Here is a 72089-nt window from a genome sequence, read left to right as displayed (position 1 = left end):
AGCAAACCATCTTTTCTTCTTTTATTTTTATTTTTATTATGAATAAAAAATGTAGCTTTTATACTTTTGTTTGCTTTTGTAGTGTACTACCTAGTATTTAATTTGAATTGGTAGTAAAATAGTGAGTGAAAGGGCAACAGTAAGGCTATTGTGAAGGTGTCACATGGATAGGGTGAGGTAATTGCTTGGTGTTTTTCTCAGAACCACCATGTCTGTATTCTGCCTTCCCATGTTTACATTTGAGTTTAGCGTCACACAAAAGTTACTCCTTTCCTATTACCTATGCCAATATCTCACATTTCTTTCAATCACAAAACAATATTAACAACTATCACAAATTTAGTTGAGATCTATACTAAAATTAAATTATATATTTTTACGATAATAAAAAATATAATTTTATTATATATTAATTTAAAATTTTTTAAATTAAAAAAGGACTAAAAGTAAAAATTTTTATTTTAAGAGAGCTGAGATCCCCTGTCAACACCCTTTTAGTTCCAACCCTATTTATCAAATAATTCAAATCATAAAATTGTATGGTGACATATATGGCTAACTTCCCAATAAAGCAAGAAAATAAAAAATATTGGATATAGTGGTAAGGGATGTTGCATTATTAAATAGATCACATAAGTTTAAACTTTAAAGATGATATTATTACGAGAGACAATTATGAACCTCTAATATTAGCAAGTGTAACATCATGATTTTTAGTCTTTGTTTTTTGGTACAATGCCTAAAATTATTTATAATCCCTCATCAACCCTTAAATACGAGAATAATGCACTTTAGTGCACTCGAACCCTCGTATTTTTATATTAACAATAATATCGATACCAGCTGAGTTAAGACTTATAATATTATTTATTTTTTAATCATGCTATATTTAAAGTTAAACTTTTTCTTTTCATAACATACGTATTAATAATATGGTAGCTTGGCCATTATGGAATAAAACTAGCAGCTGAACCCTAAAAGATCCCCCAAATGATGATTAAGCTAAGGTAGGACAGAATCATAAAACCCCTATATAATAGTGGTAAAGCCCAAATCCAAAAGTTGAAAGGTCATATCCATGTTCATGTACTATAATATTTCCATTTTCTAAAATTTCAACACAATTAAAATAAAAATAGGTAATATTAAACCATTGATCCAAATAACAATGGCATATTTATTTAATTTATTTTTCAACTCCATGGGATGGGAAGCATTTGGTAGGTTCACCTTTGTCTCGTAGCAAACAAAGGTAAGGTAGTGCAGAATTTAAGTGCAGAGCCAGCAATTTTAAATAATAAATAAAAATAAAATAAAATAAAATGGCAGCTATAGAGCTAGTCCTTACTGTCCCACTAGACTAGACTGTGGGCGCACCTACTGTACTTGTTTCTCACATCATGACCTGTTAACTTTCTACTGGTTACATTTTTATTATGTGTACTATGTATTAATATTATTGTATTAACATAATTACTTATTTAAGTTTCTAATTTTAAAAATTATTTTAATTGGATATGTAGTTTTTGTATGGTGGTAAGGAAATGTCTTTCAAAATTGAAGCTAGAGCTATTTTAAAATATCTTCTCTTAATTTGGAAAAAAGAGTTTAGATAAATTAAGTAAGAATGCGACAATATTTTTCTAGTGAAATCTCTATAGGTAGGTGGAGTTGTTAATAGTTTGATGGTTAAACTATGTTTAGTATATTGTCTTTTAGGCATAAGTTGGAAGGTACGTGTTTGTCATATTCTAATGGCACATAAAGATCATATAGCTAAGTGTGTGAATTTTAGTTTTATGAGTTTATGTATTTAATGAACTGTCATTATCTGTTCAATGGTTATTTTTAGCTAATTGTAACAGCCCTTCACAAGCTTAAGTGTTGTTTGATGTAATAACAATTTACTATTATTTTCTACCAAAAATTATTTAAAATTTTTAGCTTTTAAATTTATATTATTTATCAAATTATTCAAAACAGATAAAAAGTTAATATTTGTTAACTTTACTATGTGGCAACCCATGTGTATGTCACATTAGCAATTAACTAATTTTTAACAATTAAAAATATTACACAAATATTTTTTATAAATTTGATAAATTTTTGATACTTTTAACACTTTTAATTTTTAAAAATTAATTTATATATATTTTAATTTTTTAAAATTTATAAAATTAATTAATTGTCGATATGGCATCTCACAGTTAATAAATATTAGCTTTTAATTCATCTTAAAGTAGTTTGACAAATAACACAAATTTAAATATTAAAAAATAAAAGAAATTTAAATGAAAAATTAATATAACTTTTTGTAAAATAAAAAGTGAAATAAATAAATATTCCTATTATATTTTAGAGATTCTTACACCATTTGGCAATGTACATCGTGGGGACAGAAAACAATTGCATTTGCAACCATTATTATTACAAAATTTAAACCCATTTTGTAATATAAAATTAAATTGTAATAAAATCTAGTAGAAAAAAAAAAAGGAAAAAAATTAGGGTCCCCTCCCCTCCTACATGTTGGTATTGTGTTGAAATGGGTCCCATTTTGTTCATAGCACCTTTATGAAATGCAGGTATTGGTTGAAGGCATGTGATGTGGGTCCCTTTTGTTTTATTTGCATCAAAGCAACGTCGTTTTCATCAATGGGTCACTATCCACGTAAAAATTTGCAGCAAAGCTGGACTAGGCGAGATTGATAGGATTGTCTTTATCATATATTAGTAGTAAAGTAAATTTATATTACTAAACCTTGTTTCTTTTTTCTTTCTTCGGAGCTGTAAGCGGTTTGATTGGTGACAACTCATCTACTCTACATATTTTTTGTTTACAAATTCAACAGAAGGGAATATAAAAAATGAAGAATATTGACTATTTTATCAATAAAGGCTCATTTCTAACTTCATTTACAGACATAGGCCACCTTTTTCATTATTTATCGGAATGGTCCGAAGACATCAAAACGCGTCCACGTAGGAGTATTTTAGGGGGAAATTCTAGCAAAACACGTCCCTAAGGGAGCGATTTTGCCATGTCAACACAAAACGCGTTGACATGGACGCGCTTGGCTGACATGGCAAAATCGCTCCATCAGGGATGCATTTTAGCCCTTGTTTTTCTAAGGTTAGGGCTATTTGCATGTTTAGTGCCTAGGGTTTGTGGATTTAGGGTTTTAATGTTGTAATGTTAGTGTTTTGTTAAAATAATTTAAAGTTTTATTTATTTAGGGTTTAAAAATTTTAAAAAACAAATTAGGGTTTAGAGTTTTTTTAAAATAATTAAATTAGGTTTTAAAGGTTTTAAATAAATAAATTAGGTTTTATTAAATGAAACAATATAAAAACAGTTTGTACAAATATATTTAAAAAAATCAATGTATGTGCTGGTCGGAATCAGTGCCACATGGGGGTGGTCGATGGTTACGCGCTGGATTCCTTATTGGTTTAGCTTTTGGCAGGGGTTGTGGTTGTTCTGGTTGTGAGTGTTGGTGTTGGGAGAATGACTCACCTTGATAGAATAAAGAATGCAAATGTGTTTGCATTACCTACGGCAGAGGTGTTTGAATCCCATAAGGCGATGGGGAATAGAAATGAGATGAGCTCCCCAACGGCGCCTCGTGCAATCCCTCCTACGACAATGGCCTATATATCGTCGGTTGAGTCAGAGTCATCGGAAAAGGAGATGCACCGGGCCATGCATTCCAACTTGGCATAGGACTAGGAAAAGGAAACATATAAAGGTTAGGATACATATAAGGGTTAGGATATGCACTTGCCATAATTTGAAGGGGTTGTGGTGTGGGCGTCGTCGCTTGAGGAGTTGGACCCAGTGATTGTGTTGGTGCTATTGATGGTCCCGTGCCGTCATCCATTCTCCTTGGATTTAAAAGGCCTTATCGTTCCCTTTCAACATGGATTTGCAAACGCCTCTGCTCTTCCGAGAGCAAATATGGCTTGCCATGGATCCTAAACCATGGCATGTAATCTGGCGCGTACACTAACTCTAGAACGATAATTCGTTCACGAGTAGGTATATAATCATACCAATTTTCCCAAATTTTGATATATTCTAAGAAGAATACTAGCCAATGCGTATTCGATTGCCGTAAGTCAATTTTGTGCTCATCATCGAGCACCTCAGGTGTCACAAGAATCAATTTTCGGAATCGAAATTGCTACAACACTCTATCCGTCTAGTGTATCTTGACAGTAGCATAATTGACCAATAGGACCTTAACATGCCAAATGTTTGGATTTTGAAAGAATTCATCTGGAATTACTGCCCGAATTACCGGATCCTCGTTTGGTGTCCATTAAAACTATATGAATGTGATAAAAATATTAGTTATATACATAATACTAAATACTAAATATGAAACGACTATGTTACGTATATATATTATTTAATACTTACATGCGCTTCCGACCGTTGGTCTAATAGAAGCCATATATCTTCAGGAGTGGTAGGTATTCCAACATAACTCGCCGAATGGTTCCACCTAATTAAATAAATTTTTAGCATAAAATTATATTTTAAATCTATGTAATAATTTTAAAATCTAATATAAGTTTTACCTCGTTATGAGTGAGAATGTATATGGGTTGTTCACTCAATGACGTAAAAATAGAAAGCGAAACCGAGCCCATGATTGTAGTAGTGATATGCAACCTTTGATTTTGGATTTATTTGGTTTCGTTGCCCTGCATATCTCCCTGTACAATGTTGCCAACACGACAAACCCCCAACTAAGTTCACCAGCTGCTTTAAAATCAACAAGTTTCAACAGTCACCTCATATATATGAGGTTTCGGGACAAGTCTCATATCAGATAACCTCCAATGATCTCAAGGATGTATGCCCGAGCATATCGTATTCTTTTTACTTCAGTCGAATCATTCCTCGGCTTCGAGAATATGTCTTGTAACTAGCCTATCTCGATCTTACCTCCATTAATATTATCCGAAATCGCACCCAAAAAATCGTAGCCTATGGCTCCCCAATCAGCAGATTGAACGGACCTGGTGAGTACAGACCCATCCACCGGTAATCCCAATTGTAACTGCACGTCCTCCAAAGTGATGGTACACTCTCCACATGGAAGTGTATCTCGGGTCTCCATCTCTTCATGATTGCGCTGATAAGTTTGGGGTCCAACTTGCACCCCGGCTTATATTAGCCACGTGCCAAAAACCCGCTTCCCTCAATTAATTTTCTACTGACGGTGATAGAGGATCATACATACTACGAATATAACATTATAACACCTGATTCACAGGCTATTATAAAATATTATAAAATAAAAATTAATTAAAATTACATAAATGGAAAAAATATTAAATAATATTCAAAATTTGAAATTAACCCTTACCATTTTCATTTGTTTGACGGAGATATGTTTATGATCGAGACGAATCAATTCCCCTATCACGATCAAATATTTTTGAAATTATAAAAAAATAGTACTAGTTTAGAAAAAAAATTAAAGGAAATAATTAATTAAAGAGAGCTTTGAGAAATTTAAGGAGAAATTTGAGAGCTCTTTTGAGAATCTTGGAAGAAATGTTTGTGTGAAAAAAATATAAGGGGGTTTTATATATATATATTTAACCGTTGGACACCCAACGATCAAAATTTTAAATGATCATTAGGGGTAAAAAACACGGGCTAAAACATGTCCTTGAGGAAGCGATTTTTCCATGTAAGCACAAAACGCGTTGATGTGGACGCACTTTGCTAAAGTGGCAAAATCGCTCCCTCAGGGATGCGTTTTGTTGGAATTTTCCCCTAAAATGCTCCTACGTGGATGCGTTTTGATGTTTTCGGCCCATTCCAGTAAATAATAAAAAAAGTGGCCCATTTCTATAAATAAAGTTAGAAATGGGCCTTTATTGGTAAAATGGTCAAGAATATTGTATAAAATAGGGATATTAGTTTTTTTCTATTGTTTAATGTAAGATCAGTAATTTCATCTTAAATTTTAATATTTTCATTTGGATTTTTATTTCACAATGAAAATGCTTAAATTCAGGATGTGGCATTAATCTATTGAAAAAGAGAATAGATGATGTGACGTCACTATTTCATTGTCATATCCCAAAAATTGGATTAGAAGAAATTGAGTTAGTGAGTCCAAGAGTGGTCACGTCATGTTTTTGAGTAAAGGTTGTGGGAATTATAACAATTGAATTAATTTGGTTTAGTGTTCAAGTATTGAGCTTGTGTGAGAGAGGTTTTAAGTTTTAAGTTTGAATCATTTGCCTTGCATTTTCGTTAATTTTTGCCTTATCTTTGAACATTTGGTTTATAAATTATTTTCTCTCAATTGTTAATAAGAATGAGTTTGCTGGTTCAGTGGTAAGGCTTTAGCTTACCCAAAGGTGTTGTGTTTGGAATCTTGTGTGTGCAAAATGGAAGTTAGTTAATGAGATTTAGTGGAATATGGGTACTTTTGAAATTATCTCAAAATATTTCTCCCACTTTCCACTCTCATGTTTTTCTCTCCCACTCCCCCCTTTTCCACATTTTCTTCCTTCTTTTTGTGAAGTTTTCTTTTATTTTCTCATTTCATTTGATTTTTGCATGTTGTCGTTCTATTTTCTTTTGATGATCATACGTGATATTTACTTTTATATCATAGTTCGTTCATACTGTAAGTTTCATTTAATTACCCTTTTTTTTTCTGATATCCTATTTTTAGTTCGTTCTTTGATTAAGATGGGGTTGTGTTATTATTTTCATTCTACATTGTGTTTAGTGATCTCGAGGTTTTTGATTAGACAAATGATATGAGAATCAAAATTCTTCAGCTAGGTAATTGTTGATTTTGACGATGTTCTTGAGAGGCAAGTGCTCGAACATTGCGTCAGGGACTGAGTTTTGTTAATATATGGATGTTATCTTGGAAAGATTTTTAATGATTAATCGATTCGAATTTATGATTGTTTGTATAATTCATGAGTTTCTGGTCATGTGGTTAATCAAATTTGTTATTAGGTGTGTGAATCTAACCCGAAATGTCGATTAGAACCTAGAAAAACTCAAAAACAGAGGCTGTTTTTGAAACAGCTTTACGACACATGGCATGTGTATTACACAGGCGTGTGGTCTGCCGTGTACTAGGCCATGTAGAGCACATGGGCAATTTTATTAGGTTGTGTGAGACACACAGTCGTGTGTAACCACAAAGGCAGATTAGGTAGGCTGTATGGGCCAATTTTTTGAAAATTTTCACTTAGGCCCATTTGACTTAAGAATTCGTAATTAGACCTCCCGTGAGGTCTGTTTGGCTTAAATAAGATTCGAAATGTGACATTTGTCAATTTGTGATATGGTTAAAGTAGCTGAAAAACTTATGTGTGATCTATGTTCTGATAACTCTAAAACATAATTACGTGTAAAAACATGCATGACACCTGTATTTGGAATAACTGTTAGTATAAGCTATAAGATATGTTATGATCTGTAAGATATGGTTAGGTATGCATGATGTACCATTCATGTGATATGTATGTATATTATTATTACTATGCATGTGCATTGGGGTGGGTTTTGATATGATGGAGGAAGTGTATTCTGAGAGTATTACTGCAATTGTGGCAATTAAACTGCAATGTCTATCTGGCAGCTCAGCTGCACCATTATGAGTGGCATACCACCACGACCCCGTGTGATTGGATAGATGGACTCTTGTAGTCCTATTTGGTGTAATTAGTTGGGTGTAGTTGGTGTGTAGCAGATGGGGGTAGGATTTGTTCTAATCTGATATGACATTCTGATATGATATATGTTTTTGGAAATATTACATTTTGATCTGATATTTGTATGTGTACATTATAAGTAAAATTATGTGATGACATTTACATTTGCGCATGTTATAAGTAAAATTTCTATTTATGGGCTGAGTCACACACTGGGCTTCTAGCTCATTCGTTTGTTTAATACTTTTCAGGTGATCTTCAATCTTAGGATCGGGTAGCATGCGGGAGCTCAGATTGTTTTCACGCTAATTAAATATGGTGATTTACTTCAGTAACTTTTTTAGACTTTTGGGACTATAATCCGTTTTTGGGCTTTGATTTGGTTTTTTGTTTTGATCGCTGATTTTTGGTATTTTAACATGAAACTGAAAAATTATACAATTTACCGAATTAGAATGCAAATTTTTTTAAAAGAAAATTAAAACGTTAAAATTTTCGCTGCAAAACTAAATAAGTCATGAAGTGATTTTACTTTAAAATAAGTGTTTTCGAACTTAAGATTTGACTATAACAATGTAAAAGTTTTGCCAAGAATTAATATTTTCAAATCACATGATACTAAAGTTAGATTGCAATTTCTAAAAGTTTCCGCTATTTTATAAATAAATGTTTAAGAGATCATGCTGTGAAATAGGTGTTTTCAAATTTGGGTTTTCCTAAAACTTGTATAAGATTAGCTAAATTAAGATTTCAGATCATATGATTTCTAAACTGAATTTTTAATTAGTTTTTCAAACGAGTCGATGTAACTCTTCTAGATTCGGCTATAACTTCTAGGTAGGGTGTGCAGTGTTACATTCATACAATCCTTTCCCATAAAAAAATTAGTTTTTTTCTTAAAAAACTAGTTTACCAATACTATGTTGACAAGTTATATTATTATTTTAAAATTTCTTGTATTTGCTAATTCTATTTAGTAGTAAAACCAACCTCTCTTTCATAGATATTGGAATAGCAGATGAAAAATGTTCAAAGTGAAGTGTTTAAATAATGATGTCATGCAAAGCAACAAATTTCAATCTAGAAAATGATAGTGAGTTAAGATTTATGAATAAAATATTTGTACCAGTTGGGAACGAAATGAAGAAAGATTTGTTAAGAGAATCTCATCAGGGACTTGTTTCACTCTATCCTGAGAGCGTCAAAATGTATAGAGATCTGAAAAGCTCATATTGGTGGCCTGGTATTAAAAGAGAAATTGCATAGTATGTTTCAACTTGTTTAACTTGTTAGATAGTCAAATCTAAACATCAAGTACTTTCAGGTAAATTGTATCCTTTAGAAATTCTAGAATTGAAATGGGATAAATTTACTATGGAATTTGTATCAGGTTTGCCTCTTAGTCCTTCTAAGAAGAATTCTGTATGGGTAATAGTAGATCGGCTTACTAAGTTAGCAATTACATTAATATACTTTGTATAATATCCTCATTTGGTTTTTGCATGCAAAGCAAAATAGAAGCAAATATTGGCTCACTATTTGTCTAATGTTTAAAACTAATACTAAGTGGTATTACATGATCGGGTCGTAATATGAAAAAACAACTTATATTAGTAGACGAACCTAAATATATCCTTATTCTAATCAGAAATGAGCAAACTGATTGAAAGACTAATATGCCGCCTATCAAGTTCAATTGAGGAGATGCCCTGTCTTGGGCATCGGAGAGGATGACTCTTATAATATAGAGACATATATGTGATTGAATGGACTAACAGTATATCGGACTAGATCCAAGAAGAATAGATTTTGAATCGATTTATGGATTTATTCACTTGTGATGTTCATAGTGTGACATAACTTAATCTTGAGTAGATAATGGACTATGTTGCGTGACTCATATACTTTGATGTAAGTAAAAGCCTAAGTTCAAATAGATAAGGAATCAAAAGTTGATGTGTTCGGTATATGAATTCTATAGTATGTAGTGTTGTTTAAAATAGTAGAATTCATAGCTAGAGATATGGGTAAATAATATCCTATCATTGGCATTACATGATGGATGAAAAGTAAACACGGTCATGGGTCGTTTGTCCTTGTAGTAAACCACTTGATTACTATCTGATATTAATTGACTTTTTTTGTGAAAGAAGATGTAATGGTTACCATGAGCTAAAATAGGATCATATTGGGAGAGCGAATTTACCTTAAAGAGATTAAGGATATCCTATGAGGGTAACACACTTATGACAATGTCATTGGATAAACACCGATCGAGTTGCTTTCATAATGGTATGTCATTGGGGAGAGCTCAGTCATGATACTATAATGAAATGATTTCGTGAGTAAATGAGTTTATAATTAATAGGTGCAAAGCTAATACTTAATTATAAATCATTTAAGCCCTAATCGCATATGTCCAATTGGTCCATCCGCTAGCTCGTTGAAACCAAAAATGAATTGCATGTTGAATCAAATGAACAAAAATGGATAGAAATGGTAAAGTTAGATAAATGGAAAACATTTGGAAATGAATATGGTTTTATCTAAATGGAAATGACCTAAAAATTAATTTATGGATTTTTGAATTATTAATTAATTAATTAAAGTTAAAAATGGAAATAAATTAATTGGTCATAGTGAATCCATTGAATATAGAAATATTAAATATTTTTTCATAGACTCTTTTACGGTAAAGTTGTCATAATTTTAGCAGAATTAGAATTGGGTTAAGAAAATTATTTAATTGGGAAATTAATTTAAGATGTTTATTTTGGGAAATAGAAAAAAAAAGTATTAGGTTGGATTGAATTATAAAGTATTTGTAATTGGACCCGATAAAGAAGATACCCAAAAGCCCCTCATATTAATGCTGGGGACGTCAAACCCTAGTATAATTAACTAGGGTTTTCAGCCTCTTAATCCTAGTTATACTATGAGTTTGTTTTTCTATTTAAATACACTTCTACAATCTAACAAGGGTTTGAGTCAATCCAACCCAATATTGATATTGACATTGATATTCTACCCGAAAATAGTGAGAATTTATTTTCTAAGTATAAATTCTTTTTTTTCGGAATAACAATTCTACCGATTTCTATTAAGAGAGATTTGTTTTCCCACTAAAAGTAAAGTAAAGTAAACAATTTTTCGTTATGTGTTTGATTTGTATTTGTTTGATCCTATACTCGAAGCAGTTTATAGAACGAAAATAATGGAGAATGTTGTTCCGTTGAAAGTGGGAATGACAAAGATCCATCTAGTCGAAAACACATGTGTGATTTCAGTAAAATATTTATTGCTATAAATATCACAAATCGACTCGGTTTTTCAAATTTTTAATTTTTTTTACTATAAAAAAAACTGTTTTTGAACTAATTTTTTTCCAATAATAACTCGCTCAACATATGAACTTATACTAATATAAAATTTATTTCTTAATACAAATTGAGAGACATTCATATGCTTATATAATATGTGATTTATTCTTTTATACAAATGATTTTAATTATGATTTTACAATATTTGGGTTATATAATTATATAATCTCTACTATTCTATATTGCCACCTCCTACACCGTATATAGGTTTACAAGTTAAACATTGTAATAACTACTAAGGATTAAAAAGAAAGAAAACAATTTCTTAAAGACCCTTTGGCCACTTATGAGGGCAAATGCAATTTGCATGGATGACAACATATGAAAGCAGCACAAACATTTAAAAAATGGGTAAAATGGAATCTTTTTGTTGCCTCTTTCTCCATTTCAGGTGCTTCACGTTAGATTATTTTAATGCACCTCTTTTACCTCCACTCTTTCCCTTCTTATTATTATTTTTTAAATTATGCTTTTGATCACCTCTGATTTTGTTTATTATTATTTTTAATTCAATTATCAAATGGTTTATCCTTGAATCACTCCTTCCTTTTCTTTAATTTATATATTACAATTTTGGGGTTTCTTTGGAGCAGCTAACACAGGAGGTGGCATGCTCCACTTTGTTCACACAAAGAATACTATGTTTGGGCTCTTTATAAATAATAATCAAATCGCCCTAGGTTTTGGTGTTTTGCTTTTGCTATTATTCTTTTTCTTTATTTTTCTCAACCTTTCAATGCACGAATCCAAGTACTTTATTAACATATATGAACCATGCATGCATATATAGCAAACATTATCAGGGATATATATACAAACACAGATAGACCTTACCTAGGGTTTTAGCTTTGGTTAATTAACATCTAAATTATAACATCAAATCCAAAAATAAAATGTATAAGATCAATCCCATAAAAACAGTAATTGATGTAAAATAAAAATTAGAAAAAGCTTAAACATTGAAGGGACATAGGAAAAACGAGAGAGAGTCTAGTGTACATATTACATTGATGAGACCAAAGTAAGGCATCACATCAAAAATCAAGTACCCTTTTACATCATTCATTTAACATCAATTGCATAAGATAACCACTAAATGGACCCCAATATCTATCATCATCAATCAAGATATTTGCCACCCCTTGGCCTAGCTTGTTATATAGCCACTAAAACCCTTTTTTCTAAACTTATTTTTATCCCCAAGAATTAATTTAATTTATGGCTCTACTAGAAGACAGATTATGGAAACGAAGATGATGATGAGGGTGTTTGGTGGATATATATTTTATGGGTTTTGCTTTATAAATGAGAAAATTAAATTAAATTTTTAGTTAATAATGTCATTAGGGTTTAATTTTATATGAGAAGAATGAAGATTGGTATATCTTTCTAAGATACGCCCTAGAGAATAGAGATGCTTATAGCTCTTAGCTTTAACTTTGGAGCAAACTTATAATTGTACTATATTTTATAATTAACATCAATTTGTTTATTTATTCATTTAGTATAGCTAGGTAAGGTAAGCTAGCTAGTTTATTTATTAAAAATATTTTAAACCTAATTATTTAGTATTATATTCCACTATTGATGTATCATATAATTATCCACATTTTAAATTCAAGATTATTTCAAATAATTTATATATTCATTTCATGCGTTTATTTGTTAACATGTATATAACCTTTGATACCTCATGAATTGTATTAATACATAAATTTTGATGCATTGATGTAAGTGGTTTTCATGAGCCGACCTTTATCTAGGCTGATCGTGGCATTAATATCATGCATAATTGTTTAAATGTAATTGAATCAATTGTGAAAACCTCTTTTTGGAAATCGACTTTTATTTATAAATGAATGAAAATAGAGTCGCCATCAATCATGTTTATGAGGTATAATAGGATCACCTCGTAATTTGATCATTTTAATAAAACGTTAGATTTATTAAAACAATGTTTTTCGGTTTAAAAAATCCAGAAAATGGGTTCGGAAGTTGATTACGCACGAGGAAAGGTTAGTGTAACACCCCTAACCCTAATTTGCTCGTTGAAACAGGATTACAGAGTAATACTAAACTTTTCAGATCAAATACGAATATTTCATATCATTTGACATACATATTAGAAACTAATCATAATTACTCATATTTTCCCTTATATGAGTCCTTGGGGCCTAAAATACACGATAGAAATGAATCGGTACTAAACGGAAAACTCAAAAAAAATTTCACAAAATTTCAAAATTTTCTTAGGTGCAGGGAACATACGCCCGTGTGGCCAGGCCGTGACAGGCACGTGTCTTAGGACGTGTGGACATTCGAAGTGGGGCACATGGTCGCGTCCCAACTAGTGTCCATGTTCGTGTAACTTTCTAACTTAGGTTACACGACCAAACCACATGCCCGTGTGCTAGGCCGTGTGAACATACTTACCTGTGAAATTAAAGTGCAGGGGTCACACGGCTAAGCCACACACCCGTGTGGTAGGCCGTGTGAAAATACCTGGGCATTCTGTTTCTCAATTTTAAAACTGCAGTGGTCACACGGCCAGACCACACACCCATGTGCTAGGCTGTATGTCACACACGGCTGAGACACACGCCCATGTCTCTGCTTGTGTGGATGAAAATAGGCCATTTTAAGGCTACATTTCTCACCCATTTTTTATTTCAATCTAAACACGTCAAATTTCATACTCATAGGCCATAACAAAACCTTCAATACACTCAACTCAAGCTCTAAACATGTCATATTGTCTCATATATCATGGCATTTAAAATTTACCATATTGATCAAAACACATATACATATATTTAGGCTAATTATACTATACTATTTCAATCACCAACATGCTTATAAACTATCATTCATTTAATGAACATCCCCCTACCCGAGACCGTTGCCGGAGTCAAGCAGGAGACATTACAAAACTTATCTTAGCACTTAAACAGTTTTCGTAGTAAACTATCCATCTGCGTCACGGTCGCTAAAAAAATCATATCTCGAGTTACGAAACTCGAAATCCAATTCTGTAAATTTTCCCTGAAACTAGACTCATATATCTACTTACTAATTTTTTTCTAGAATTTTTTTAATAAATCACTCAATTTTCACTTCTAACTTCAATTCCTATCAATTTAACCCATAAAACCTCAATTTATTCAACTAAATCAATATCTAAAAATTTTCTATTTTTCTTCATTTTAACCTCATACATGTAGAACTTTGAATTAGGCATCCATAAACATAAAAATCATAAGAAAATGAGCTAAAACAACTTACCAATCAAGCTTTAGGGCCTTAATCCTCAAATTTCCCTTTTCTATTTCTTTCTTTCTTTCTTTCTCACGTTTGCTTTCTGTAACTCTTTCTATGTTTCTTTACTCATTATTCTTTATTCATTATACTATATTATATTATTATTATTAACCTATAATAAATATAAAATTAACATGTGTAATAGCTATAACATAAAATATCTTATAGCTATTACACATATATACCAACTATTACACATGTTATATCATACATTCACACACATGGCACTTAGGGTCTAATTGCTAGATTAGTCCCTTTTACTTCTTTAAACTATAATTAAACTTTTATTCCTTATGCAATTTAATCCTTTAAACTAAATTCAAGCTACTTCACTTAATTAAACACTAAATAACCATTCAACTATAATTCATAAATATTTCTAATAAATATTCATGAATAAATTTCACGTAAACAAGACTCAAGACTCAATTTCCGATACCGTAACTTTCGGTTCATTACAATTCTCTCCCCCTTAATAAATTTTGTCCTCGAAATTTACCTGAAAAGAGATGGGGGTATTGAGATCTCATCGTTTCTTCTGGTTCCCATGTAGCTTCTTCAACACTGTGACTTCGCCATAGCACTTTTACTAAAGGAATACGTTTATTACATAATTCTTTTACCTCTCGTGCTAGAATCTTAACTGGTTCTTCTTCATACGATAAGTCAGGTCGAATCTCTACATTCTCGGTAGTAATAACATGTGAAGGATCTGATCGATATCTTCTTAGCATAGAAACATGGAAGACATCGTGCATTTTCTGTAGTTCAGGAGGTAAGGCCAATCGATACGTTACTGGTCCAATTCTCTCAATAACTTCATAAGGCCCAATAAAACGAGGACTTAATTTTCCTTTTTGACCAAATCTTAGAATTTTCTTCCAAGGTGAAACCTTTAAAATACTTTATCCCGATCGAGTATTCAATATCCCGTCGTTTCAAATCTGCACACGATTTACATCTATCAAAAGCGTTTTCAATCTTTCCGAATTATCTTAATCAGTACTTTCTATTTCTTGAACCAATTCAGTCCAATCATCTTCTTCTCATTCGATTCATCCAACATACGGTGATCGGCATCTTCGCCCATACAAAGCCTCATACGGTGCCATCAGATACTTGATCGAAACTATTATTATACACAAATTCGCTAATGACAACTAATATTCCCGATTAGACTCAAAATCAATCATCTGGACTCAAGCATATCTTCTAAAATTTGTATTACCCGCTCGATTGACCATCATCGTAGATGAAAAGTCGTACTAAAATGAAGTCGAAAATCGAAAGATTCATGTAATTGCTTCCAAAACCTTGACGTAAACCTTGGATCTCTCGAAATTATTGATTTTGGAATACCATGTAATCTAATGATTTCCGAACATAAACCTCAAGAAGTTTCTTTAACGACCAATCGGTTATCACAACTAAGAAATGAGTGACTTCGTAAGTCGATCAACTATTACCCAAATAGCATTCTTTTTACTTGTAGGCATCGGTAATCCCGTCACAAAGTCCATCATTATTCGGTCCCATTTCCATTCGTGAATATTGATGGGTTGAAGTAATCCCGATAGAACTTGATGTTCGCCTTCACTCGTTGACAAGTCAAACACTTTGCCACATATTCGTTATATCCTTTTCATTCCCGACCACCAATACAATTCACAAATCACGATACATTTTCATACCTCCAGGATGAAATGCAAATGGACTATTATGAGTTTCTCGAAGAATTAACTCTTTCAACTCGTAATTATTCGAATGCAAAGTCGATTCAAATCTTAGACGACCATTTCCATCAATGCTAAAATTTTCATTGTACCATTCCGAATCATCTCTTTTCTTTAACAACTTATCATCTTCTAACTGTGCTGATCTAATTCGATCAAATATTACTGGCTTTATTCTTAATTCAGTCAAAAGGCTTCCATCTTCAGTGATACTAAGTTGTGCAAACATTGCTCGTAATTCAATCGCAGCTTTTCTACTCAATGCGTCGGCTACTACATTAGCCTTCCCTGGATGATAGTCTATGACACAATAATAGTCTTTTAGAAGCTCTATCCAACGCCTTTATCTCAGATTCAATTCTTTTTGCGAAAACAGATACTTCAAACTTTTATGATCCGTATAAATATAGCACTTTTCACCATAAAGATAGTGCCTCCAAATCTTTAAGGCAAAAATTACAGCTGCTAATTCTAAATCATGAGTTGGATAGTTGCGTTCATGCGGTTTCAGTTGCCGTGAAGCATAAGCAATGACTTTCCCGTTCTGCATCAGTACACATCCCAGTCCACTCAATGAAGTATCACTGTACACTACAAAATCTCTTTCTGATTCTGGTAAAGTCAATACCGGTGCCTCTGTTAACATTCGTTTCAATGCTTCAAAACTTTTCTGACATTGCTCATTCCAAACAAATGGAATATTCTTCTGTAGTAGCTTGGTCATCGGTAAGGCTATCTTTGAAAATCCGTTGACGAATCTTCGATAGTAACCAGCCAATCCAAGAAAACTTCGTACATCTGATACATTCTTAGGAACTTTTCACTGAATAACTGCTTCAATCTTCTTTGGATCCACTCTAATTCCATCCGCTGATACGACATGACCAAGAAACACAACTTCTGATAACCAGAATTCACACTTGCTCAATTTTCCGTACAATTGCTTTTCTCATAGTATTTGTAAAACAATCTGGAGATGTTGCTCATGATCTTTTTCTGACTTGGAATACACCAAAATATCATCGATAAAAACTACTACGAACTGATCCAAGTATGGCTGAAAAATCCGATTCATAAGATCCATAAAAGCAACAGGGGCATTTGTCAGTCCAAATGGCATCACTAAAAATTCTTAATGCCCATACCTCGTACGGAATGCCGTCTTCAATATGTCGCACTCTTTTACTTTCAACTGATAGTATCCCGACCTTAGATCAATCTTTGAAAATACGGAAGCTCCTTTCAGTTGGTCAAACAAATCATCTATTCAGCGAAGTGGATACTTGTTCTTGACAGTCAATTTGTTGAGTTGTCGATAATCAATGCACAACCGTATCGACCCATCTTTCTTCTTAACAAATAACATTGGAGCTCCCCATGGTGATGTACTAGGCCGTATAAAACCTCTGTCCAATAAGTCTTGCAACTGTACTTTTAATTCCTTTAGCTCAGTAGGTGCCATACGGACGGAGGTATCGATACGGATCTGCACAGGTAGACTTCAATCACAAATTCTACCTTTCGATCAGGGGGTAATCCAGGTAATTCCTCAGGGAATACATCAGAAAATTCACATACAGTCCGAATTTTACTACACTGACTTTCAACTGAATCCGAATTAATCACATATGCTAAGAAAGCATTACAACCTCGATGAATAAGCTTGCTAACTTTAATGGCCGAAACAATACGAATTGATCCACTAGTCCGAATACCATTTACTTCAATTCTATCTTCACTTTCATTCGAACAATAAACTTCTTCTTATAACGATCTAAAATCACTCCATGTTCGATAACCGGTCCATTCCCAAAATAACATCAAAGTCGCCAAATGGCATAATCAACAGATCAACAGGGAATATTCTATCTTGAATCATTAACGAACATCTTCGACATATATGGTTCACTAAAGTAGTTTGTCCCAGTGGACTAGACACTTCTATCATAACTTTAGACAATTCAAACTCTAATTTTTTTGTCTCAACTACTTTCGTATTAACATATGAATGTGATGACCCAGGATTTATTAAAACATAAACGGGTGTTGAATTCAATAAGAATATACCTGTCACCACATCGTGAGCATCTTTCTCTTCTCGAGTCCCACAACATACACTCGAGCTGGAGCTCTAGCTTCAGATTGTTGTGTAGCACTCTCACTAGTTCTTCTAGTACCAACTCTAGCAAACGAACTACTTCGGCCTGATCCTCGGCCTCTGAAAGCAAATTCAGATCTTTGCACTACTGTCGGTGTTGTTCCAGATATCTTTGGGCAATCTTTAATAAAATGATCGGTAGCTCCACAACGGAAACAACTTCCAGTCAACTTTCTACACTCCTCTTTGTGTCGGTTTCCACAATGCTCACATATTGGAATTTCAGTATTCTGAACTGGACTTCGGATACCGCCAGTAGACACAGTAGTTTGTCTTTTCCGACTTTGATCACTCCTTTCTGGTCGAGAACTAAATCTCCAATTACCTCGTGATTCCTTTGACCGCTTAAGCTGTGGACTTGAACTAACCATTCCGGGTCGTTTTTCAGTCGAACGAGCAACTTCAGACTTTTTATCCCTTCCGAGAATTTGTTCAATCATCTTAGCTCTTTCCATTAAATCCGCAAACTCAGTGATTCTAAGAGGCATCAACTGTAGTCTAAATTCATCACGTAATCTTCTTAAAAATCTTTTACATCGGTCAGCTTCAGTCGGTACAAACTCAGTCGCATATCTGCTCAATCTCAGAAATTCTCGTTCATAATCCATTATGAGCATCTCACCTTGTTTCAGTGTTAAGAACTCTTGTCTTTTGTCCTCTATGTACATTTCTCCCAAATACTTATTTTGAAACTCTTTTTGAAAGAAGTCCCAACTTATCTGTTCCTCAAGTACATTCTGAATCACTGATTCCCACCATACTAAAGCTTCCTCTTGCTGTAATGAGACAACACACACTAAGCTTTCTTGTGGTGTACATTCAAGTTGCTTCAGAACTTTCTTTGTAGTCTTTAACCAATTTTCAGCAGTAGTCGAATCAATTACCTTTGCACCCAAAAATTCTGTAGCTCCATATTTTCTCAATTATTTAATTGGAGCTCTTCGGGTAGTAGGGATAGAGGACGTAGCAAGCATATTCCTACTGCATTTTGAAGGGCATCGGCGATTATTCTAAAGACTTCAGTATTATCACTTCCAACATTCGATTGATTTCCTACTGGATTCACACTTGGAGTTGCAAACTCCGATTCATTCACATTATACGGTTCATCATCTTCACTATACATCTCTTGATCAAGATCCTCAATGCTTTTATCGACATTCTTAATGCTATAAAACAAAAATATTCAACAAACATATCACATCCAATCCCAACTCAAATTTGACTCAAGAATGGCATGTACCTCTAGATTCACATTGACATTCGATTTAGTCCTAGAACCGACTAAACCTAATTAGCTCGATACCAATCAATATTGTAACGCCCCCTACCCGAGATCGTTCTTCGAGTCAAGCGGAGACATTACAAAACTTATCTTAGCACTTAAACAGTTTTAGTAGTAAACTATCCATCTGCGTCACGGTCGCTAAAAAATCATATCTCGAGTTACTAAACTCAAATCCAATTCGTAAATTTTCCTGAAACTAGACTCATATATCTACTTACTATTTTTTTCTAGAATTTTTTAATAAATCACTCAATTTTCACTTCTAACTTCAATTCCTATCAATTTAACCCATAAAACCTCAATTTATTCAACTAAATCAATATCTAAAAATTTTCTATTTTCTTCATTTTAACCTCATACATGTAGAACTTTGAATTAGGCATCCATAAACATAAAAATCATAAGAAAATGAGCTAAAACAACTTACCAATCAAGCTTTAGGGCCTTAATCCTCAAATTTCCTTTTCTATTTCTTTCTTTCTTTCTCACGTTTGCTTTCTCGTAACTCTTTCTATGTTTCTTTACTCATTATTCTTTATTCATTATACTATATTATATTATTATTATTAACCTATAATAAATATAAAATTAACATGTGTAATAGCTATAACATAAAATATCTTATAGCTATTACACATATATACCAACTATTACACATGTTATATCATACATTCACACACATGGCACTTAGGGTCTAATTGCTAGATTAGTCCCTTTTACTTCTTTAAACTATAATTAAACTTTTATTCCTTATGCAATTTAATCCTTTAAACTAAATTCAAGCTACTTCACTTAATTAAACACTAAATAACCATTCAACTATAATTCATAAATATTTCTAATAAATATTCATGAATAAATTTCACAGAAACAGTACTCAAGACTCAATTTCCGATACCGTAACTTTCGGTTCATTACATTTAACCATACCAAACCCATGTCAAGCATGATAAACTACCTACATATGTATATAAGTTGATTGTAGGAAAATAAACAAAATGTAATTCATATTATATACCCAACCAACTTTGATCAAACCATTCCAACCTTACACATGCCATATATACCATAATATATGTTGTAAAAACTACCAGAACAAGTTGGATAGTGTAGCTTGATGTGTTGATCCGATCTCTCGACCTCATGATAATCTACAAGGACATTAAACAACACAAGTAACTTTAATGAAGCTTAGTAAGTTCATTAGGTTAAACATAAATCTTACCAAACCTAATATAACAAAGCAATAAGCAAATTATTCATGCAATCTCCCTGTCAATCACAACTTTAATCGATGAACGTACTTATTTCAAATCAATACCAATAATACAATAAGTCTTTCAATTTCAATTACATAAGTCACTTACCTAATCTTACCAAATCGGAGAATGGCTTACGAATAAAAGTACATCGTTATCAGAAGCCTGAAGGCTAAACAAAATCTCATAAGAGCTAAACAAAAACCCATAAGGGTTGAACTGAAGCTCATAAGAGCTGAATGGAAAACCATAAGGGTTAAACAGAAGCTCAATAGAGCTGAACGGAAACTCATATGAGTTAAATAGAAGCTCGTGAGAGCTAAACGAAAAGTAAACACGAAAATTCGCAAAAAATGTTGAACCTCGGTTTATTTGGGTAATTTGCTGTCACTTTCCTTCAATGCTGTCAATTCATCGATTGCTGAATGTACTCATATCCCGTGTTACATTTAAATCCGAACATTCAATTCAATTTTGTAACTTTAACAATATTTCATTTTCAGCAGTAGAATAAATACATAATACCATTCATCAAATCAATATCAATATAAATATTTAAGTTTAACCATACAAACTTACCTGGGTTAAATTGTAATATTTGTAGGAGTTCAGGGACTATTCTGCTAATTTTCCTTATTCACGAGTATCTACAGGCTCTTGATCTAAAATATAAAATTACTCATTCATTAACATATATTTCAATTCCAATTCACTTCACAATTAATATCCATCAATTTTTCAAAATTACACAATTACCCCAATTTTTACAACTTTTGCATTTTAGTCCCTTAACTAATTAGTCTATCAAATGAACTAATTTTTCTCAATTGATAATTTATCTAAATATTCTAGGATATCATACAGCCCTTGATAAACAGAAATTTAATACCAAACCCTAATATTTAACCTTTTCACAATTTGGTCCTAAAATCAATATCTATCAAAATTACTATGTAAAATCATCATACAACAAAATTAAAGCTCTAAATCCATTTTATTTCATCAAAAATATCCAGTATTCATCAATGGTAACTTTCAAAATTTCCAATAAAATAAAAAACTAATGAAATAGTTAGTTGGATCTAATTGTAAAAGTCTCAAAAAACATAAAAATTTCAAGAAAAAAGTAAAAATTAAACTCACATATAGCAAATAGAAAACCAGCTTCTTAAGAGCACTTCATTGGTGTTTTTAGGCTGAAATTTATAGATGAAATGTCTAGAAATCATTTTAGCCATTTGTTTTAATTTTCTTAATTTCACCAAATGACTATTTTGCCCCTAATTCACTTTATTTTGTTTCCTTTTCTCTGCTTATGCCGCCTCAGCCATCTCCTTTTGGCTCATTTACACTTTAAGTCCTCCTTTATTTACTATTTAAGTTATTTAATCACTATTTCTCTTAATTAGCAAGTTTTGCACCTTTTTCAATTTAGTTCTTTTTAATTAATTTACTATCAAAACGTTAAAATTTTCTAACGAAACTTTAATACTACCTTCATAACACTCCTTAAATATTTATTAAAATATTTACGGCTCGGTTTATAGAAACGAGGTCTCGATACCTCATTTTCTAAGCCACTTGACTTAATAAATCCTTATAAAACACAAAGAACTAATGCAAAAATCTTTCTAAAATCACATTTGACTCGTAAATACTAAATAATAAAATTTACGAGCTTACTCGTCGAATTTAATTGTAAATACTAAATTGAGTTCTCACTACTAAAAAATTAAATTAATTGAGCCCCTCTATTAAGGGAAATAACTTTTTATTGGTTTTGACCGTTAATTGATTGTGACGTGACAAATAAAAATACTAACATGTTGGCACATGAGAAAGGATTGTATGACAAGGCACATAAGAAAGGATTGTATGACAAATCAGATTTTTCTTCTTGATTTTCAGCCTTTTGCTCATGAAAAAATTTAAATCCAACTAAAAATACTAAAAGTCGGGAGGAAAAAGTTGATTTGTCATTCTCCTATTGGAAAGGGATAAGGATGTTGTGGAATCACAGTTTCATACAATCCCTTCTCGTTGACACATACACACCATATGAATTAATATGTGGAAAGGTGCTATGGAAAAGTGCTTTTGAGAAATACTTTTAAAAAGTTTAGTTTAAGATTTAAGTGTTTAGCATTGCTATCAAAAAAGTGCTTTTGAGAAATAAAATGTTTATTTTAAACATATTATCAAGTAACAAATATGCATTTAAATAATGTTCAAATTAGTTAAAATTTTTATATTTTAATAAGAAAATAAAAATTATAAACTATATTTTAATTAATATTTTAATATATAAAATATAAATTTTAAATATTTTTAAGTAATAAATATTAATTATTTATAAAATTTAATTAGAATATATAAACTATATTTTCAATATTTAAATATAACCATTAAATATTTGTAATTAGATATTAACACATTTGTATTATTTCAAAAAATTATTTTAATTGATGATTTTAACACATTTGTAATTAAGCACCAAGAAAAAAAGAAAAGAGAAAGTACTATAATATTGGAGGGTAAAAAGTAATTAAGCATCAAAATGTTTTTGAAAGGAAAACTAAAATTTTAGCTTATCATTTTCAAAAGTACTTTTTAAATTTGAAAGCCAAAAATAATTTGTTTAACACAGCTATACTTTTAAAAATATTTTAAAAATCAAAAGTGTTTTTTTTTTAAACACTACTAAACAAGGCCTTAGTATAAATTAGTAACAGTTTAAATCTATAACCATTTGTAGTCACGAAATGTTGTTGGGTTCAATCCAACTAATATGACGAGAATAAAAATGTAGAATTCCACATATTATTATGCATAATTCTTCTCAAGTAAATTTGATAATTAAGGAAAAATAATCGCACTTGCCTAAGTTTCTTTGTCAGTAAGTCTTCTTTTATTTATTTATTTTGCTCAATCATATATAATATTAAAAAGTCCAAAAGTACGACGTGGAGACGAGTTAAAACCCAGCAAAGAACATTCCAAGTTTACCCTGTCCCAATTTGGCAACTCCATCACCTAAGCCATTGGCCTCCCTTCGTGTATGAATGAAACTGACTATGAAACACATCAATGTCAAAAAATACATTTCAGAACAGGATTGAAAATCCATTTAATAGGGTTCAAAGATTTTGTCCCAATAACAAGATGTATATTGCCATTCCAAGGAGAAGAACAAAATGGATTCAATGCCCAAAAAACACACCCCAAGCCAACCCCTCGTGATATCTCAGTACTCCCCCTACACCAGCATAAATAGAACCTAACATTAAATTAAGCATTTCAACAGAAGCACTCCATTCCACCCTTCGATTGTCACTAGTCGCCAAGTTAAAGATAAAATGAGGATTACACCACCACCGTTCCTCCTGTACATCGATGTTAGGAAGAACTTTGACCCAATCCATAGACCTCAATTTGCACAAAAGAACAATCTCATCAACAGTCCAAACTTTTCATTTAAAAACAGATTGATTGCGAGCAAGCTAAAGCGTCCAAAGCAAAGTTGCCCGAATAAGTCTTCTTTTATAATGCTACAAAAATTTGTTTAAAAGCTGCACAAAATTAGTCAAGAAAGTGCCAACAAAAATAAATTAGTCTAACTACTACTGGTAATACATATAAGTCTTAGTTGATGGTTCTTAGAGGCACATTTTGTATAATTAATTATTGGTGTTCGCGGTCACTATTCACTTTAATTAATTAATTTCCACATGAATTAAATTCAGGAAATGGATCCAAGTAATTTAAATTACGGTAAATTATAAAAACAGTCTTAAGATTTACTTTAATCACTTGATTAATAATTTTTTCTGTTTAGTCACTTAATTTTTTGAAATTAAATATTTTAACCACTTTCTCATTAATTGTCGTTAAACAAGTAATAGAAAGCTGACATAAACCCTTTTTTTATTAGCCTAATAACAAATTTAACCTTTCAATATTTACACATTCTATCAATTTAATTTTAAATTTAAAAAATCACAAATTTAATCCTTAATATTTATAAAATTTATTATTTTAATTCTAATTCTAAAATTCAATAAATTTAACTCTTAATATAATTTAATTTAACAAAATCTTTTAAACAGTGATGTCGTAAATTAAAAAGGAAGGAGAGCTTAGAGGTTTCTTTTATGTCTTAAGCCGACTTTTTTTCTTTTATTTTAACCTTTTGAATTCTATATAATAATAAAAGTACAAAAAATAAAAAATAAAAACAGGGAAAAAAAAAGCAACATCGTTATCTGACACACAAAATTTAAATTTTAAGCTAAAATATTTAAATAAATTAATCAATTAATACAAGATATGAAATAATCTTGATTCCGTGACAAAATTAAAGAACTTTACCAATAAAAAATGTATAAAATAATAATATTTGAATAGAAAACAACAACAATTACATCATAATTCATACTTGCACCAGGAATTGCATCAAAGCATCTATAAAAATATAGAACACAATGATCCTCGTGAAATTAATTGTATATAATTAATATAATAATTTAGTAATTCTTTGTCAAAAGAAAGAAAATTAATTAAAAAAAGGGGAACATCAACGGCCAAATTTGACCGGAGGTGGCGTAGAAGAAGGGTACAGCCATTGATAGCGACAGTAAATGGTCAACAGATTCGGAAAGTCGAACGAGACGTCGCCGTTCACGACAAATTACTGTTCAGAAAATGACCGACAATGACACCAACCTTTCACCAATCTTCTTTTTTACATGTAATATTATACTAAAACATGGATAAATTATGTAAAAACATTAATTTAAAAAAATAATTAAGTAATTAGGAGAGAGATTGGATCCGTTTTCATCCAATGGTCGAATTGCCAACGACCATAAAAAAACGGTTAATTTTTTTCTATGTAAACTCAAATATTTTTTTCAATTTTTTTCATTTTTTCGTTCAAATTCAATTCTCTCAAGAATTTAGTTTTAAATTTTTAATTAAAATTCTCTTTAAGTTCTTTTATTTTTTTATTCGTTTTAATTTATTTTTGGAATAACAAATACTCTTATTTGTTTCGATCACAGCCACATTTCCGTGATTCAATTGCAAATGGTAAGAAAATATTTTAAATATTTTAAATTTTTATTTATGTTCATTATTAAGTTGTCAAAAGATATATATATATATATATATATATATATATATATATATTATAATCAGGCCGAAGATTGGATTTTGGAGACATTTATGCACAATCTATCTACGAGGCCATCGCGTATGATTGACCCTTATTTGGAAGTAGCGGGATTCTTGCACGTGTCTCTTATACGCAGGGGTGTAAATTGGACCCCACACTTATTAGCATGTTGGTGGAAAGATGGAGACCCAAGACATATATTTCATTTTCCATGAGATGAGTACGCAATCACATTCAAGGACGTTCAATTACAGCTCGGTTTACCATTGGATGAGTCAGTCGTTATAGGATCAGTGGTCATTGACGCTTGTAGCGACATTTACAAACAACTGTTAGGCAATGTTGTAAGAAAATTTCCAAAATTTGCATGGGAGTTCGAGTCCCCTTAAAAGAGAATAACACGCCCAAACATACATCCTGAGGTTAATCAAATGTGTTTTAATGCCCGATAAATCTCGAACTCTATTACATTTAAGGTGGCTGCTACAACTCCTCAACTTGAAAGAAGCTGGTCAACTAAGTTGGGGGTCAACCGTATTGGCGACGTTGTACCAAGAGATGTTTCGGGTGACGCAACTAGAAAAAGTTAAAATTGGTGGTTGTGTACTCCTTCTGCAGTCATACGCATGGTTTCGGCTACTATTTTTGCGTTCGCGAGCTAACTACCCTTCCCACTCATAACAAAGTAAAATTAATTCTATAATATAGTTATCATAATATTATTTAATTAGGCCAATTTTTGAAAGCAATATTATTTGAATAAGTGGAACAATAGCTCGAGCTATATGGGACTACTGGAGCAGCTCAAAAATGTCCGGCTACTGTTAGATCAACGATTGAAAGACGAGGTTAGTATTTTAAAATTTTTAATTATGTAATATTTATGTAAGGATATCAAAATTAATAATATTAAGTAGATAATAAACTTTATTATTTCATACTAAAGTTTGAATAGATGTCATGCTCTGATTCGAGAATTCAACAATGCATCTCATCTGAATTATTGGTCAATCCCAATATTTGGAATGCGAAGGTGCCATTGATAGTTTATGTCACGGTGAAGATGCACCAATCCGATTGACTGATGGGGTAATTCGGGTTTAAGAAAACTATTCTGTCGCCACCCTAAGACATCGGAGCACTACACAAGGTCGACTTGTTGGGGAGAACCCACAAATATTGGCTTAAATTCCACGAATAATATATCAGCATTTGGGAGAATAGGTATATTTCTTACCAATTCTCGACCTAATTATTGCTCAGGAGTTGTCGACCGCTCCAAAGTATATGACATGGTTTAGACACCACGACAAGTCATATCTATTGCCAAAGGAGGCGAGGGGAAGGTAACATCGTCTAAGGAAACCACAACGACCGTATCAGAATCCAAGGTCTGGAGTAAGTGTCGAGATGGGTCCATCATCGGTTTCAACCCAACAAGAGGCACCAATGGCTGCACCACCTCCTAGTTAGTATGGCTCGGCTTATTTTAGTATTTTCACTAACCCTATATTTTTTTACAGAAGCACCACACTAGTACGTCTGAGAATAATACCCCGAGATTCCTAGGGTTCTGGAAACTTTTCAAGGGGTGGAAATTGGGAGGGGAAAATGCCTTGCTGGGGGCACGCTTTCAATGCATCTTTCTGCGACGTCACTGAAAGGCATCTTTGATTAATCAAAGCACATTTTTTCCCTCTTTCACTTGTTCCCCATCCGGCTGCCTATATAAAGGGGGCTTTTGCTCCCCCAACTCCATCAACACTTTTGGCCACCTCCCCTCATCCCTAAAAACTACTTAACACCGTTGTTTATATCTTACTTTCAAGTGTTTAACTTTTTCGAAAAACAGATTTATTTTTGTTTGAGGGAGCTAGTGTGCTAGTTTTAAGGTGTGTTTGAGTTCACGTTGATGCAGTGGCGCTCCTAGACCCACATATTTCATCTACTATATCGAGACAAAACCATTACATTAAAAGCTAATCGCATTGCAACTCAGGCTCCGAGTTTGTGGTGCTTATATGATCATGGGTTATAGTCTAACTATGAGTCCTAATTGACGAACATTAATGTGTGATCACGGCTTAGAGTGTGACTCTTGAGCCCCTTGATGGTGGTTATGCGGTCACGGGTTCAAGTTCCGCCTCACTAGAAGAGGATGCTTTGTAAAATCAATACATAAGTTTGAGATCATAACGTAGAGAAAAATATAGGGGCTTTCCAGTATAATCCAATTATTCTTTTTCTATATCACCACTAGAGGCAGTATCGTCACCCTCCCCAAAACTGGTGACGAAGTTGGGGGCAAGTGCATTATCCAGGGGCAAGTGACTGTCGAGTTGGACAAAAGCTAGCGGTCGTTTCGGGTCAACAGTGTTTGCTGTGATTAAATAACTGATTAATAACTACAAACATTGTCACCCTGACTCGACCTCCAGCTACAGTTGCCACCTCGACTTGACCTTCAGCATCTCTCCACAACCATAGTCGTTCCCCCCACCTAACAATGCTCTGGTATCCAACTTTGTCACTATTTTTGACAATAGGAAAGTTACGAATCCTGCTTAAGTAAACTTGGTGAGAAGCTAAGGCCTAATCGGCCTAGAACACAACCTAAAAGTGCAAGTAGATGAGGTCAACTGCGAGCAAGGTGGTCTATACTACCAAAATCAATATTACAACCAATATTAGTATGAAACAACCAATATTGTAACACCCCTAACCCATATCCGTCGCAGGAACAACGTTACAGAGCATTACCGAAATATAGTGAACAATTATAAACATTTTCGTATCAGAAAACAATCATATACAATCATAATGTCCCTTATATGAACCATTGAGGCCCAAATCACGCATTAGAAACAAGTTGGGACTAAACCGGAAACTCAGAAAAATTTTCACAAAATATTAAAAGTTTTTTTGAGGTGCATTAGACACGCCCGTGTGGCCAGGCCGTGTGGCTCACACAGTCAAGAGACACGCTCGTGTCGTAGGCCGTATGGGCATATGAAATAGGGCACACGGCCTTGTCCCAGCCTGTGTCCGATTTAGTATGCTCACTGACTTGGGTCACACAATCAAGCTACACACCGTGTCCTAGGCCGTGTGAGCATACTGACTTGCATTAATTAGGTGCAGGAGCCACACGACCAAGCCACATGCTCGCTTGCTAGGCCGTGTGGATAATTTTGAGCGTTCTATTTTTCAATTTTTAAGATGTAGGGCACATATGGTCAGATCAGAAGCCCATGTGCTAAGTCGTGTGTCACACACAGATGAGATACACGCCCGTGTCTCTACACATATGGACGAAAATAGGCTATTTTCCAAGCCACATTTCTCACCCAATTTGTATTTCACCTACATCAACACTTAAACACATTCATAACCCAATACAAGTCCTTCAAATCTGATGGATAGTGTGAGATATCTCCGCCAAGCTTCCAACCCAACGAGCTTCCGAAATACTATAAAACAGAGGAAATAAAACAGAGTAAGCATTTAATGCTTAGTAAGTTCGTATAACATGGAATTTAACTTACCATTATTTCACATAGCATACAAAACATATTTCAAACTACTTGACCAAAAGCCTAAACAAATATCCTCAACAATCACGTTAGTCATGTTTTTCATATAAATATCAAGAAACATGTATGAGCTAACAAATAATCAAATTTTCAAATTCATACACTTTCCTCATTATGTATTCTTGTAATAAGTACAATTAAATCCATGTATTTCAGGTATATTTTCATAACAATTCGTCTTGAAATCAGATTGTCAAATATCATAACTTTTCTCGTTGAATCATTTAAAATCGATGGATATACGGGTAGTACACACAAGTACAAAACTGTAATTCGTCAATTCATATTCGGCTATACTCATACAAGTATATAAACGGGAAGCTCAAGAGAGCCATTAATTGGGAAGCTCATTCGAGCTGTATAACAGGAAGCTCATAAGAGCCATAATCGAGAAGTTAAAACGAGCCAATATCGAAAAGCTTCAGAGAGCCAATTATTGGGGAATCTCATGAAAGAGCCATTAATCAGGAAGCTCTGAAGAGTCATATATCGAGTCGCTCATAAGAGCTATGGTGTGTCCACAACACATGTAGGATCACAACCAATCGGGACGCTCTGAAGAGCTATTAATGGGAAGCTCGTAAGAACCACATAGCGGGAAGCTCATAAGAGCTAATAATGGAATGCTCTTTCGAGTTGTGGTGTGCCTGCAACACATGCAGGATCAACACCAATTCGAGAACCCTATATCCATCGAATTTCATTTAATCAAACGGGACTTAATACTTGTCGGTCATCATTGGGTATGTGATTAATTTCATATACATGGCAATAATACAATCACATACACAACATTCAATTCAAACATATAAATATAAAATTTAATTACATGAACTTACCTCGATAATGTTCGTGTATGCAAAATCTACTAATCCGACACTTTTTCTTTTCCTCAATCTAACTTTGTATTTGGTCTACCCAGATCTATATAAATGAATTTAAAATTAATTTAATACAATTCATACTCAATTCAATCCAATTCACATCTTAGGAAAAATTATCATTTTGCCCATATACTTTTATTTAATTACTATTTCATCCCTAGGCTCAAAAAATGAATTTTATGCAATTTAATCCTTATTCTAGGCCTTGAAAATTTTCATATATAATAATAATAGCCCTTGAATTTCATGCAATTTAATCCTTATTCCAAGCTTATAAAAATTTCATAAAATTCAGAATTTTCCATAAATTCAACATCTTTTCAATTTAATCCTTAAATCATTATTACATCAAAATTCTTTAATAAAATACTTTTAAATACCCATCAACAACTCAAATACATCATCTAAAGTCATATAAACTAATCAATTGTAACTTCCAAAATTTTCAATAAAATCAAAAACTAAGGTGAAGGTTAATTGGACCTAATTGTAACAATCTAAAAAACATAAAATCACAAGAAAATGGCAAGAATTGAACTCACATAAAGCCAAAATATGAAGAACCAGCTTAAACCCTTTCTCCTATGGTTGCTTTGGCCGAATTATTGATGATGAAATGTCTAGAATTCAATTAATCCCATTTTGTTTGTTTTAATTTCTATTTATTTACTATTTTGCCATTAACTGGCTTTTATTTTATTAATTTCTCATGCTATGCCGCCTCAGCCTTCAACTTTAGGCATATTTATGCCTGAAGTCCTCTTTTATTTATTAGTTAAGCCAATTAGTCATTTAATTATCGTAATTAATAAGTTTTACACCTTTTTCAATTTAGTCCTTTTTAACCAATTAGACATGTAATCAGTAAAATTTCTTAACGAAATTTTCATACGACATCCCTAAAATGCCATAAACCATAAAATAATATTAAAATAAATTTTCTTCTGACCACAGATTTGTGGTCCCAAAACCACTATTCCTATTTCATTAAAAACGGGCTGTTACAAATATAACTTGATATAGGCCAATTTTGGGCCCATTTACATTAAACCCCGTAAGCCCATTTACATTACAATACCCAGAGCCCAATAAGATAAACCCAATTACCCATTTACCCCTTTTAACTACCCAAACCTGAATGGCCCATTTACACCCAAATCCCTTGACCCATTTACAACTATTACAACCCTAAGCTAGCCCAACCGAAACCCTAGTCCCTAAATTCGGCTGACTCAGCCACTTGCCTCTCCCCAATCTCCCATGTTGTCTGCCACCAGCACCATCACACACTCCCACCGCACCTGCAAAGACAGAGGAAGGAAGCAAGCACGCAACAATAGTAAAAAATAATAGAAAAAGAATTTGTAAAGGCTATAAAAGCCGAAATGAGATCAATGTACAGAGGGGGGCTGTTTTGAGAAATAAAAATATCAGATCTTTGAAATAAAAGCCAAACAATATGTTAGTACACAAAAATAAACAAAGCAGTCCAAAGAAAAAGAGTCAAAAACGCCAAAACAGTAGCCGAAACCTTAAGGTGATTTTTCTTTTTTTAAATCGGTTTCTTTTACTCCTTTCTCGTTTACTCAATCACATATACATATATATATACACATATTATTAAGCAAAAAAAAAGTTACCTTTTTTGGCCACCTGAACGGTGGCCGGCGGTGGCCGGCGGCGATGGCCGATGACGATCCGGCGATTAGACCGGTGACCGGTCCATGGCTGGAAGTCCTCTTCCCTCTCCCTTCTCTCTTCCTTCTCTCCCTTTTTTTTCCTTCTCTCCTCACCAAATGATTTTTTTTTTTGTTAATTTTGGCCTTTATATAGCCTCCCAAAACGACGTCATTTTGGGGGCTACCATTTAACCCCAAAACGACGTCGTTTTGATGCGACCCGGTCTGACCCGACCCGACCCGCCTCAGGATCAGCGTGTTTTTGGAAAAGAGGAATTTATGTCTGATCCTTCCTCGTTTTCAAGCTTTTGCAATCAAGTTTTTTTTATTTTAAAATTTGCCCCATGAAGTTGTCGCGCTTTTCAATTTAGTCCCCACTGATATATTGTGTTTTGATGGGAAGGAATATTTGCTATTTTAGTCCTCCCAGTTATATGCGTGTAGCATTTTGATCCTTTTCTTTATTTCTCTTTAAAATTACCCCAAAACTTTGTTTTTGTTCAAAATTTAGTCATTTTTAGATTTTAGTTTATTTTCGTATTATCTTTGCTATTTTATTTCATTTTAAATATTATTCAATTATCGTTATTATTATATAAGTGTATATTTTATTTACATACGTATATGTATTTATATCTACATAGTATTTTTTAAATTATTTTATTTTAATATTATTATATTATGTTTAGTTTTTTGAATTTCTATATTATTATTATTATTATTATTGTTACTTATTATTATTCTTGTTATGTACATATTATTTATACTATACTTAATATTATTATTATTATCATTATTATTATTATTATTATTATTATTACTATTATATTTACTATTATTATTTATAAATATTAGTGTATATTTTATTTTAATATCATTATATTATGTTTACTTTTTGAATTTCTATATTATTATTATTATTATTACATTTACTATTATTATTTATAAATATTAGTGTATATTTTTATTATATATGTTTATATATACTCTTTATGTATGGTATTTTTAACATTATTAAATTTACTATTATATTTATATATCTAATATATTATATTTTATTTTCCTTACCTCATTATTACGTCATACTTTCTTTTGTATTTTAACTATTATTGCTATTATTATTATTATTATTATTATTATTATTATTATTATTATTATTATTAATAGGTACTTTTAACATTATTGTTTCTAATATGTAAATGCTATGTAAATACTTTTAATACCATATTATGTATGTATTATTATTATATCTATTTTTATCCCTATTATATTGTTAATACTAGTATATACATTTTATTATACTAGTATATATATACTTTTATACATAGTATTATTTTCATATATCATTATATTTATTACTATACCTATTATTTTCATTGTCATCATTTATTATTTTATTTTAATATTATTATGTATATATTTTTCATATCGTTATGTACATACATTTTCAATATTTATTTTATATATATATATGTATATATTATATATATTTTAACATTACTAGTTATATATCTTTACTATCTTATGTATATACTTCAAACACTATATATAGTATATTTCTAACACTATTACTATTTATATATATATATATATATATATATATATTTTACGTATATACTCTCAATATCTTTATTATGTATATATTCATTGTTTTTATTTCACGTTGGATGCTATTATTACGTTTAATATATCGCATGCATTGTTATTGTTTTAATATTTTTGTCATATTTATTATTTGTTTCAATGTATTTCCAACTCGTTTATTTTTTGTCTCCCGCCCATTTTATATCATTCTGTTGTTCATTACTTTAAAGATTTTCATTCATGTTTTTACTAATTTCAATAGATAAGGCAATGTTTCGCATTCTGGAACGTCGAAGAATTATGCCCTAACTTACGGGGTTTCGGTTCTCTCGTTGGTTCTAAATAGCTAAATATCCTTTTGAGTTTTGAAATACACGGATTTCTAATATAAATTAAAAGACGACCTTGTGCTCTGGAATTCATGGTATTGTGTCCTAACTTACGGAATGTGATACTCCGATATCTCAAGATAAGGAAATCTTTAAACAAATCGATTTAAGCCAATTCAAGAATTTTAAAATCAGTATTAATAGAAAAGATCGTATTTCAAGTCCCTTCCCGATTTTTAATTTTCGACATTAAGACACTAACTAATCAATTCGGTACCAATTTTTGGGCGTGTCGAGGGTGCTAATCCTTCCTCGCACGTAACTGACTCCCGAACTCATTCTCTCAAGTTTCGTAGACCAAAGGCCCTGTTTTAGTAAACTAAAATTGATTTATTAAAACAAAGGTGATCCGATCACACCTAATAAAAGATCGGTGGCGACTCCTATTTTAATTTTCACTTTCAAACAAAGTCGATCCCCGTTTTCAAAAGAATGGTTTCAACATAACTAATGGGAGTTTTACCAGTACAGCTATGACCTAGAGCAACATTATTGGTAGCATCCAGGAATAGGCATCAAGTTTATGCTACTCACAACTAATATTGCCAACCATTTGGCCAAAAAGATTACTACCAATAACCTCAATAGGAGTAGGCACCCAGATATTATCAAAACTACCTAAATCAACTACATCTTGCTTAAGGTAACCCGCAGTAGCTCAAGGGGTTGAGATTTTCTGTCGAAGGTCAACACTTAACTAAAATTAGTATTGGTATATTTCTCAAAAACCTAAGAGAGGTTTCTTCAAGCAGTCATTTACACCAATACCAAAAAATGCTAGTTGAATTTTATCCTTTGAATAGCAAATGACTTCTTTCACAAACAAGTAGAGTGTGGTCCAGAAGGGTTGGCTATAACACCAGTTACCTCATCTCTCAAGCATAAATAAAAGAATTAAGAAAAGAAATGGACTTATTGAAAGTATTAGTAAAGCTGGAAAAGGCTTCTTCAATCCAATATGCAAACAATACATTAATTGCCCAGGTCATTGTGAGGCTAATATTAATTTCTTTTAAATCATGGAATGAGACATACAAGAGAATGAATGATCCAAGGGAGTTAAGTTAATCCTCTTTCCTCACTAGCTATATTCCTATGCTAGGCAAGTGGAGTGAAGTCACTGCGAAAAAACATATTGTGTTGATTTGGGTATCAAGTATATTCCTATCCTAGCCACAAATTTAACTCGTTGTCAGCACTACTAAAGTTAATCCTAATATATTCAGTGTAAATTTAAACCTTAATTTTCTCTTCCAAGACAAATCAAGATTATCATATTAATAAAACTTGGTGGCCAAACAAGTAGATTAAATAAGCACAAAATAGAATAAATAATTAAAAAATATCGAAACAATTGAAGAGAAAATTTTTTTAAGATTCACCATTTTTTCAAGAAAATAGAGTTTAGTTCATAATTATTTGAGGAAACCACACAAGAAGATATTCAAAATAAACTTGTATTGATAAAAAGAAAAAGAAATAATCTAGAGAGAAAAATAATTATTGAATTGATGTCGAGCGCTCTAGATCTTTTCTTCTTCTCGTCTTTGCAAGCTTAAAGTTCCCCTTGGTGTAAAGGAGTTGTTCCTTAGCCACCAAGTTTGTATTATCTATTTTCTCCTTATTTTTCCTTAAATCACTTCACCTCTTATTTTTAGGGTTTTAACCGTTCCGCTTCACTGGACGCAAAATTGCGATGGATTAGACTACTTGTTGTTTGAAATTTTGAATTGAGCAGAAGATTTCTTTTCATTACTTTTTGCTCTATGCTCCAAGCCCTCCATTCTTCATTCGAAACCTATAAAGTAAAGAAGAAAATAGGAACTAAATTTGAACTAACTCTACAAATGATAAAAATCAAATAACATATAATTAACCGGAAAAAACTATAAAATGTAATAAAACTAACCTAAATGCTAAAATTATCTCCTAAAATGCTTCAAAAACTATACTAACATAACTCTAAATATGAGAGTTATCAACATGCTACACCAATATAACATTTTACATTATTATTATTTGAGCCTTTGATGCCATCAAGTGCAAAATGTTTCCCTTAACGTTATGAAAGCATGCTAAAAGCAAGTACTTAACGCTCCCAATGATGTCTATAGGTAGATTTGATGAACTAGCTCACCAATTTGCATATCAAAAGTCAAATAACATTGATGCGTAAAAAAACCTACTATGATGTTCAATACCAGAAAAGAGGAAGGTGAAGATTTGCAAGAATATATTCTACGATTTACTACTACCACCAAAAGAATTCAGGGTTTAACAGACAATTGGGCAATTCATGCCTTCACAGTTGGAGTAACCTACAAATATCTTAAATATGCATTGGTAAAGCATCAACGAGAAATGCTATACGTTCTATATAAAAAGGAACATCGTTACACGGAGATTGAAGAGTTGAGTGCTTCCATCAAATGAAAAAGTTATGTGTCAATCTTTATGTTTTGGAGGAAGTTAGAAAAGAAAACGTAGTTAAGCTAGATGTTCGCTTTTAGCAAATAGATAGGTATTACAATGCCAAAGTACATAATTTAAAATTCCAGGTTGGTGATATGGTTATATGCGGCACAAAAGCCAGCATCTTAACGGGGCAGAGAGGTGAAATGGTTGCAAGTTAGAAAGGACCTTACAAAGTTGTTTGGAAGATTAAACATGGAGTGTATACGTTGGTTCACCTCAATGATCAAATTATTTCTAGGACATGGAATGTAGGGAACCTAAAGAAGTATTATTTGTAAAGCTCCCCTTCGCCTATTTATGCAAGCCCATGTATGTTATTAGAAATAGGAGAACTAGTTGTTAAAAAGCATGTCAAGTAGTTTGGTAAGAATTTTCATAATTGAAGTAGTTCTTCATCAACTTCGACCATAACTTTTTTAGAGTCTAGTGCCCCATTGAGTGTGGCCTAGCAAATGCCCCAGTGTCACTCTCGTGTAGCCTTCTAAGGCTATTATATAGCCTACTTTGAGCCAACATCCTCCTATAAATACCTCTTCTCAACACCAATGTAAGAAAGGCAAGAGAGAAGAACTCTACCATATAGTCTTCATTCTACTCAAACACCATCTCTAAACCTCCATCCTTAGTGGCTCTTCACACTACTTATAGTGTGAATCACTACCTTTTTTTATCCCAACATCTTATATAACTTAATTATTATAACAATTATCTACATGAAGTGTCAAAAAATTTTGATAAATTCTAAGTAATTTTGAATTGCATTACTTGAACATTTTAAATGATATATTATATCAATATGATATTCTAATGATGCATTTATATCCTTCACATAAGGGCATTGTAATTTACAATATCGATGTAAAGCTAAAATCAACCCAAAATTGAAATGCGATGTCAAAGCTCTTCAATTTCACCCAAAATTTTGATAATTATATAATAATTAAATAGCAAATCGAATTGAATGCAAACCCAATGGATTATATTTGAAATTTGATTCAATTTAAATTAAACCTACTATAAACAGTTAACTCAACCATAGATGGGGTAATACAATGAACAATAAAATATTGTTAAAAAAGTTATTCAGTAATCAAAATTAACTTTCCCTTACGTGAGTGGCGGAAATTTTAAGTTTTAGTGCTTTTATATAATTTATAAAATATTAAATTAGTGTATAGTAAAATTTTAACCTCTTAAAAATAATTTATTTCTTTAAAAATTATAAAATTACAAAATTTTATTTTTATTGTAAAAATATAAAACTTAATTTTAACCCATAAAAAAATTTCTGACTTGGAAAAAATATGTATGATAAATAAATAGAAATTCACTATTTGGCCGCATGATATTTATGATTAAACAATTTCAACTTTCATTTCAAAGTATCTTAGCGACAACAAATGACCTCAAATGTCACCATTTATAGTGTCCTTTTCGATAAAAAAAAACAACTTAACAATAAAATTTCAACTAGGGGGGGGAGAATTTCTTTTTCCAACATTAGAAAGCACTACTGTTCTCTCTTTCTTTGTAGCCTAATATATATGGATAAATAATTCATAATTTTTACAAAATATTTTAAATGTTAAATATTGAAATTACATAGTAAATGTAATTCTATAAAATATGTAACGTTATTACTTGATAATAGTGAAATACTTTATAAGCATAATGTCTATAAGATAATTAGTTTTTACATTTTATTTTTTTAAGTATATATTTTATATATCGAATAGGATGGTAACATGTTATTAAAAAAATTTAAATGATATATAGAATTATAACTATCAATACATCAACTATTAACTTATACTTTTTTTACCAAAAATTAAACCACATCATTATATTAGAATTTTTCATGAAAATAATAATATTGGTGTTATATACAATTGACAAAAACAATAAGAAAAAAAAATTGTATCTGTCATAGGGCCAAAACAGAAAGAAGCTGCTTTGGATTCTTCTTTTTAAGAACAAACTAGGATTACAACAAACAAATTATAGTACAAGTCTTGGTACATATATGTCTATAATTAATTTAGTATGGTATTTTTGCCGGTTGTTATATTTACTATTTCCAACACTCAAATTAACTATTTTTGGTTGATTTTTAGATAACAACTCATTGAATTATTTCATAGTTTTATGAAATAAATAAATAAATCATACAAAAAAATAACAACTCTTTGTCTATATGCCAGCTTGGTGCTACCCATACACCAATTTATACATGTGAACCACATCTAGCATGTCGGTCGATAACCTCAACATCGCATTGCTCCTTCCCTTAAATATTATATGTTTTCAAAGAAATTATACATATTCATAATTCAAATTCCATTTCTATTAGTAGTAATAGGTCTCACAAAAACTAATAAAGAAAACAAATTTAACGTAATTACAATCCATAAAACAAACATAATTCATAAAATAAAACTCAATATTAATAGTCGAGCATCAAATCAAATTAAATTATCATGAACGATTCAAACACTTTTAAAAAAATAATTGGTTCAAACCAAATTCACCCCTACTTCACGATAAAACATTTGTTTAGGCGACCCACGGGCAAGCTCCTCCATTATATAAATTCCATCCGTCTCCAAAAAAAAGTTCGAGCAACCATTATAATGTTGAAACTTAAACATCTCCGCAACAAACACTCCTAACATCCACTAGTGATTGTCAACACTTCATCTCAATCTCCTTCGATCTCATCCTCTCAAAATTTTTATGAACAAAAAAGAAAAAATATATTTTTTTTATCGTAAACTCATTTTCAAAATTAAATTTTATTTCCAACATGAACAGAAAGACAAAAGCTATTCAGCATGTGTAAGATGAAGTGGTTACAAATAAATTTTATGTAAATAATTTTTACAAAGTATAAACTTCAAAAAATTTTAATTAAAAAATAGAGTGGCTCATATATTGAAAGATACGTGAAAAGTTCAGGAATGGTTATTATTTCTGCTCATTAAAGGAATGGATAAGGTCATAGAAACATGAAATATATATATATATATATATATATATAATGTCTTTATCAGATAATGACACGTAAAATTCCAACTTTTGGGCATCTAAAATTTTATGATTGCATTTCACTTACTTACAACTAATTAATAGAATTAATTATCTCCCTTTTATATACTTATATAATAAAATCAAAAGGCTAGTTTTCTTTTTCCAAGTTGGCTTTTTAAAAACTTTGGTTAACACTTTAAGTGGATCATCATAATTGTTAATCTCTTTGATTAACACTTTAAGTGGATCATCATAATTGTTAATCTCCTTTGTTTAAAATAGTTTTGTCTAATAAACCTCTTTTTCGGATTTTAAGTGGATGATCATAATTTTTTTTAGGTTTAGCTCCACTGACATATGTGTCTTAACATCACTTTAAAACCATCATGTATCAGAAAATTATCATATTAGTATGTCACTCGCCTTGGTTACTAAAAACATTTTCAATGATTTTGAAAGGAGAGTAATTATCTTGTGATTATCAGAATTAATCATACATTAATAAATGTTGGGTGTATATTGTATCTCCAAGGGAGAACACGAGTTTGAACATTAAAAACAACATCTTTAAAAATGAAAAACATAAACCCTGAAAAGATTAAGTCTACATTGATTGTAAAATAAACATAGAAAATACTTTGGTTAAAAAAAAAACAATGGGATGAATAAACAGTGATTCATATTGAACCCTAAAACTAGGTAGGCAAAGTTATGAAAGTTTGTGATGAGACCATTATAAAAAAATGTGAGTGAAAATTTCTCGCAATGCATTCTAAAAAAATATATTCAAAATGTATTAATCTCACCTCGAATTGAAAAAAAAATTAGTTTTAAGCATATCGAAGAATATCTATTGCATCTTATTAGATATATCTAAAGAATAACTAGAAATCCTATCACACACGTATGCATGTGGAAACTATAACACCCCATACCCGATCTGATCGTTGGATCTGAACTATAAGGTGTCACATTCGTTGCCAGAACAACTACGAACAATTTATAAACTAATTCGCATAATTAAACATTCATTTGCAAGTATGGAAAAAAAACATTCATTTCAAGAAAATTAAGTATATAAGTGTTGTACTTCATTTTTGGGTTTTATACAAGCTAATAAAAGCTCTAATGCTAACCCAAGATTGAATTAGGACTAAATTGTAACGATTACAAAGTTTTAGGTTGATGTCGCGACGTTAGGGGTTCCCTCGTCGTTGCACGATATACTAACTAGTCTCGTCGTAGCAACCTTTACACAACGTCGCGTCATGGCATAGTAGCCTGATATCATCACGACGACATACACCAGATGTTACGACGTGACATCCTATTTCTGCAATTTCCAAATGAAACTTCAACCTGCACTTTCCAAACCAATACATATGCAAAATCAAACCACATTTTCAGCCAAAACATAGGATGTCTAAGTCTTAAACATGAAAAAATACCTTTGACAATGGTGTACCAATACTATGTTACCTATAAGTTAAGTAATTAGTATTCATCCCAAACCTTCAACAAACATACTTATTTACCAAGGTTATTGGCATTTACAACATTTCATTCCATTTTCAAACTATATTTGGATCCATTTACAATTTGCCTTATATTAATCAAGTTCATACATTAAACTTCTAAACCAAAAGTATATATAAACATAGTTTTGTACCAAATTTGACTCAACCTAGGTACATGTAGAGGTGTTCATGGGTTGGGCTACTCGACTCGGCCCAAAGGCCCACCCAAAATGTGGGAGGGTTCGGGCAAAAATATAGGCCCGAAAAATAGGCTTGGACAAAAAAATAAGGCCCGTTTAAAAAATAGGTAGGGCCTTGGGTAAGGTATTTTTAGCCCGAGCCTGGCCTGGCCTGAATTCACTAAAGGACAATAAAATATACATTTTTTTAATGTTATTTTTTTGTTGTTTTCTCCTGATTTTACTACCATTTTACTATTATGTTGCTACTGTTTTGTTGTTATTGTTTGGATATTGTATAAAACTTATTTTATTGTTAATTTTGTTATAATTTTAAAGGCATCTGTTTATTTTTTTATTATTTTAGAGGCATTTGCTTGTTAAGTTGCATCTATCTTAGTGTTATTTAAGTCTACATATTTTTTAAAATTTATTTTCAATTTGTTGGGAAATATTTTTGATGTTTTTAGTATATTTGATGTATTATATATATTTAAAATAATATAAAAATTAATATCTGGTAGTAGGCAGAGCCAGTTTTATTATTTTTATCCGGGTCGAGCTTGGGCAAAATTTTTGGCTCATTTTTTTATGCCCAGCCCAGCTCAGGCCCAATAAATGAGCATGATTTTTTAGTTGAGCCCTGTCCGAACCCGGCCCGGCCCGGCTTATGAACACCTCTAGGTACATGTCATACTTGAAATTAAAACAAAACTTATGCAAACTTTTTTGAGTCAGGGACTGCTTCCGAGAAGTTGGATTAACTGCTCGAACTAAAGGAAATATGCTATACCTGTGCACAAAGAAAACAAATTGTACACTGAGCAAATATGTTCAATGGTATTTCCATGATTCAAGTAAAAAAAATACAAATGTAAAACATATGCATACATTTAATCCAATTGCAATTCATAGAACTGCAATAGCTCATTTTTCAATGGTGTCGAAATTAGTGGTAATTTTTGACAAGTGAATCCATAAATATTATTATTAAATATTTACGAGGTTAGTATAAGGTTTAATTAAATTTTGGTTCTTTAATTTTGTCAATCGGGTAGTTAATTAAGGTACAATGACTAAATTGTAAAATTAATAATGGTTAATTGCTATAGATTTTAATTGTTTAAGGACTTATATAGTAATTTAAAATAGGGCCTAAAAAGGTAATTAAGCCATTTTAAAATGATAGTGGACAGTTTGGTTTAATAATTGTTATAAATTATATTAATAAAAATAAACATAAAACATGAAAAGAAAGAGAACATCTTCCACTTTCTTTTCCATGCACCGAAACAACATTGTTGAATATGAGAGAATATTCCCTTGAGTTTCAAGCTTAGGTCCCTCAATTGGTTTTAGTTCCTTCAATTTACTTTCAATCTATGTATTTACTTTTCCTTTTCTATATTTATCTACTCGCACTTCCTTGTAGTTTCCTTATATCTTTTCAACATGCATTTACTGAAATTCCTGCCACTATATTTTCTTAATTATACTTTCTACGCATATTCAACTATTGGTACTTACCTCTCTGCCTGCCAGTCTAAGCGTATGTATCTACGTAACCCATTTATTCGCTTAACAATACTGAGGACTCAAAGGGACTTATCTAGTTCGATCGCCATGCAAATAGGGGTACTTCTTTCCAATTTTCTAAGTCAAAGGATTGGCTGAACATATGCTCTGATACCACTCAAATTGTAACACCCACACCTGACCTTACCGCCAAATCTAGGTATGGAGCTTAGAAATGGACCGGATTAACTTAACCTAAATTTTTTTCAGCTAAACTATTATGAATCAGACTAAAATAAAATCAATAGTAATTATTACAACCCAGGGCCTTAAGCCACTAGATGTTTAGATCCTTACAATTTCAATTTCTCACTAGGTTATTTGTTTAATAGAAATTCTTAAAATTCTAGGTATGCTATCTAACTTTGTTGTTATTGATCTTGAGGTGAAGCCTTAAATAATATCATCTTCCTATGTGCATAACTTGATCCAACAGCAATCTCGTTCTCCACTCTATCTGGCTTGGTCCTTCCTCCAAGTCCTCGATCAACCTCAGAAATCTTAAAGCTTCATCGTTTCCATGGCTTAGCTTCCTCGAATGCTAGAGCTCGCATTCTCTTGGAAACTAAGCATTTCAACAAAAAAACATAGGTTCAATTGAGTATTCTCAGCTTAATCCCACACATGTAGAACCTTCAAAATGGTTTTGAAGTCCATAACTTCATTTAACTATACTTACATACACAGAGAGGCTAAGAATCTTACCAGATTATTGGTTTCCCTACTTTTCCATCTCCATCCTCATGAGGTTTGCCTCATGCAGAACCTTTAATGGTTATTCCTTCTTCAAAGCAACCGAAGAAGGTGAAGAAGAGAAAATGAGACTATGTCGAGAATAAAATCATCCCTAGGAGCCATCTCTCAGCTATTTATAACCCTTCCCTCGCTATTACCAACCTTAGGAGAATCATCCATAGCTAATTATTATGTCCCCGACTAAGGAAACGGTTGGTTTCATTTTGTTGATAATATGAATCATTTTCTCTTGTATATACCAACAGAAAAATTTACATGGTTATTTATACTAAAAGAGTAGACCTAACTAAGGAAACATAATCAATACATTAAATCAATAATCCTAACTTTAAGTTAATCTAATCCCTAAAAATTAGTAAAGAGATTAGCTGAGATAAGCTGTCAACACTCCCCCTCAAGTTAGTGCGTAGATGTCTCATATGCCCAATTTACACTCCAAATTATGTTAGCTTTTGTTGTTAAGTCCTTTAGTGAACATATCAGCTAATTACTTGTCAGAACCTACATGACTTAAGCCCAAGATGCCAACAGTCAACTTTTATTTGATGAAGTGTCGATCAATTTCTATATACTTTATTCGATCATGTTGTACTGGGTTTTGGGCTCTACCGATTGCAGCCTTCTTGTTGCAATATAAAGATCATTTTCCTTTATTTGACAACTTTGATTCCTCCATAACTTTTAATAACCACAGTAGCTCGCAAATGTCTTGAGCCATGGCTCTGTATTGAGCAACCATACTTTGCTTATTGCTTCTCCAAGTGACTAAGTTTTCTCCCACAAGTGTGCAATATGCAAATGTATACCTTCTATCATCCAGAGGTCTAGCCTAATTTGCATCTATAAAAGCTTCTATCTTGAGATGACCATGTTTAGAAAAGAGGAGATATTCTCTTGGGGCAGACTTTAGGTAGCGTAGAATGCGAAAAATAGCCTGCATATGAGACTCTCGTGGATCATGCATAAACTGACTTACCAAACTGACTACATATACTATGTCAGGTCTAGTGTGTGAAAGATAAATTAGTCTACCAACCAATCTTAGATATATTTCTTTATCCACTGGCTCTTTTACTCCAGCTTGCAACTTATGATTGCTTTCTATAGGTGATTCTGCGGGTTTGCATCCCATCATACCTGTCTCAGTCAAGAGGTCTAGGATGTTTTTTTTTTTTTTGAGATATGAAGATTCCTTTCTTTAATTTGGTAACTTCAATTCTCAAGAAATATTGTAACTTCTCTAGATTTTTTATTTCAAATTCTTAAGCCAAACATTGTTTCAGTTAAGCTATTTCTTCCTCATCATCTCCTGTCATTACTATGCCACCAACATATACAATAAGAAGAGCGATCTTACCCTTGTGATGTTTCATAAAAAGGGTAAGATCATCATTGCTTTGTTTATAACCAAAAGTGATTATAGCTTTGCAAAATCTATCAAACCATGCTCTAGGAGATTGTTTTAAACCATACAAAGCTTTCTTCAATCTGCATATTTTCTCTTACGTTTTTGCATTATCAAATCCAAGAGAAATCTCCATATATATTTTCTCTTCTAAGTCTCCATGTAGGAATGCATTCTTCACATCAAATTGTTGTAAGTTCCAGACAAGGTTGGCTGCACAATATAACAAAATTATGATGGTGTTCATTTTGGAAATAGGGACAAGCGTCTCTTGATAGTTTACTTTATAAGTTTTAGTGAAGCCTTTAGTAACCAATCTGGCTTTGTACCTTTCAGTTGAACCATCAGACTTGCGTTTCAGAGTAAGCACCTATCTGTATCCCACCAAATTCTTGTCTACTAGAGGAGTTAGTAGCTCTCAAGTCTCATTCTCTGTTAGTGCCTTCATTTCTTCAACCATGGCTTCTTTCCACTTGAGATCTTCAAATGCTTCACGCCAATCCTATGAAATAGATACAGAGGAAAAAGACAAAGCAAAGGCTTTATAGAGACAAGACAATGAGTCATAATAGATAAAGTTGGACATAGGATGTCTAGTATAAGATCTAACACATTTTCTTTGGGTAATTGGTTTATCTAAATCATTAGGGGGTAAGTCACCAGAAGAGGAAGATTTTTTGCACATAATAGGTTGCATTATGGTTTTTTCTGTTCTAAACTTTCTTGAATAGTTCTTTAAATTTGGTTTGCCCAAATGCCCAACAATCTTCTTTTAAATAGTAGTCTCCCCCTGAGCAGTAGGTTCTCTTTGAACAATGGTGTTTTCTAGAACAATATTCTCCCCCTAAATAGTAGCTTCCTCTTAAACAATGTTGTTTTCTAGAATAAAGTTTTCAATAGTTACTAAGTCAGATATCACTTCTTCTCTCCTATTGTTCTTCCCCTGAATACATGATTTAGTTATACCATAATAATCTGTCATAATTCGGAGTAGCAGATTAAACTAATTTTTGCACTTTGAAAGCTTGAAAGCAAGCATTTTGGGTAGGTTTTAATTATGTTTTTGTAAGTTTCGCTAAGTTAATAAAATTACAAATTGACTCTTTTATTGACTTTAGAGGCCGAATAAGGCCAAGGGTGAGCTAATGAACTTTATAAGTGTGCAATAGGCCATTAGAAGGCGTATTAAACTGATACTGGTCATTATGTATCAACATGAAATGCTCAATGTTGCAACATAGGGAGCAGAATGGAGAAACCATGAGACTGCCTTCGATGTCACGACACAGCCCAAAAGTCTCGCAACATACCCATAAAGATAGCTCAAGAGGAGTACACTGACTATTATGTTGCGACACAGGTCTTGATGTGTCGTGACATCAATTCTAGACGGGAATTAAACATGAGACAGTGGCGTTTTGATCCGTACAATCAAACTTAAAGCTTGAAAACATCTGCTAACCTAAGGTTAAGGGCGACAGATACCTAAAATCTATAAATAAGCTCATTTGCCACATGTTATAGACATCATTTATTTAGCCTAGAATTAGTCTTTTAATTTCAATTTAGTTTTCTCTTAAGTTGGATTTATTTTCATTCATTCTTGTTATATTTTGAGAGATCTGTATTGTGGAGACAATCAAACCTTGTGGATTCGTGATCAATCTTAATACAATCTGGCTCTTTCGTAACTCTATATTGTTAATTTATTTAGCATGTTTTCTTTTTATATCGATTCTATATTATTTATGGAGACCATAAGGAACTAATCCCTCTATGAGGGATTAACGGGTGGAAGTATGATTTGTTAACTATTTTGTAGAGATACCCAACAGATCAATTGCTTAGGAAAGGAAGAATGTAAAACACATCCTAGACCTGACAACTCTGAGAAGTCATCAAGGTGAGAATTAAGCCAAAATCGGTATGGCCTATCCGTGAACACCTTCACCCCAAACCATATTGGACTATGAAGTCGGAAGAGAAGTAGTTCTTAACAACCCATTATTTGAGTAGAAGATCGGAAGATCCTGCTGAGATAGCGACTAGTTGATTGACGAGGAGCCCAAAGCGATAGTTTATGGGGATTACTGAAGCGAGCTAATCACCCATTATCATATTTGATTATTTCTATTCTTCAATATCTCAAATTTTAGTTCTTTATTTTATTTTATTTTTATTTTTATAAAAACCCTAGAAACTCTTTATATTTTACCTTTGTACTATAACTAAACTAAAGTACTAATTAGATCTTTTAGTGTTTAGGTTAAAATTGATCTAGCACTAGCCTTCCTTGGGTACGATACTTAGAGTACTCACCTACTCTGTTGTAACTATAATACAACTGGACCAATATACTTGCGGATACCACCTTATTAATATTTTTTTTACTACAGTATTCGTACTCTGGACGTTAATACGCCTAGATGCGGTCAAATTGTTGGCGTCATTGTAGGGGAGGCAACATCACTAGTTTGATTTTAATTTTTTACACTCAAAAAGAATAATTAAGAAATTTATAGTAATAGATACGATTTTTTTTATTTTACTAATTTTCTCTTTTTGGCTTTAGTGTATGACTCGTAGTAGGGGCACACCCATAGTAGCAGTCACAGATCCAGAAAGAATAATTAGGAGAAATTACCGACAACAACAATAGCAACAACAACAGATGCAAGATCAACCACCACCTGCTGTCGATAACGTACCACATAAAAATCCACTATTTGGCAAAGCTGACAATATCGGTTTAAGGAATCCATCAGCATCACCACAGTTACCCGTGAACTTGCACATGGCTCATAACGAAAGAACCTTAAGGGATTATGCATTACCAAGTGTAGACATGGTTCAGGAAAGCATAACAAGGTCGGCTATTATAGCGAATAACTTCGAAATTAAGTCGAAAATGATTTAGATGGTTTAGAATAATCTATAATTCAGGAGCATGATGACAGAGGATTTGAATCAACATTAGAAATGGTTTCTTCAACTTTGTGATACTTTTAAGTATAACGAGGTCACTGGCGATGCTATTCATCTTTGTTTGTTCCACTTTTCTTTTATGGATAACATCTTTTCTTGGTTAGACTCACAGATACCAAGATCTATCACGATATGGGATGAACTTGCTGATATGGGATGAACTTGCTGGAAAGTTCTTACAGAAGTTTTTACCTGTTAGAAAAGCGGTTTATTTAATAAGAGAGATTGTTGTTTCTAGACAGATGGAAAGGGAAAATTTCCATGAGGCTTGGGAACATTTCAAAACATTTATTTAGAGATGCCCATACCACGGATTTCCTGAGTGGATGCGATTACAGGTAATTTATAACAAATTAGATGCAAATGCAAGATCAAGACTGGACAGAGCGACAGGAGGAGCTTTTATGAACAGAATGTAAGAGGATGCGTACGAAATCATTAAGAACATTGTAGCTTATTTTATGTTTTTGAGATTATTGTAGCTCAATCTAGTTAGCCCAGGGACTAATTCGTAAAAATTTTAAAGGTTTTTAAACTTTTCATTAATGAGTATTAGATGTTCTTGAAGTTAAATAGTATTAGTTTTGAGCTTTGGGACTAATATGAAAATATGTTAATTTTAGCATGAAATTTCTTTAAATTTTGGTATTTTAAGGCTTATTAGGTATGAATATATAAACGATTTTAAGTTTGCGGTTTAAATGTGAAAGATATAATAGTTTCAATTTTAGAGACTAAATTGAATAAAGTAAAAAAATTCATGGAAACTTTGTAAAATGAAATCAATAGGTCATATACATGAAATGAGTATAATAATGCAATTGGAATTGATAAATTGAATTTAACTATTATATAGATTAAGGATTGAACCGTATGGAGGAAAATCGAGCAAAAGGAAAAATTGTTGAATAACCCCTATGAATCAACTCGATAGCCAAATATAATAGGTAATTTCATAGGTAATAAATGTGTATATATATATTTTGCTACTGAATTGTGAACATGTATATATATATATATTGTTCAAATTCATTGGTTGGGATTTGAAATGCTATAAATTAAGTACAATGTGAGGAAAGACTTATTTGAAAACTGTTGAATATTTGTGAAACATGATTTGTATGATTTCAAAATGAACATAAGTTGTTTCTAGCACGTGTACTAATATCATGGAAGTGTCCCTAATTTATAAATGTTACGAATCCTAATAACCGTTTAAATGTAGTATACGATTATGATACAGTTGGCATATAAATAAGGTTAGAATGCGCACTTGTGCAGGTTTGAACTTCGATGCTTATACTTTTCACTTTGGCGCCCCTTTTTGCACTCTGGTGCCTATGTTTGCATTATGGTACTCCCTGGTGCGGTGTAGTTGCCCAAGTATTTGAATTAATTTGCTATAGTTCATCGGGCTAGTTAAACTTGTGATTAATTAGCAAATGACTTGTTGATATATGTGAATGCAGATGAATGATCTATATGAGATTCTTGATAAATATGGATTATCTTGTGCATTGAACTTGTGCAAATCTCACCTGTTTTCTTGTAAATTGAATGTCAGGTTGTTATCTTTATCTTTAATTGTTTAGATTTCAATTACTTGATTAAGGTAAGTTTGTTTATGTTTTAACTATGAACTTACTAAGCTATTATAAGCTTACTCTGTTTCATTTCCTGTTTCCTGTAGTTGACGTTTTGCGGAATTAGGCAGTCGGATCAACTTCAAGGCTCACACTATCAAGCTTCAGTGTTGGTAGATTTTGACTCATTTTATTTTGGTTTTGTAACATGAATATATGTTGTGTTTTTATATCATGAGTTTTGAAGTTAAGTTTTGAAAGTTGTAAAGTTTGGACTTGGTTATTATGTAAAGTTGTTTATAAAGATTATTTGGCATGTTTGATGGAATGAATGGTGTAAGCATGTGTAGTTGATGTGTGTTTACCCTTGAAATCATGGTAGATTATGAATTGGTAAAGTTTGATGAATGGTTAATTATTAGATGTATGATATAAGGTTAGTTGTTGGCTTGAGACTTATATAGTTAACATTGATAAGTGAATGGCATGTCTTATGTTTGTTAAAAAGGTAAGTTTTAGTATGTTTATCATGGCAATAATGTACTAATTCATTTTGAAGTACAATGTTTGAATGAATCATGTTGGTAATATAATTGTTGAATTTCTTGGTAATTATTTATGATTTGTTTGTGATGGTGCCAAAATGGCATATCGGTTAGGCACTTTAGGTTATGTTGTTTCATGATCTGGACTGGATTCTTGAAGTGTTTTAGGCAAGATTAGGTTGTGCATAAACATGTGTTAGGTAATGCTTAAGGGTTTGGATTGTATCTTTTACAAAATGGCCAATTTTTTATGTCACACGATCATGTGTCACACACAGTTGGTTGACACGTCTATGTACTATTGGTAATTTAAATCGATGACTCTTGACACGGTCTCAGTCTCTCACACGACCATAGTTTGTTACATGGACTGGAGACATGGTTGTATGACACTGCATTACACAGCATCAGCCTTGTACATGGTTGGACTGCACGACTATGTGGTTCAGCTCCACACAGCCTCAGCCTGTCACACAACTTGGCCACACGACCGTGTAACCCTTTGTTTTGCAGTTTTGCCTTACTTTTCTGTAAAGTTTCAAACTAATCATTGCTTAGTTCTGAATTGTGTTTAGAGCTTTCCTAAGCTCGATTTAAGCCCGATCTTGCATGTATAACATGTTTTAACTAAATGTTTGATGATTAATGAATGTTTTAATGATTTTTTTAATTAAAACTACTTGCTCCTATTATGTTATTTACTTTAGCATCCCATAACCTTAGTCTAGAGATGGAGACAGATGATGGGTGTTATAGTAACACCCTCGACCCAAACGACAGGTTTAGTTACAAGATGTCACGTTGTACTTACATGACTAACTTGAACAATTTACAATTAAATTTTCTAGCTAACATGAATAAGACAACCAACTAAGCATTCTATAATCATTCTTAACTTAAGTCGAATATTATCTACAACAATCTTATCATATTTGACTGGTTGATCCGCCAAACTAAAACGTTACAATTACATCCTAGTTTAAGTTATTAACATGCGAACTTATGAAAAGATTAACAATAATGGCTTTACTATATTTGAAAATTTTCTCATTATAGAATACAATATAATATGTTCATAAATAGTCACAAAAATTCAAACCATGAGGTTCGGCCTCTAGGTCACCCCATTATATGCATGTTACAGATAAGAACACAGGTTCACCTAAGCTTGAACGAATTCTGGCTTGATCCCTCTTCAACTCCTTATATAAACTATCATACCTAGAAAACATAACAAAGACTAAGTAAGTTCAAATGAACTTAGTGAGTTACTAATATAACATACCATTTATAAATCGGATAAGACCCAAGTAGAATAGACCCAGAATCTATTTATGGATTTATTTAGTTATGGCATTCGTAGTGTGGCATACCTAAATCCTAAATGGATGGCGGACTATGTATGCATGACTTATACACTTTGATGTAAGTAAAAGCTTAAGTTCAAATAGATAAGGAACCGAAAGCTGGTGCGTTGGGTGTACGACTTCTGTAGTATGTAGCGTCATTTACAACAGTGGAATCCATAGCCCAAAATATGGGTAAATTATATCCTCTCATTGGCATTACATGGTTGATGAAAAGTAAACATGACTACGGGTCGTCCGTCTTTATGATGGAATTTACTCCAATCTTGCAATCTATTAGGTACAATCCTCAGAACACTTCTCGGTATTCCTTTGTAACACAACTATATTACAAGCTGACATGTTCGTTTGTAGATACCGCATTTCAATTTCATATCTTAATTGCATGATTTTAAGCCCTAGCGCACGCACGTTAGGACGTGGTCAAAAGGTTTATTGATTGTATTGTGAGGTATTTTGGTGAGTGATTTGTCAATTAGACTCGGAATTGGGTTGCAATTACATCTTTGTGTATGGGTAAATTAGGTTTAAGCCAATAATTGATTCGAATGATTTTTGAATAATATCATTGGGTAAGGCTCTGCAAGCATAGGATCGTTGTGTTTGAACTGTGTTAACAAAGATTGATTGTTTCAAATTTTTGCTCTTATTCTTACACTGCTTATTTCATTCCAACTGTTGTTAAAATGAACTATAATAGCCCGATTTTCTGTGGGACCAGAAAATGTGATTTCGAAACCTCATTTTTTATGTCCTAGTTCATAAATATTATTATTTAATATTTACTAACATAATTTAGTAATATATTAAACTATGGTTTAGCACTTTTGTTAATTGGAAAGTCAGTTAAGGTATAAATGTATAAACCTCAAAGTCAGTAGTTTTAGAAAATGAGGTATTGGGACTTCATTTCTGTAAACCGAATAAAATATTTATGGAGTTATATATAAGTTAATTGTATTTTGGATAAGAAATTTTATCGATTTAGTGACTAATTAAGATGTAATGAGTAAATCGTAAAAAGTGATAAAAGTTGTTTACTATAGATTTTTTTGTTTGTTAAATGATGAAATAATAATTAATTAGGGCCTAAAGTGACAATTAGCCCACTTCAATTCATAGTGGACGGTGGCATGATGGTGTTTTAAAATAATGTTAAGTTAAAAACTAAATGATTATATATGTTATATGTTAAAATAATAAAACCTTAACATTTTCTTTCTTTCTTCTCCAACTGTGAGAAAGCAAGACAAAGGGAAGCCATTGTTTCTTGAAGTTCATCCTTTTGTGCCTTGCATGGTAAGGTTTTTGGAATTCATTTCTTGGAATTTTTTTCGTTTTTGAGATCATTGTAGCTTAATTTAGCTAACTCAGGTATTAAATCATAAACTGTTAAAGTTTTAAAAGTTTTCCATTGATGAGTTTTTGAATCTTTTGTTGTTAAATGTTATAATTGTAAGTTTAGATATGATATAGGACTAATTTGTAATGTGAAATTTGTTAGTTTTGAGTATATAGACTAAAATGTAATTATTTTAAATTTTCTATGAAATTTCTGTAATTATTGATTGTAGAGGGTTATAAAAGGATAAAATTGAAAATGAATTGAAAAAGAAAGTTCAAATGTGAAAGTTATAGTTGTTTCGATTTTAGGGGCTAAATTGAATAAAATGTAAAACTTTAAAGGTTTGTGAAAATTATAGAAAATAAGTCCATGCATATCATATCATGTTATTAAATTGTTGAAATTGATAAATTGAATTAAAATGATTATATAGATCAAGAATTGAAACAATCAGTAGATAAATCCGAAAAAAGGAAAAATTGCAGAGTAGTCTTCAAGGTCGTGTTTGTTGTTGTTTTGGTTAGGTAAGTTCGTATGGACTTACTTTATTAATTCTTGATATGTTTGTATTATTTTTTTCTATTAGTTAGAAATATTATATATATAAAGTTTTGGCATCAAATGGATTAAATCGTACAATATGAAATATATGATAAATATGAATAGATGTGTGGTATTGAATGAATGTGAAATTTTTATATAATTGGATGACGTGTATTTGATGATATCATATAGTTTAAAATGTGTTTGGATTGCTTTTTGAAATACGAAAAATATGTATACAGCTACAGAGATTGAATTGGTATGAAAACGATAATAGTACTGTATCCATATCAAACGTTTGTATGATATGATGATATGTATAGAATGATGTTACAGTGATTAAAATGTTGTTCATATAGTGATAAGGCCCACGTGAACTTAGCAAATGATTAGGCTAGGAATGGCATGCCAATAGGGTCTAAAAGGAATCAAATGTCGATTTTGGATGTCTTTATCGATGGTTGAGGTCTTGCATGTGTTGCAGATTCTCCACAGCTCATGTGAGAAGCATCGAGTAAAGTTTCAAGTCCCAATTTATATCTCTTGTGAGCAATTATATTCACAACTCGTGTAAGCAATTACTTTCACAACTCATATGAGCAATTTAAGTCTCGTGTATCCAAGGTTATTTTACTATTGTTCTTCGGGCTAAAATGTTACATTAAATAGAAAGGTAATGATTGGAAAGGTTGAATGAGAATTCTAGGTAAAGTTTATGATTAGTATGTTTAAAAAGTATACGATGGAATGGTATAGTATAATAATGTATAGAATGAATTCGATGTTTATGTTTTGACATGGAACTAACCAATTGGTTTGTTGTGCGAATTTGCATAAGGATGCCAAAGGAAATATCATGCTTGTACCTTTGTAATTTTAATTGATTAATTGTTTAATGCTTAGGTAAGTTAAGTTTATTTCCGTACGAGCTTACTAAGCATTAGAATGCTTATCGTTGTTTCATTTTTCTTCTATGTAGATCATCAATTATGTTCAGCTCGATCAGATCACACCAGAGCTTATACTACCCATTCTACGATTTAGTAGACTTTTGTCCATTTTGGGTCAGTTATATATGGCATGTACATAGGTTCCATTGTGTATATATATGTTTTATTTTAGGCTTGCTGCTTTGGTCTCTATATTAGATTTGATATTTGGATGAATGTAAATTATATGTATGAAAGTGTGTGGTTGATGCTTTGATCATGTTATATTTGATGGGTTGAATGGCATTTTGACATGGAAATGGTATGATGAATATAAACGTGTTGAATGAAAAAGGGTACTTATAGATTGTTTTACCTATTTTGGCATGAATTGAAATAGAACTTTGAATCGATTATGTGAGGTTTCATTGAATGGCATATTGGTTTAAATGTTTATAAGAGTGATGTATGATATGTGTTAACATGATTATTGATTGTTTTTAGTAGGTTTAATTCATGTTATATGCTTAAAGTTGATGTCATGTAAGGTTGGGTTGAAACATATACAAAAAGTATTATTTTTGCACCACACGGTCGTGTGTTATGCAACAGCCTGACTTAGGACCTAGTCGGAATAGTGCTCTCAGGACCACAAATTCAGAGTTGAATAAATTATTTTATTATTATTTTAGGGTCATAGCATGTTAATATTAGTGTATGGAAAACTTGGTGAATTAATTTTAGCGATGGCTTGCTCAATTGCAAAAAAGGACTAAATCACATAAAAGGCAAAAGTTGCAAACTACTGCCCAAATGTGTCAATTAGCTAGAGGACTTAAATTGGGGGTCTTTAAAGGGCAAATAGACCCTTAGGGAGTAGCTTGGCCGGCCATGAGATGAATTTTAAACAAATAGTCAAAGTTTAGGTAAGTGATGTCATGATTTGGTGATAAAATAATGCCTAAGGCCTATCTAGCATTTTTCTTCTTCTCCATCTCTTCTCTCCGCCGAAAATATCAGCAAATATAGAGGTTTGAAAACTAAAAATTTGCAGCAACTTATTCCTCTTATAATGTAAGTGATCTTGATCTTTTTCTTGATGATTTTACATTTTTGGCATGCTTGTGTCATGGGCTTTCAAATGAGAGGACTATTCTGCAAAATGGTAATAAGTCTAGGGTTTCACTATGTGAATGTTCATGTTATTTTCTGAAATTTTATGGAAGAATATGAGTCTGAGAAGAGTCCTAAACAACTTTTGTGAGAGGTGTTAGCATAAAAACACGAAAAGGGACTATTTTGCATAAGTTGTGAACTAGGGGATAAATATGTGAAATAGTGAGATTTTGAAGTTGCTATAAGAGTAAAAAAGGTTCGGATAGGCTTAAGATATGAAGAAATTCGATAAAAATTGATTTTCAAGCCTAGGAGCAAAATGGTCATTTTGCCAATGTCTAGGGGCAAAATGGTCATTTTACCAAAGATGTGAATTTTTGATTGCCTAATTGTGATTAGTGACTAAATGAGTGCATTTTACTATTATAGATCAAGAGTTGTCAAATCTGAACCTTGATCGGGGGAAAGCCAAACAAACCAACTAGTCGTGTGCATTTTGTAATCCGAGGTAAGTTGTATGTAAATAATACAACTATGTTGTTGATATATGTGTTTGAATTTTCATTGAATTGATATGGCATGAATTAATTGATAACGATAATTGAGATAATAGAATTTCCGTTGGAACCTTAGGAAGTAAACCGGACATTCATGCCGTAATAATTGGGTCACTTGTGTGTGCTAGTGTAAGACATGTCTGGGACATGCATCGGCCACATTATGGAAGCTAGTGTAAGACCATGTCTGGGACATGGCATCGGCACTGAGACGAGTGCTAGTGTAAGACATGTCTGGGACATGCATCAGCCTCGAGATGTAAGCCAGTGTAAGGCATGTCTGGGACATGCATCGGCTACGAGATGATAGTCAGTGTAAGACCATGTCTGGGACATGGCATTGGCACCTTACCCATATTCGAGGTTTAATGAATATCCGGTGATACTCCAAATAGTTCAACAGTGGATGTTATGTTTTGAGTTAATGAGGAAAGTATAACCGTGTTGTGAATGGTACAGGTACCTAATTGTTATGTATGAGATATGAGCTCAATATACATATTATATTATGTGACTTGTATGGTTGGTAATGAGTAAGTTACATCTATGCCTACATCGGGTCATGAATATGTTGATCATTGATGAAATTGTTGTTGTATATTCATTTATATGCAACTTACTAAGCTTTTATGCTTACTCCCTCTTCCTTTCCATTTTTCTTACAGTGCCGCCTATTTAGCCTAAGGATTATCGGACGTCAGAGATATCGATCACACTATCATCCGAAACACTCAGTATAGTTGGATTTATATTTTTGAATTATGGCATGTGTAGGGACTAGACTTTATCATTTTGTGTATTAAGCATTTACCAAATGAATTGGCTTAGGGTAAATCTCACACTTTGTATTAAGCCTTGAATGATGGCTAACATTCCTTTTTGAGTTTATAGAAGATGCATCATCATGGCTGCATGAATGTCTATTATGGTCGAATTAATTATGGAAATTTTGCTTGTTTTGATATTGGTTGGTTATAGCATGAAGATCGGTGTAAGACCCAAATTTTGCCCGGAACCCAATAAAACCAAACCCGAATTAAACCTAGCCTATTATCCAGTTACAAGCCCAAACCCAATTTTGGCCCAACCTAATCCCAACCAAAACACAAAATATAAATAAATAAATAAAAACCTTGGCTACCTACTCCACCACCTTTGTTGGCCACCCACCTTGGCCACCAACTCCACCACCCTTGGCCACCTAAACCACCCCAACCACTCCACTTGTAAAATTTGGCTATAAAAGCCATTCAAGACTTTGTTTTTAGGGAGGGGTTTTTGGTTTTTTGGAGGAGGATTGTTCTTTGTTTTGGAGGAGGTTTTTTTATTTTTTGGAGGTGTTTTTTTGTTTTTTTGGAAAGAAGGTTGTTTTTGTTTCTTAGAAAGGCTAGTTTTTGGAGATTAATCAAAGATCAAAGCAAAAGAGGTTTCTTTTGTCTATTCTTATCTTTAGTTCTTTGTTTATTTATTGTTTTCCTTTCAATTTTATTTTGTTTTTTTATACGAAAGTAAAAATAAAAGTAAGAAGCTTACCCATATTTTTATTACCGAAAAGGTTTTTTGAGGTCGTCATTGCAGTACTGGTGGCGTAGATGTGACCGTGGGGTCCATGACCGAAACAAAGGACCAACCACGGATTTAGAAAAGAGGAGAAAGAGAGTTGAGAGCTTTGTTTTATTATTTTATTATTTTTACTATTATTTATATTATTATTATTATTTCTCATGTATATATTATTATTTATATTATTATTATATTATATATGCCTCTCCATATTTATTTATATTATTACTATCATTATTGTTACTTTTATTATTTTCATTTCTAACTACTATTATTATATATATATGTATTATTGTTTGTATTATTATTATTATTATCACCCTATTGTTATTACTTTACTTTTGTATTCTAATATATTATTAATATTACTCATATTTTCATTATTTTTGCTATCACTATTATTATTATATATTAGGTATATTTTTATGTATATACATATATATATATATTTATATATAGTATTATTGTTTACTTTACTTTAATATTATTCTTATTATCATTATATCCAGCCCAATAATAATTCTTTCATAAAGTAATATTCAGTATTTGGTAATTCGAGACAATCGTGCCTAACTTATTGGGTTTCGATTTTCTCCTTTAACCTAAATAACGGAATACTCTTTTAAATCGCGACATGAGTTTTGAAAAATGCTTATTCTCGGAGATACGAGGTGTTGTGCCCTAACTTCTGGGTATGGCATTTTGTTACCTCGAAATAAGATTTTTGCAAGTAAAGGCAATATTCGGTGTTTGGGAATTGAGGAAACGTGCCTAACTTACTGGGTTTCGATTTTCCTCGTTCACCTTAACTAACTGAATAACCTTTTGAAATACACGAATTTTTATATAAAAGGCAAGCTCGTTCTCGAAAATTCAAGATGTCGTGTCCTAACTTCTTGGATGTGACATTTTATATTGTGAGACGAGAAGGTCCTTAACATTTGAGCATTTTCTTTACAAAGAGGGATCGATTTTAAATTCTTTCAAGTTTTCAAATTTTCGACACTAAAACACTAATTAATCAACTAGGTACCAATTTTGGGCGATCGAGGGTGCTAATCCTTCCTCGTATGCGTAATCGACTCCGAACTCATTTTCGATTTTCGTAGACCAAAAATTATCGTTTTAGTAAATCTTAACTTTTATTAAAATGATTAACTTAAGGTGATCCGATCACACCTAAAAAGATTGGTGGCGACTCTGCTTTTGCGTTTTTTTTCTCCAAGTCGATACATTTTTCAAAAAAATGGTTACTGACGACTTGGCGACTCCACTGGGGACTTTTATAAGAGAGTCAAGCCACAAGTTGATTAACTTTTGTCTTTTTTCGAAAATTGAGAATTTGGTTTTGATATACGATCACTTCATTGCGTTTCACCCGTTTTTCGTACTGTTTTCATCATTTTATTCCTATTTTCTTTAATCGTTTCAAGTTTTTATGCATATATCTTCTCGCATTGCATTGCATGACCGTTGTGGTCACACCCTTAAGTGGGAGTGAGAAACTACGCCTTCGTGAGGTTTTCACCTCCGTGCAGGATAGTGGATCACTTTCGGAATACATCCGTACTATGGTTTCGTGAGATTTTCATCTCCGTGTAGCCATAGGGAAATGTATTCTCTGAATTGAACTCGATTCAAATGAGCCTATAATGGGTGAGGATCAAGGAATCACTGGTTCGGTACCCTTACTCTAGAACCAAACCACATATAGAGAGACCTAGGAGCCCACTCTAGGAAGAGCCACTCCGAACCCCTAGTGGTCACCCGAATTACTTTATTTGTTATTTATTTATCCTGTACTAACGTGTTTTATTTTTGTTTTGTTTATAATTGCATTACATTACATCATCCTAGGAAGGAGGTGTTGATTCATATTTGATTGCTAAATAGAACAGTTTGTCATAAGAAAACGATTTTTTTGATAAAGTGGATTATAATACGGTTGTCTAAATATGATCCAAGTGAACACATGAAAGAAGACTGATAGCTCGTAAAGAAATACAAGACTTCGCTTCATTGCCTGAAGACAGAAACTGACAAAGATTATTCGAGAGCCGTCACATCTTGACCTTCTTAAAGGAGCTGACAAGTATCACAAAGAATAAGTGACCAATGAGTCGTGACTGGATCGAGCAAAAAGGAGTTAATATAGACATCTCTTGGAGAATTCACGACTCGACCACAAGATCCGGATATGAAGAGGAAGATAGGTGTCTTCACTTGGAATACAAGAGAAAAGCCATATATGTAGTCCGTTTTATGTAAAAGAATTTGCTTTCTAGAAAAGTTGTTCTAATGAAATTAAATTTAGAATCAATGCCTTTCTTTTTTTTGCGTTTATGCATTTGCATTACATTACATCAAAGAAAAGAATGTGTTGATTCGAAATTCAATTCCTAAATAGAATAGTTTGTCATAAGGAAACGAATTTCTTGATAAAGTAGATTATAGTGCGATCGCCTGAATATAGTCCAAGTAAACACGATGAGAGAAAGCTGGTAGTTCACGGAGGAATACATGATGTAATTGCCAGAGATTCAAGCCAACAAAGGCATGACGAGAGAAAGCTAGAAGTCCACGAAGGAATACATGACTTGATTTAATTGCCAATGAAGATTATTCAAGAGCCGGCACTTTTGATAAATATCATGGAGATAAGTGAGTAAGAGATCGAGGCTCGATTAAGCGAAAGAAGGAACTAGTAAAGGCATCTTTTAGAGAATTTACAGGATTCGACCATGAAGAAAAGATCAGCGTTTACTTGGGATATGAAGGGCAATACCGCATATGTAATATATTTTCATGTAAAGAAATATGTTTTCTAGAAAAGTTATTCTAATGGAATTGAATTCAAGATCAACATCTTCCTTTCTTTTGCATTCATTCCATACATTTGCATTACATTGCAACATTTGCATTAAACTTTCACTAAAGAACCCTGATTAAACAAAATTATTTCAGTTAATCTGGAAACCAACGAGAATCAAGCAACCGAACACAGCCACTATACCCGCCGTAAAACCAAAGCAATGGACCAGAGATTAGAAAGGATAGAACAAATGCAAAAGGAGATGCAAGAACAATTACAAGAGCATATGCAAGAGCAACTGGCTAAGATACAGCAAGATATGAGGGACCATATGTTAGAGTCCCAGAAAAGCATGATGGATTAATTAACTCGTCTATTGGCTGGCGGATTAGAAAAGGGGAAAAGCCCTTTGATCAATGCGGGAGAAGATAATGAAGATCCTACCTACCCTCCAGGTTTTACCCCACCTCATGTGCCCCTGCAAACCGAGGCACCTCCTAGAAGGCCATCTGTCACAGTGAGGCCTCAACATGGGCCAGTGGATGCTGGAATCCCCATAAATTTCCCATCTGGGTTGGGAAATAATTTAGGTGATAACTTGGTCAACCCTATTACTCCTGATCTGGATTTAATAGAGAAGGAAAGAATGGCCACTGAATCCTCGAAACAATTGGAAGATCGTTGCAGGTGGTTAGAGGAGAAGTTTAGGGTTTTAAAAAGCGCTGGCAATCATCAGGGGATCGATGCCAAAGACTTAAGTTTGGTTCCAGATTTGGTGCTTCCTCATAAATTTAAGATGCTAGAGTTTGAAAAGTACAACGGGACTACTTGCCCAGAGGCGCACATAACAATGTTTTGTAGAAGGATGACTGGCTATGTGAACAACGATCAACTATTGATCCATTATTTTCAGGACAGCCTAATGGGAGCAGCGGCTAGGTGGTACAATCAGTTGAGCCGTGCAAAGATCGGTTCATGGAGAGATCTTGCATGAGCTTTCATGCAACAAGATAACCATGTGGTGATATGACGCCAGATAGGATCACACTATAAAACATGGAAAAAAGCCGAGTGAGAGTTTGAGCAAGATGCACAACGGTGGAGAGAAATAGCGATGCAAGTCCAACCACCTCTTTTGGAGAAGGAAACGACCATGCTCTTCATTAATACTTTGAAGGCCCCATTCATCACCCATATGATTGGGAATACTACCAAAAGTTTTTCGATATGGTAATGGCAAAGAGATGATTGAGAATGCCATAAGAGGTGGCAAGATTGAAGTTGGAGAAACTACCAAGAGGTCGGTTCAAAGAAAAGGAGAATGAAGTGAACAGATGAGCTCATACAATAGAGATCACTCAAGGTCAATAACTGTCAATCAACCAAAGGTGACTACGAGGGGGCAACAAGGTTCGACAAAGCAGGAATCAAGTGTAAGGCAAAATTTTGAAAAGCTCCAATTTACGCTAATCCCAATGTCATATAAGGAGTTATATCAAAGTTTATTTGATTCACACGTGGTGTCCCCATATTATATAAGCTCGTTGCAACCCCCATACCCCAAATGGTATGATTCAAACGCTCAATGTGATTATCATACGGGAGTATTGGGGCATTCAATAGAAAATTGTACTGCCTTCAAGAAGACAGTTGAAAGACTCCTCGAGATGGGGATTGTGAAGTTTGATGACACCCCTGGTACAAAGAGTCCGTTACCAAATCACGATAATAAGAGCAAATGATTAAAGGACTCTGTCAAAGATGGAAAAATAAGAAAAGGATTAGTAGCATCGGATCCTGAGTAAAGAAACTTGTGAGGCATTCGTCCTTACAAACTTGGAAATGTTTTGAATGATTATTCTGTAGAAGAACCTCTTGTAGTTTTTAGAGCTAATCTAGAGTAATATTCAAAACACGCTTGTTGCTTTAAGCCTGGAAGCAATTAAACCCCTTTTGTGAAATAGGCTTGTATCCTAAGTCTTTATTTCAATAAAATGCATCTTTTTGAGCAAATATTCTTTGATTTCATCTCATACGGTACAAATAATTGTTCTTAGATTTTTTGTTCTTTGGAATTTATTTCAAATATTCATTTATTCTTTATTCATGATCATACCATACAAATAATCATCCTTAGAATCATTTATTTCTTTGGAATCTGCCTTCAGTAGGTCCCCAGATATCAATGATGTGAGTAATGCTGTCATTGACTTCGAGTCTCCTTTTGAGCGAAATATGGGCCTAAAGGGATCTCAACACTCTGAAGATGATAGAGATGTAGACTACTCTCTAATTTGTTAAGGATGATAGAGTAAGATGAAAACAGATCCTCTCTTACAAAAGACAAGAGAGCAAGAGGCCTATGACAAGAGAAAGATGCAAACATCGAGTCTGCATTACCACAAAGGCAAAGCGAGACGTCATTGAGTCACTTCCTAGAATTTAAATATTTTTTGCATGATCATATCAAGATACGCCTGGCTACTAAGACAGGAGGATGTTGCAGGGTTTTGAATGACATATGCTAATGGTTTTACGATGGCTAGGCTAATCATGAGATTTGGGTTCTGCTGGCCCACTATAGAAAGGGATTGCATCAGTATGCTGTAAATGCCAAATTTATAGAGAGAAAATTCATGTGCCCTTCATGTGGGGCATAGAGGTTATGGGCGATCTCTTTGAAAGTTTCTAACCAATCTTGATTCGCCTTTGGGGTCATCGTTTACCCAGAAAAGGATAAAAGTTGTTTCATATGCCAATGTCACTAGGTCGACAATCATCAAATTTCAAAAAAGGGTGCCAATAAAGAGTGCAGAAAATCATGTCTAACACAAATTGTACAATGTCAAAAGGTCACAGTCTGTTTAAAGATTAGGAGTTATATGGCAAAGGCAAAGGCAAAGGTAAAGGCAAAAAAAAAAAAAACACAAAAACACGAAAAAAAATTCTAAAAAAAAAGAAGCGGAAAAAAGAGAGGCCAGGGCGAAACCCTGCAAATGGAGCCTTGAGACTAAAAGGGATTCGAGTTGAAAACCCGAAAAGGGCAGCTCAAATTTGGATCAAAGTGGGGCATACATTAGTCTTGCTATGCTTGAATTAACAATGAAGAAGTATGCTACGTCTTGGGGCATCGAAAAAGTACTCCGGATCCCCTAAACACATATTAAACTCAGAAAGGTCCTCAAGAAGTTGGTACAGAAAAGCTCAGGCTACGATATCTGGGGCATCTAGCTTCCATTTTGCCCATCTTGAATTTGTTATCTTTGATTCTTCTCAAGATATGTCCAAATAAATTTTCTTCTTATTGCATTGCTATCTTTGATTAAATCATTCGTTTTGAGTTGATTTCATTCTTATTGCATTTGCAATCTTTGATTAATTTATCCATTTCGAGCTATGGTCATAATCAATTTCCTTCTTGTTCATTGTTTTGATCTTTTTCAAGCATTTTGCATTGAAATAATGATTAATGGACTAATAACACTTTCACAAAAGAAGTTTTGCATATTACTCTAGAAGTTTCTAAATAATACAAAAACCTGAAACAGGATTATTGTTTAGAACTCACCAAGCTTAAGGGTTGAAAATATTATCTCTTTGGACTCTTTATTGGTTGAACCAAAAGACAAGACATTTCATCAGTGATACAACCTCGACAAATGACGAGTGATGTCAACCTAAGTGTAAAAGAGGGTCATTCTCGAGAAAAGAAATGATACTTTGCATTCATGTACATCTGGTCATTACACCCAGGGAATAGTGTAACATATCAAACTGATTGAAGATGATACAAATACTATGCCTTTGAGTTGCAGCGGAATGGATGGAAGAAACCAAATGTTATTCCTCTGAAATTGCAGTAGGAGGCACAAACTTTATGTCCTAAAAGGTACAGTGGAAGGGACTCTAAAATTACAGTGGGGCAAGCTTTCCGAGCAAAATGTGATTGTTTTTTTGACTTTTCTGTCAAGAATACTAGCCGAACAAGATGCCAGCGTAATACGTTAGCGATAATGTCCTAATGAACAACGCACAATGATACCTTAAGCCTTTTTAAGGGCTCATGACATTTCTACATTCATATAATAGCACATCTAGTTAGGAGCATTTGATTCATTTCAATCATAGCATCCTAATTATTTGACACATTCATAACACATCTAGTTAGGAGCATTTGATTCATTTCGATCATAGCATCCTAATCATTTGACATAAGCATAGATATATGGAACTGATTCTACAGGTGATGTCCCTAGAATCAATGAATTCACAAGCCTTAAGCCCCTAAGCAATAGGGTAACAAGCTGAAGATTTACAGATCTTAACCCCCTAAGCAGTAGGGAAACAGATCGAAGACGAAGGGTCTTAAACCCCTAATCGGTAGGGTAACAGACCGAATTGCAGATCTTATCTCCCTAAGCAGTAGGGAAACAGATCGAAGATGAAGATCTTAACCACCTAAGCAGTAGGGAAATAGATCGAAGATGAAGATCTTAACCCCCTAAGCAGTAGGGAAACAGATCGAAGATGATGGGCTTTAATCCCCTAAGCAGTAGGGTAACAAACCGAATTTACAAGCCTTAAACCCCTAAGCAGTAGGGTAACTGGCTGAAGATTTACAGATCTTAACCCCCTAAGCAGTAGGGAAACAGATAAAAAATGATGGGCTTTAACCCCCTAAGCAGTAGGGTAACAAGCCGGATTTACAAGCCTTAAACCCCTAAGCAGTAGGGTAACAGGCTGAAGATTTACAAACCTTAACCCCCTAACCAGTAGGGTAACAGGTTGAATTTACAGATCTTAACCCCTTAAGCAGTTGGGAAATAGATCGAGGATGATAGGCCTTAAACCCCTAAGTAGTAGGGTAACAGGCTGAAAATTACAAATTTCTTTTTCCCTGAAATGGCATTGGAGCGGCTAAAAGCCACAGCAGATCTCCTTGAAGTTTCAGAGGATCTTTTCTTCCTAAAATGGCGTTGGAGCGGCTAAAAGCCACAACAGATCTCTTTGAAGTTTCAGCAAACCTCTTCTTCCAGAAATGGCATTGGAGAGGCTAAAAGCCAAAGCAGATCTCCTTGAAGTTTCAGTGGAAGAAGATAAAAACAAGTCTTATCTCCCTGAAGTTGCAGAGGAGCAGACCGAAGATAGCAGATCTGACATTCCTGTGCTTACATTGAAACAGATCCAAGATTTCAGCATGGCATCCCTGTGCTTATAGGGAACAAGTTGAAAACAATAGATTTGGGATCCCTGTGCTTATAGGGAACAAATCGAAGATAGCAGATCTGACATTCCTGTGCTTACAGTGAAGCAGATCAAAGATTTCAGCATGGCATCCCTGTGCTTATAGGGAACAAGTTGAAAACATCGATTTGGCATCCCTATGCTTATAGGAACAAATCGAAGATAGCGATCGACATTCCGTGCTTACAAAGTGAAGCGGATCAAAGATTTCAACATGGCATCCCCGTGCTTATAGGAACAAGTTGAAAACAAGCAGATTTGGCATCCCCTGCTTATAGGAACAAATCGAATATAGCAGATCGACATTCACGTGCTTACGGTGAAGCGGATCGAAGATTTCAAAGATGGCATCCCTGTGCTTATAGGGAACAAGTTGAAAACATCGATTGGCATCCCGTGCTTATAGGGAACAGATCGAAGATAGCAGATCTGACATTCCTGTGCTTACAGTGAAGCAGATCAAAGATTTCAGCATGGCATCCCTGTGCTTATAGGGAACAAGTTGAAAACATCAGATTTGGCATCCCTGTGCTTATAGGGAACAAATCGAAGATAGTAGATCGACATTCCTGCTGCTTAAGTGAAGCGGATCAAAGATTTTCACATGGCATCCCGTGCTTATAGGGAACAAGTTGAAAAAGCAGATTTGGCATCCCCGTGCTTATAGGGAACAAATCGAAGATAGCAGATCTGGCATTCTGTGCTTACAAGTGAAGCGGATCCAAGATTTCAAGATGGCATCCCCGTGCTTATAGGGAACAAGTTGAAAACATCGGTTGGCATCCCGCGCTTATAGGAACAAATCGAAGATAGCAGATCGACATTCCTGTGCTTACGGTGAAGCGGATCGAAGATTTCAACATGGCATCCCCGTGCTTATAGGGAACAAGTTGAAAACATCGGTTGGCATCCCCGTGCTTATAGGGAACAAATCGAAGATAGCAGATCTGACATTCCTGTGCTTACAGTGAAGCAGATCAAAGATTTCATCATGGCATCCCTGTGCTTATAGGGAACAAGTTGAAAACATCAGATTTGGCATCCCTGTGCTTATACGGAACAAGTTGAAAACATCAGATTTGGCATCCCTGTGCTTATAGGGAACAAGTTGAAAACAACAGATTTGGCATCCCTGTGCTTATAGGGAACGGATCGAAGATAGCAGATCGACATTCACGTGCTTACAAGTGAAGTAGATCAAGACTTCAAAGATGACATCCCTGCTTATAGGGAACAAGTTGAAAACAAAGAATCGACATTCCCGTGCTTACAAGTGAAGCAGATCAAAGATAGCGGATATCGCCTTCCGAGTTTAATCAAGCGATTGAAGCCGTCAAGAGGCCATTTTAAAGAAGATCAAGAACTCAAGACTCGGCGAGCCCCGCAAAATTGGTCTTTTGTAGTCTTTGCTCCATTCTCGTTACGATAATGAGCAAAGAGGAGCAACAGAAGACCCAAATTTTGCCCGAACTCAATAAAACCAAACCGAATTAAACCTAGCCTATTATCCAGATTACAAGCCCAAACCCAATTTTGGCCCAACCTAATCCCAACCCAAACACAAAAATAAATAAATAAATAAAACCTTGGCTACCTACTCCACCACCTTTGTTGGCCACCCACCTTGGCCACCAACTCCACCACCCTTGGCCACCTAAACCACCCCAACCACTCCACTTGTAAAATTTGGCTATAAAAGCCATTCAAGACTTTGTTTTAGGGAGGGTTTTGGTTTTTGGAGGAGGATTGTTCTTTGTTTTGGAGGAGGTTTTTTATTTTTTGGAGGTGTTTTTTGTTTTTTGGAAAGAAGGTTGTTTTTGTTTCTTGGAAAGGCTAGTTTTGGAGATTAATCAAAGATCAAAGCAAAAGAGGTTTCTTTTGTCTATTCTTATCTTTAGTTCTTTGTTTGTTTATTGTTTTCCTTTCAATTTTATTTTGTTTTTTTATCTGAAAGTAAAAATAAAAGTAAGAAGCTTACCCATATTTTTATTACGAAAAAGGTTTTTTGAGGTCCGGCATTGCAGTGTCTGTGGCGTAGATGTGACCCGTGGGGTCCATGACTGAAACAAAAAGTTTTAATTAACCAACGGATTTAGAAAAGAGGAGAAAGAGAGTTGAGAGCTTTGTTTTATTATTTTATTATTTTTACTATTATTTATATTATTATTATTATTTCTCATGTATATATTATTATTTATATTATTATTATATTATATATGCCCTCTCCATATTTATTTATATTATTACTATCATTATTGTTACTTTTATTATTTTTCATTTCTAACTACTATTATTATATATATATGTATTATTGTTTGTATTATTATTATTATTATCACCCTATTGTTATTACTTTACTTTTGTATTCTAATATATTATTAATATTACTCATATTTTCATTATTTTTGCTATCACTATTATTATTATATATTAGGTATATTTTTATGTATATACATATATATATATATTTATATATAGTATTATTGTTTACTTTACTTTAATATTATTCTTATTATCATTATATCCAACCCAATAATAATTCTTTCATAAAGTAATATTCAGTATTTGGTAATTCGAGACAATCGTGCCTAACTTATTGGGTTTCGATTTTCTCCTTTAACCTAAATAACGGAATACTCTTTTAAATCGCGACATGAGTTTTGAAAATGCTTATTCTCGGAGATACGAGGTGTTGTGCCCTAACTTACTGGGTATGGCATTTTGTTACCTCGAAATAAGATTTTTGCAAGTAAAGGCAATATTCGGTGTTTGGGAATTCGAGAAACGTGCCTAACTTACTGGGTTTCGATTTTCCTCGTTCACCTTAACTAACCTGAATAACCTTTTGAAATACACAATTTTTATATAAAAGGCAAGCTCGTTCTCGAAAATTCAAGATGTCGTGTCCTAACTTCTTGGATGTGACATTTTATATTGTGAGACGAGAAGGTCCTTAACATTTGAGCATTTTCTTTACAAAGAGGGATCGTATTTTAAATTCTTTCAAGTTTTCAAATTTTCGACACTAAAACACTAATTAATCAACTAGGTACCAATTTTGGGCGATCGAGGGTGCTAATCCTTCCTCGTGTGTAACCGACTCCGAACTCATTTTCGATTTTCAGAGACCAAAATTATCGTTTTAGTAAATCTTAACTTTTATTAAAATGATTAACTTAAGGTGATCCGATCACACCTAAAAAGATTGGTGGCGACTCCTGTTTTCGTTTTTTTTTTCTCCAAGTCGATACCTGTTTTTCAAAAAAAATGGTTACGACAATAGGTGAACAAGGGTGGCAATGAGGTTTGGAAAATAGTCTTATATTGTCCACACGGGTAGACACACGGGCGTGTGTCTAGGCCATGTGTGACACACGGCCAGCCCCAAGGGCGTGTGGTCCGGCCGTGTGTCCCCTGCACATAAAAATCTCAAGTCAGTATGCATGGTAATAATCACATGGGCAGAGACACAGCCGTGTGTCTCAGTCATGTGGAGGACATGGCCTGGCACAAGAGCGTGTGCTTCGACTGTGTGACTTTTTAATTATGATGACGTCAAAAATAGAATGCCCCAGTTTTTAGACACGGGCCAGGACATGGGCGTGTCGAGGCCGTGTGGGAAGACACAGGCCAGGCACATGGGCATGTGCCAAGTCGTGTGAAAACCACTCCACCTTGAACTTAAAATTAAATTTCGCACGGGCTAGGGACACGGGCGTGTCCCGATAGACACCAAGCCGTGTGAGCCACACGGGTCACCAACACTGCCATGTCAAGCCGATCACACGAGTGTGTCACCTCCCCCAAGGTGTGTGCCCCTGTCTTTAGTGAAAATTTCCAAAGCTCTTTAAGAGATCCGGATTGATCCTGAATTGGTTTCTAAGTATATTTTGGACCTTGTAGACCCACATTAGAGTTGTAAAGGTGAAATTTTGAAAGGTTTTTAATTTGTTCGCATTTTTACGACTCGGGAAAGTTTGTGCGCTTATGAATAAGTTAGTAATGCCTCGTATCTTGTCCCGGTGTCGGACACGGGTAAGGGGTGTTACATGTTAGACACGGGCTACTGGCACGACCATGTGATTTTTTGGTAAAAAAGAACACTTAGGGTCACATAGCTCCAGTTTGTTACACGGGCCAGCCACACAATCGTGTGACTATTGAAGGACATAGCTGTTTTTATGCTACACGATCTAGACAAAAGGTCATGTGTCTCTTATTTTACATAAATGTCCTTATCTTTTGAAAATATTACAATTTGATCCTTGTTTGTTCTCAGGTCAACTTTAGAACTCACGTAAGCTTGTATAAGACTCGAACAAAATTTTAAATTGTATTAAATGGTTAAAGTTATTGAATTTTGATTGTTAATTGTTTATAATTGTTCCATTTTGTATTGTAGTATTCTATAACTCGATCCCGACGACAAGGACAAACAAAGAGTGTTACTCGAACATTTAGCAAAGTTGATTTTATCATATCTACAAATTAATTATTATATATATTTAATCGATGAATTTAAATAATAAAATGTACATATTAAAATTAAAAATATAAAAATGTTTTATTTTTAATCCGAGATGTTATTAGACATACCTAAAGAATAATTATCCCAAACCATGATTTATAGAAATTTATTATAAAATAAATGTCGCAAGAATTCTTTAGTTATATATTAAATAATCGATTATTATTCTCCATACACTTAGAAATTCATCCAAATAATTATAGTTAATATAAATTTATAAATAAATAAATAAATAAAAACTAAAGACACTATTTTCTAAAAAAAAATTCTATAAAATTAATAAATGTATTAAAAAGACTCGAAATGATGAAGTTGTTGAAAAATGGAAGTGTTAAAATTAAATGCATAAAGCGAGAGAAAGAGGGGGGTACAAGTGTAAATGCAAAAGCGAAGCTGGGCTAGGCCCATGGGTGACAACGGGAAAACATTGTTTATTCACAAAGGGTGTCTTTTACGTGGGTCCTATAAAAGAAATTAGACTGTTTTGTGGGCCCCTAACCCCCAAGGAGCCCGGACAATTGGGCCCCTTTGATAGCAACACCTGACAGCCCCTCTTCCGCCTCGATATTTTAAACTCCACCGCATTAGAACAGCGCGTGCACTCCAATCTAATTTATCTGACCACAAATGTAACAAAAAAAATAATAACAAAATATGTAGTTTCCTCATAAATTCGATCACCCCAACTCTGCTAAATCTCCTATAAATTTAAAAAATTCAATTTCATTAAAAGAAAATTGAAAACACATAAGTAGAGGTTCATTTCAGGCAAAAAGGATTGATAAGTAAAGCTCAAAGAGAGGCGCGTGAGAGAGGTAGGGGAGAAATAAGCTATCACATGGTTGGTGGGAAGTAGACCCCACCCTCCACAATGTGCCACACGTCTTATGTCACATCAAACCAAAAAAAAATATCACAATCCCATAAATTTAATTTTTATTAATTAAATAAACTGCCCTTTGGATCCACCCAACCAATTGTTTTATTTTTCTCTTTCTTATGGACTCGGAAATTCGGCGGGTGTTGTTATTTTATTTTTTTTTTTTTTTTCTCTCCATCCAAACAAACTTTTCATGTCACCTTGATTTTTTTACTCACTCAAAGATCCTTAGATGATAGTCATTCATAAAATCTCCATTTTGGTAAAATATTTAGGGTTCATTTTTTATATATATTGTAATTAAAAATTAATATTGTGATGGGATAATATTGTATAAACATTAAATGCAATTTTGATTCAAAATGTAAAATCTTTGACATGGGGTTTAATTCAAAATAAATAAATTTATATTAAAAGCAGAACATATTATATCAAAGGTCCTGATGTCTTAATTTTACTAATAAACCAAACACTCTTCAATTAATCTGTTTTAAATATGAAACTAATGGGTTTTTGCTTTATAATTTGGAATTTTCGTGTAATTAATTTAAATTATTTTTTATTTTAACATTAATTCTATTATAGTTTTTATTATATATTTTATTTTCTATAAAATTGTTCATAGTCTATCTTAATTCTTAAATAAAAAGATAATATGTTTTAAGACACTCAAACTCATATCCTTTTATATTGACCAATACCATCTCAATCAACTTCTTGATTTAATTCTAAGTTTCATATTCTCATTCTACTAAAATGTAAAGTTTGTCTCTCAATTTTCGTGATTTATAATAACTGAAAATTTTACGTAGTTATGGTAAATACATAAACTTAAACGGTAGGTTTTATTAATGTGTTGTCTCATCATAATTATTTTTGCTAATCCCATTTTAAAATCAATGATGTCATTGTAAAATAGATAAATAAAATTCAAAGATAAATATTAAATTTATATGTGAATTTTATTTTAATATGTAATTTAATATATAAACTTTAATTTTATACAATCATAC

Source organism: Gossypium arboreum, chromosome 2, assembly GCF_025698485.1.
Source record: "Gossypium arboreum isolate Shixiya-1 chromosome 2, ASM2569848v2, whole genome shotgun sequence".
Classification (NCBI taxonomy): domain Eukaryota; kingdom Viridiplantae; phylum Streptophyta; class Magnoliopsida; order Malvales; family Malvaceae; genus Gossypium; species Gossypium arboreum.
Note: the sequence above shows the minus strand (reverse complement) of the source record.